General features: G+C 35.1%; 4 protein-coding genes across 6 annotated transcripts in view; 2 read left to right on the plus strand and 2 right to left on the minus strand.

Annotated features, from left to right (window-relative positions):
- The window catches only part of LOC129005489 (uncharacterized), a 7100-nt gene extending 4820 nt beyond the window's left edge, over window positions 1–2280 (plus strand). The window contains exons 2-3 of the mRNA XM_054434391.1: window positions 204–346; window positions 857–2280. Of these exons, the coding sequence (XP_054290366.1) occupies window positions 204–346; window positions 857–2045 (1332 nt within the window). The 3' untranslated portion in view covers window positions 2046–2280. The remainder of the gene's footprint in view (window positions 1–203; window positions 347–856) is intronic.
- A 5538-nt stretch (window positions 2281–7818) lies between these two features.
- LOC129005497 (SAGA-associated factor 11 homolog) lies at window positions 7819–11309 on the minus strand. Its single transcript, XM_054434402.1, has 2 exons — window positions 11037–11309; window positions 7819–8554 (listed from the first exon to the last, which is right to left on the minus strand). The coding sequence occupies exon 2, from the start codon at window positions 8550–8552 to the stop codon at window positions 7914–7916; it is 639 nt and encodes a 212-aa protein (XP_054290377.1). The 5' UTR covers window positions 8553–8554; window positions 11037–11309; the 3' UTR covers window positions 7819–7913.
- A 6610-nt stretch (window positions 11310–17919) lies between these two features.
- On the minus strand, window positions 17920–54132 carry LOC129005501 (anillin-like). 3 transcript variants are annotated; one of them, XM_054434408.1, is made up of 21 exons: window positions 54053–54132; window positions 52499–52613; window positions 50257–50511; window positions 48614–48807; window positions 46479–46774; window positions 45805–45910; window positions 45055–45307; window positions 44158–44330; window positions 34044–34203; window positions 33280–33424; window positions 31709–31793; window positions 29365–29487; window positions 28352–28474; window positions 27588–27731; window positions 26773–26893; window positions 24105–24269; window positions 23079–23317; window positions 22598–22774; window positions 21286–21480; window positions 19722–19894; window positions 17920–18064 (listed from the first exon to the last, which is right to left on the minus strand). In XM_054434408.1, exons 1-21 carry the CDS (start codon window positions 54065–54067, stop codon window positions 17959–17961), a joined length of 3363 nt encoding a protein of 1120 aa, XP_054290383.1. In that variant the 5' UTR covers window positions 54068–54132; the 3' UTR covers window positions 17920–17958. The 3 variants fall into 3 exon arrangements, with proteins under 3 accessions (XP_054290383.1, XP_054290384.1, XP_054290382.1); XM_054434409.1 differs by having other exon boundaries at window positions 44158–44321; window positions 45055–45310; XM_054434407.1 differs by having other exon boundaries at window positions 45055–45310.
- Window positions 54133–59376: 5244 nt separating this feature from the next.
- LOC129005493 (TNF receptor-associated factor 6-like) lies at window positions 59377–69977 on the plus strand. The gene is made up of 8 exons (XM_054434397.1): window positions 59377–59640; window positions 60115–60272; window positions 62967–63144; window positions 64359–64481; window positions 65830–65957; window positions 68054–68132; window positions 68591–68766; window positions 69640–69977. Exons 1-8 carry the CDS (start codon window positions 59638–59640, stop codon window positions 69965–69967), a joined length of 1173 nt encoding a protein of 390 aa, XP_054290372.1. The 5' UTR covers window positions 59377–59637; the 3' UTR covers window positions 69968–69977.
- The last annotated feature ends 2112 nt before the right edge of the window (window positions 69978–72089 follow it).

Consider the following 72089-nt stretch of genomic DNA (forward strand, 5'->3'; position numbering starts at 1 on the left):
ATATCATAGACAAAAATCCCAGTCCTCATGTATCACGCGTGACTCATCATTTTGAGGTAAATGTTTTTTTATACGTGTAACTGAAAAGCCCACCCTAGATCATGATATTTCAGCGGATGATGTTGATTAGCATATCTATATGTCGTCTTCAGCCTAGCTCACTCAGCTTTGTTTGTTTTCTTATCTGATATTTTGCATTACAGGTGGCGCTCGTGCTAGTGCTGCACGTTGGCCTCGCGGTCAGCAAAGCTCTTCCAGACGTGTCAGAACAGCTGACGCCGCCGCAAGAAACAGCGGCCGCGCCTCTGTACGGTGATTATCAACAGCCACAACAGCAGCAACAACAGTAAGTGTCAACAACTTGTCAAAAAATCTAGTGGCTACTGGTGTTAGCGCATTACAGTTGATTACTGTCTCAAGTGAAGTAGGACAAATAGATAGATTTAAATGTTAGAATGAAAACCAATTAATTGGGCTCGAGTTTAAAATCATTATGCTATACCAAAGACAGTATGGCCAAAACTTAGTGTATCGGTGATAAAAAGTAATCTTTCTTCTAATTTTCACCTCTTCTTCTTAAGTTGTAAATAATTTTAAGTTAACAGATCTCGCAGGATACCACGAACTCGTTTAAACTGGTGCACAAATAATCGGAAAGCGAATAAAGTTGAGTGCTACTCAAGAAGTGAATTTCTGTTTGAAATTGTATCAATAATTAGTTATCTAGTTACAATATATTAAGAACCAAGTATTCATTTCGCCAGGTAAAAAGGTAGTTAATTTTTAGTAGCTGTAGTGTAAATTATAATGACATATACTACTTAACGCAAAAGTTAACTGGTTCTTGTGATTGTAGGGCCGCAGTCCCAGAGTTGCAAAGGAGGTATGACCCTCATGAGGAGGAACACCACCATCATCATGAGGAGCATCATAAGGGCTACTGGAAAAAGAAGCTGATCTGGAAGCCAGACTGGGTCAAGATCTGGAAACCAGCCAAGAAACAGATCTGGAAGCAAGGCTGGAAGAAAATCTGGAAACCCATCTGGGTGCCAACGAAGAAAGCTGCGTGGAAGGAGTACCAAGTTCCCGAATGGAAGAAGTACTGGAAACCAATCTGGGTACAGATCAAGGTCCCGGTTTGGAAGGAATATCAAGTTCCCGACTGGAAGAAAATCTGGAAACCAATCTGGGTAGAGATCAAGGTCCCCGCATGGAAAGAAATCCAGGTACCCGACTGGAAGAAGGTTTACAAGCCAGTCTGGAAACACATCGAGGTCCCCGCATGGAAAGAGATCCAAGTGCCCGATTGGAAGAAGATCGTCGTACCTAAGCTTATCAAGGTCGGTATCCCCGGTGAAAAGCACTTAGGAAAGGACGAACACGGATGGGAATACACCAGCCACGATCTTTGGAAGAAGAAGGTAATTTGGGAAACCCACTGGAAGAAGATTTGGAGAACCGAGAAGAAACAGATCTGGGTGCCATCAAAGAAACTAGTCTGGAAAGAAGAATGGAAACAGATCTGGAGAACCGAGAAGAAACAGATCTGGGTGCCCTCGAAGAAGCTCGAATGGAAGGCTGAATGGAAGCAAATTTGGAAGCCCGCTAAGAAACTGATCTGGGTGCCCGACAAGAAACTCGAATGGAAGGAAGAGTGGAAACAGATCTGGAGAACCGAAAAGAAGCAAATTTGGATCCCTGACAAGAAACTGGAGTGGAAGGAAGACTGGAAAGAAATCCAAGTTCCTGCGTGGAAAACTATCTGGGTACCTGCGTGGAAGAAGGTATGGAAGCCAGTATGGATCAGCGAATGGATCATCATCCAAGAGGAGCACCATCCACACCACGAGGAGCACGGATGGGACCGCAAGGACAGTGGAGTTGCTGAGTCCAAGCTGATCGGAGTTGGAGTTGCGCTGAACCAACAGACGCAGCAGCTGCAGCAACGACAGCTTCAGCAACAACAGCTTCAGCAACAACCGTTGCTTCAACAACAGCCGCTGCCTCAGCAACGACAAATCCCCGTGTCATTTCCCCAGCAGTAGCACCCCCGACTGATCCCCCGGGTGCCACCCTACCTCGCGTTGCCAAACCCTGTCCCTTCCTTCTCAAAACTCCACAAGTACAAACCAAACGTGTCTGTATAGTATTAAACGTCTGAGCGATTTTACGTTCAGACACTGTATATATAAAGTGTTGTTATATATTATGTGTTGTTAGTTAATTTTTATTCGTTACTCTGTTGTAAATACGAAATAAACTTTTTGTTACTAAACAGAACTTGTTGTTTACGTACGAAACCTTGTCTAATATATTACTGTATTACATATAAACTTTAGGTATGTAGCTGAAATGTTGACAGGAACTAACAGTTCCATTGTAATTTCACTTCAAATTTTATCTTAAATCAATTGTAAGGTCAATGAAGAATTCTTATTGCATTGCAAATCTAGACCAATCACACGAAAGCGAAGGTGAACGAATGGCCTCGAAACATAAATTCACACTCACTGTCTCGGTTCCTCTTTAAATACGTGTTATGTGCATTCCAATCGCTTTCTTATTATTACTATTATCGTTGGATTTTGGATAGTGAACCAATAATACTCTAGAAAACAATAGCTCTGTCAATAGCCAAATGTATTACATTTGAGCTGCCTTTATTATTACTCAACCGAAAAAGATGCAAAGTCCTATAATGGTTTCAAAATATTCTCGATGCGCTAGAAAAACTATAAGGTGAAAAGTTGATTGTGAAAGTTCATTTAAAGAAATGTATATGTTATAAGCAATAACCATACGGTATAAAGGTAAAATAGGTATATTTCAACGATATATCTCATACGTAAGTTATTAATAATCTAATTAGGTGTAAGGCCGTCTTTTCATCACACAAAACCTAAATAACAAATCAAGCCAAATCTTGGGTAAAGAAATCTACTAGACTATTCTCGTTTTGATATCGATCGACTAGATCTGAGCATATAAAATTCTTTGTCCATAGCCATTTTATAAGTAGTATCTATTATATTGTCTGTGGTAGTATTAACAAGCAGAACGTAGACATAGTAGTTTGTCTATATAGCCAAGTTAAATCGATACAGTTTAAATCCTACACAGGAAGAATGAAAGGCTAGGCCTAAATATCATATAATCAAATTGCTAAATACTAAATTGTTAAATAATGAAAACAGACTATCTATCTATAATATTAAAACGTGATAGGTTTTTTTTTATTTCACGATTCTGAATCAACCACTTGGCGGATTTTCATGAGTTTTGTGTTGGAAGAAAGATAATTTCGAAAACTAGGGAATGTCGAAGCCATAATTTTAGTTTAGGGTTTAATTTTTTTAGAAAATAAGTTTAATATTTTAAAAAGTCTAGCAGCCGACGCTAAACATTCTACACTAGCTTTTGGTATAAAACCATTTGCTTTAACGTATCAGCTGTAAACATTAAGCGTTCACAAATTCAGCATTTGGATAATAATGACATTGCTTAGGGTTGACTTATTTATACTATGTGTAACGTTATACTCATTGATAGGTTCATTTATTTGGTAAGAGGATGGCAGACTATTTAAATATACATGGTAAAATGCTAGATGTTCTAATTTGCTTTTTAGAGCAGTCTTAAAAATTTTGAGTTTGTTTTAGTGCAATATAATTTTGTTTTAACTAACAGCTGATTGAATGTAAAAATATTTTATAGAACTATCAGGTTAGTTTATTATCCTGTGATTTTGCCATTGATTTAAATAGGAAATGAGTATGGTTCTACAACCACTGATGTATACAAATTGAGGCTCTGCCCCCGAGTCTTCAAAGGAAAGGTTATGAAAATTATTTTTCTGTTTGACTTTTTGAGAAAAGAATAGGGAAATAACAACGTTTACATGTTTTAATTCATCTTGGCAGTTTTTTGTTTACAATAAATGTTTAACCGTTTAAACTATGCTTGGATTAGATATGGAAATATTGACATAACTTCAGTTTTAGTTCACTAGGTAATCAATTGCCGTACGTAGGACGGGCCAACAGCTCGTAAATATTTATAGTATAATGTAGTTAAAGATAGTTAACAAAAACTACAAACAAAACAAAAATTTACTCCATCAAGTTTATTTTGGGGCCACAAAAAGCTTTGAATAGAGGCCCCGCATTGTTAGCACTGCTACTGTTTGGAATGATTTTATACAGTAATCGTTATCCAAACTATTTATTTAAATGGTATTTTAATTAATTTTTAATTACTTTAGTACAAAAATAGAACGAAACATTTAGTGCTACTGCTTTTTTTTGTTAGTCCATGGTGGTAAATGCCAAACATAGAAATTTACCATAAAATTAGAGGACGTTTAGCCAACATGAACGCACTCAAGAGGTGTCGGACTAAGCGCCCCCAAAAAGCTTCCGAAACAAGAGGACGAGATATTAACTGGCAGTATTAAACTTTAATCAATAATTATTATTTAACAGTGATATAATTTATAGACGTTTGCCTTTTCATAACAGACGTTTAATTTTCATTAATGTAAAAACACATGTAATGTAGCAGACATGGAACTGCATAGTTATTTTATTTTGTAATCTCATGAATCTCGTGGCCAGGTCCAAATTCACCAACATTTTTGGGGTCGTTTCTAATGTATAAATTCACCAACTTTCTACCTTTAGCAGGTACGATATTTCTCATGGCGGGCGGGGAAGGAATTCCCTCCGAATAGTTTGCCATCGCCTGCTCCGTCTCGTCTCGGCGAGAGTGTACTGTAACCTAACCTAACCTAACTTAACCTAACCTAACCTAACCAAACCTAACCTAACCTAACCTAAAGCTGCCTGAAACAATCACAGCTTAAACAGTACTATTAGGGCTAAGCAGTACACTCTCGCTGAGACGAGACGGAGCAGGCGAGGGCAAACTATTCGGAATTCCTTCCCCGCCCGCCGGGAGAAATATCGTACCTGCTCCAGGTAGAAAGTTGGTGAATTTGGACATTAGAAACGACCCCAAAAATGTTGGTTAATTTGGACGTAGCCAATCTCGTTGTCTTTTCTTGAAAACATGGACGAAACATTGGAAGCAGTTTTATCGTTTTATTCATTCATTTCAGTTTTGTTGCAGTCGTAATTATTTCTCTAGTTTTTAGCGTTCTGTTTACAAATTAAATGCAGACTACTCTTTTAATCGCTCCTTCGACTTTTGAATGCAGCACAAAGAGAGAAACGAGCGACAGTCTGCATAGTAACGTTTTGCAGTTACCGAGTGTTGTTCTAGCTAGTCATTTAAAAATTAATATATATCTCTTTTGTCACGTTTTACAGTAAATCATTGCTTTTGTTATTCCGATAGTAAAACTAATAACTGTTTTAATTAGTAAAAACTGCTTTCTTGGTGAGTTTGCATATTTTAAAGAATACAACCCAATACTGATCCTCCCTGAATACATGCAAATTGTTCAACGAATAAAAATGGCTTAACGAGGCTATTTATTTTATGGTAATTTATTTTCCACGCAATTTTAACCTGAACAATGTAGAAGTTGCTTCTAGCTGTTGCTGCTTTAGACAATGCGTCAGCAATATAGTGCAATACGGTTGACGGTTGAACAGTGATATTTTCGACTAATAGTTCATTCACGCCAAATTGAGCTCAGCGTTCCTATGTTGGTGTGAGCAGACAATAGTTTGACACATCTAGTGGTAAAATAAGGGAGTATGTTTTATCTACACATCTGCAGCTGAATTGTAGTGGAAGTGGACACTAGCATGGGGCGAATCCCTAATTATTTCAGAAGTGTGACAGAGATTCCTTTTCCAATCTTGAGGCAACAGTAAACAGTTACATTCTGTTACATCTCTTCTACGTTTCACTCCTTCATATAGATATCTTTCTAATAGTTAGAACATATATGTTGATTAATAATCTTCTCTATGTTTGCACACGATCAAAATGCTACTAAGTTAATCAAAGTATCTATCATTTTGCAGGTTAAAGCACATTATGCCAACTAGCTGGTCTAGGTGTAGAGAGGGACTTGCATCGGCGATTATATCGGGATAAATCCACAAAAATCCATATATTTCTATATATTTATAAATGTAAATTTAAATTCATTATTTCTTTAACACAATAGTTTCCTCTGGAGCTTTTTAAAAAATTGTACATTGCACATTTAAAAAAGTTAAACAGCAGATTTAAACATGTCGCATGTTTAAATCTGCTCTTTCATTTTGAAACAATTAATTGTTTATTCTCCAGATTGTCTTTCCTGGCTGAAAAAGAAGCAAGTCCCATACACTGTATTGATGTATGTTTTGACTCCCTTCAAATAAATTTTTACTGGACAACCAAGTACCGTATGACTTCCAATGTTAAGAGAACAGTTTACTACATAGTTTGTATTGTCAAGTTAAAAATTCCAATGATTCCCTACAATCACTTAATATTTTTTTGTTAGATGTACCATTTTAAGTTTGGTCAATCCATATCAAGTGATCCAGTAAAAAATAATTTGGTTGCTTGACCATTTTTAATATTTTTTATTTTTTTATTTGTTCCCTCATGTTTTGGAAGCTCAAAAATGGTTTTATTTTATTTCTTTCCCTTCCCATTTATTTGTAGCGGCCATTTTTGTCTTGCAGCTTATTTTAATTTTTGTTTATTATTTTTGAGTATGCAGACGTTAACGTAAACAAACATATATTTTTACCTACTTATGTTACAAAAATGCAACCAAATGCACTTTGTTCAACATGTTCCCATCTTTAATTTTGATTATGATCATAATCAGCCTAATTTTTACCCATATGGGTGAAAAAAAACACGAGCAACGAAAACAAAAAATTTCACTTTTGAATATGAAGCCTATTTTTCCCATGAAGGATTTGTAAATCATTGTTAATATTTTTTTATACAATTACATATACTAGTGTACTCTATGTAGCTAGAGTTATTACACTGATATATGTGTCCTTTAATTTTGGCATTTTTTTTTATGAAAAGAAATTTTTCAATTTTCACCAATTTTGGAGTTTAATATCTCTGATGGGACATGGGATAAAAATTTGATTTTTTAACAGGATGTTCTTCTGTATAAGAGGAAACTACAGTAAAAGTTTCATCATTGGTATTTTACCGTGGTAAAAGTTATGAATTTTTCCAAACGGTAAGAAACCACTTAGTGTTTAATGTAGTGGCGACTTGTCCACTGGTTAATGACTGGCCTTTATTGCTTCAAAGGGAGTTAGGATAAGCCCATATCTAGACGCTCTAATATTTTTATCACAACACCTCTAGTCCATCTTAATAAATGTATGTTTTGTATTTCACCTACCTTAAAAATCATTTTTAAATTAAACCGCTCAATTTCAGGTCAAAACCTAGGTATACATTTAATAATAATTTTCTCAAACTTGTTCGGAACATAGCATGATGTTCACACACCCACAAATGAAACATATTCAACAAAATATACAGGACATCTGTAAATCGCTAAGGGATTAAGTGATATTTGGTCAATGGTGTATCGTTGTATACATAGCATAGATGGCATTAGTCTAACTGAACTGAGGTACTTTTTGTATATGTTTACCTTACAACTAAACACTAAACGATTAAGTTGGGTGAGCAATATATTTTTAGAATGAACAAACAGAGAAGTTGAACTAAATAAGTATACTGTGATAGCCTTGATGTTAACTGTGTAGTGTGTAGGCATATTCTCAATCAATATGGTAATGGAAAATAGCACAGTAATATTATATCCCCCAAAAAGTTTGACTAAGTTAGGCAAAAGATGAAGTACAGTAATGGTTGATACTTGGTTTGTTTTACTACTCTTTGTTTGAATTTCACATTCCCACTTTGAAGTAGAAATTTGAATACAGTAGTTAAATAAATATTTATTGTTAAACAGATTTGTTCTCAACATTATCATACTTTACACTCTGTCCAAATTCATCTGTTGTTTTATCCATTTGATTTTTATCACTAATAACTTTGTTCGTTTTATTTTTTCTAACACCATTTTTGTCCTTCTTTTTCTTCCCATCCACTTTTTTGTTCAACTTGGATTTCTCTTGGCCCACAGCCCAATCATCATCGTCATCATCACTTATTCCACCATAAGCGTTTTCTTTACAGTTGTTGGCGATACGACGACTGGCGATTCTCGAACTGTTGCGGCCCATCCCAAGACACTTCTCTAGATGGGGAGCAAACCTCGACGCAGATAATTGTCGGTTACAACTGGGACAACAGCACTCCTGCGCCTTTTTTATATAAGGTTGTCCAAATATGTCGGTTTCAATGTTTTCGACTATTCTAAATTTGTTTATGTCCTCTTCAGTCATCTTAGGTACACCACCCAATTTCGTTTCACGATGTATTTCAAATGTAATTCCCAAAACTATGTCTTCTACCAACTCATCAAAAATATGATTTGCTGCTGCTTCCAAGTTTCCTGGAATCGATAGAAACTGTTTCATACGAAGTTTAATCTCCTCAATTGAAGTACATGGGTTCTCTTGTCTGTCAATAGCTGCCATTGCTGAAATAGAAGAATGGTTTCAGTCATAAACAATCCAATTTTGATTCAATTTGGAATAAACCATTTATACTAATAAGTTCACAAACCAGCATGATCAAAAACTTCATTACATCAACCACTAAGTCTATCGCTAGTAAACGGAAGTTGTGAAGGAGTGGAGGAATTTTGGAGGTGGTTTTAAACATTTGCACGTTGTTTTGCATGGTTTAAATCAAATTGCAGTGGTGCTGAGCATGAGATTGCTGAGGTTAGTGGACTTCTCTAGAAGACTATCAAGGACAACAAAACTCAGTTATTCGTAAACAGGCCAATCAGCAAGAATCCATTTTCTCAACTTTTCACTGTATCAATGGAAAGCTACGAACTCCCACTGCCGGAATCGTGCTGATGTGTACGACCTTCTGTAAACTTCCTATCCCAATCTTGCACATTTTCTCATTCTAAAGATTTTTCTACATAAGTATAGGCTACAGATCTTTTAACTGGTGATGTATTTTAATAGAGGTTGACACCTTTTCTACAGAAACCTAATCAGAAAAGATTCAATACCATACTAGACAGAAGCATCGATTTTCTTTCACAGAGTTTTGTGTACTGTGAAAGTTTACTGTACGTGAAGGCCCAACTAAAATAATTGCACTAAAATAAAGCTCTGCAAGCATTTTGTTACTTATCATTAAATGTGTGTGTGTTTACGCTGTATCATTATATCGTGTCATTAAATCATACAAATGTATCTATTCAAGCCAAATGAAGAAAATGTCTCAATTACTAAATAAAAAAAAATTGGTGAAGATATAACAGTGTCATCCCATCTGTAAACACTTATCCGAGCCTAAGGAGTCAAATACATGATTGTGATTATCGTATTCAGAGGGGTTCTAACTACTGTAACTTATAGGCTACCTAAGTATTCTTTTGTGCGAACTGCAAAACATTAACATTCAGTACAACATACTGAATACAGTATGTCGAACAGATGTAAATAACAAACAATAACAATGGCTACCACTGAACTGACTGGATGACCGTATTTTTTCTTCATAGCCTATCCATTATTTTGGTGGGGGGCCCTTATATTCGCCCCTGCTACAAATACATAAATCTCAATAAGAAAACTTGTAACTAGATCTACCTTTAGTAATTTTTGCTTGGCCTTCAAAATTATTTGAAATAGCCTAAGTTTAACATGAGAAAACACTTAGGCCTAAGTTATATAAATTAAAAACTGATGTGAAAATAATAACACCTAGTGTTTAATGCAAGATTTAAGTTCTTAAATATTTATTTTATACAATATAAATTGTTTTTTAGTGCTTTGGAAGAGCGAAGTAATTAACGTATATTGGTGAGTCTGTGGCTCAGTTGGTAGCGTCACGGACTTCGGGCCCAAGGCAGCGATGTTGTGGGTTCGAATCCTGGTCACTGCCACTAAAATTTATCTGTATAGTTCACCTTCGTACTGTACCGGCTCACCCCTTGCTTTGCTGAATACGTTCCAAGCGCAGATCTGTATTCTATGTGGACGGGCAAATGCAAGGTTAAAAGAGGTCGCTAACCTCTTTAAAAAAAATGAAACTGGCAATGTGGAAGTAAGTTAAGGATCAAGGATCTGCTGTTGACAATGATGGTGACTGATCAACTCAAAAAACTATTTTACACATTAAATCATGTTTGAATTCATTAACTTAGGCCTAGCCTTATTTTTTTAACAAATAAACTTTGAAGATAGACCTAACTTGTCAGTTTCCCATTAACTTAGTTTTACAGTAGGCTAACCTATTTTAATAGGCCTACTGTAGCCTAACTTTAGTAGCCTAGCTGCTACATTTTAGAGAAAAACTAAGTAAAGTTAAGTTACCGTACTTCTTTATTATGAGAGGTCTACTGCATATTTTCTTTTAATAGGTACTGATAAAGTAGACCTGTCATTTGATTTGAAACTGAGACCGATACCACTAATATTGAAATAAGCTTTGCTAGTAAATTATGCTAAGTTAAACATTTTATAATAATTAAGTTATTACCGGTAGGCCTACTTACCTACTTATATTATTTATACATGCTAACAGCCATTACGCCTACATATAGAATGAGAAAGGGTACGCACGACTAACAAGTATCATACGATGTTTAAGTATCGTATACCATACGGTATCTAATAATTCGGTTGATCAAATCATTACTTAACTTAGGTCATCATTGATAGGCCTATTTATTCATTTGGTTGGGTTGGGGTAAGGTTAGGATAGTTACCAAAAACGTAGTTTGCAAAATGGACAGAACGCCCATTATGGGAAAATCTACATTTAAATTTATGAAGGATTGAGGTTAGGTCAATAAAGTCACTTAACTAACTGGAAAAAGGCTGTGGGTCTTGCCTACTTAACCCCACAAGTGTGTAATTAAATAACTTACCTACAACATGGCGTGTAGTATAATAGTGTATACTAGGCCTAAGTTATTTACTTAAATTATTTACCTTATAGTATTTTGATGTCAACTTGCTGCAAGAACTTGAGCGATAGAATGGAATCCCTAACCTAAAAATTGAGAGGTAGGCTACCAATACACTGACTTGACTGGCTCAGTTTTGTTTAAGAAAATATATTAAGTTATTGAATTAAAACTCAAACACATCCAGCTACAGCCTAGTTCTAATTTCGAGATCTTGCTTCACCTCATCATTTTCCATTTCCAACAATTAATTCCCTGATTTCAGTTCAAGAACTTCGAAATGACAGCGGAGTTGACGATGACGTGACGATGACACTCAGACAATAGTACTGATACTGAATCCTGGAGAATCACTGAATTGAATTCAGGCCTTCAGGAAACATTGAATTTGAATTGAATGGTGCCAATGGTGGGTGAGAGCGGAGAGCGGAGTATGTTTTATGGCGAGTGGTTATGGTATAGTGAATTTCCCTATTAGCAAATCAAGTATGTTTATGGAAGTACTGTAGGTGTCACGGAAAGGCCCGGGAAATCTATTTATATAAATATAGGTTTAAAGAGTAGAGTACCTAGGTTTGCTGCGACAGGGAGGGTGATGAAGTTTGAAATGAATGAATGAATGAATGAAATGAAAAAGTGCTTTATTAACACAAAAATAAACTGCATAAATACATATGAACTTATAACTAAACATAATCTTCTGCATAACAACAACAAAATTACTAAAAACAGCACATTACAGCAATGGTCATAAGACCGTCTGCCGGGTTGACAACATTTTATTTTATACTAATTTCACATGTTTATTTTATAACTAAACATGTGAAATATTTGTAATAAGCTATAATATGTATATTGTTTTGCTGCTAGACATTGAATTCTAAAACCAAATCCCACCTATACTTCCAAGCCTCTTTAAGAAAATTTGCCAGCGAACGCCAATCCTTACCATTAAGAAAATCTATAAACTCTGAGCGAGTTAAAATAGGTTTCAATAGCCATTTATTTCTAATTTGTGTTAAAATTGGACAACGAGCAACAAAATGATAAGTGTCCTCATTCTCATTTAGATTACACAAAGAGCATATAAAATTAGCGTCTGTCATCCAAGGTTTAAAATTTAAGGAAATAGTCTCTGTCCTTACTTTGAATACCCATCGTCTAACAATATCAGGAACGTTATCTGATAGATATCCATTATCTCCAAGGTCAAGATTCAGTGAAGCATAAGTTGTGTGGTATCGTGAGGCCAATGCCGCCTGGACTAACCCCCGCCTGCTCTCCCCCCTTACTGCCTCTACTACTGATAACAGGTGTCGCTGGGTATCCTCAATGGAATTCACATCAAAGGATAATTCAATTCCATGTTTACTTCCAAGACCCTTCCAATCTCTGCTCCAATAAATATTTTCGCTGATTATTTTCTTTGCTAATTTATTTGGTAGACGGTTCGGCGGCAGTGACAGAGCATGTATGATGTAACGAGCATGCATGTTGAGTGTATAAATGTACTCTTTTTCTAGTCCAGTTTCGAGATACAATGCATAGTTGGGAGTATTTTTTGCCAATCCTAAAATTTTCTTTACAAAATAACAAAGAGTCCCATCTACATAATCACTTTCCCATAAACCCCATATTTGACACCCATAACAAAGAGTTGATCTGACAATTGAAAAATAAATAGTGAATTTTTTACTTAAAGGTACATTTTTGTTATTTAGAAATGTATTCCAAATACTGTTAATTGCTAATTTTGAAGAGCTGCACTTGTGTTTTAAATGCAAACCCCAGGATAGTTTAGAATTTAAGTTTATTCCCAAATATTTATAATCATTAACCACATCGATTCTTTCACCTCGAAAATACCATTTGTCATTTTTCCTCAGTTTCCCTCCTTTCCTAAAAACCATAATCTTTGACTTACTTAAATTCACAGTCAAGTTCCATTGTTGACAATATCTCTCAAGGTCATTTATCATTAACTGCAGACTGGTTCCCGTCGGAGCCATCAACACAATGTCGTCAGCATATAACAAAGCCTTAATTTGAACATCTCCAAAAATGCAGCCTCCACTTAATGAATCTATAATGTCATTTACAAATAAGTTAAAACATAAAGGACTCAAAACATCTCCTTGTTTTAGACCGAGGCCTGTTTCAAGGTGATGAAGTTTGTTTTTTAGTCAAATAAAAAAATAAATAGGACAAATGTTATAACATTTTATTTTTAAACAAGCAAACTCCATAAGAATAATATGGGAATTTTGAATCAAATTCTTTTTAATTTTCTCCGTAACTAATAACGTACAATATTTTGTTTTATTATACTCTGCAAAATAGTTTAAAGATACATTGAAAGATTTTATGTTTTGAGGGCCAAAAATGAATGAAACCTATTTTCACCCCTTAAAACCCCGTTCCTATATGGTCCGATCAAGCTGATTCGCAAACTCGTTCAAATAAATGTAGGTTTACACAATTTCATAAAAATCTAAGTGATTTTTGCTTGAGTTTTTGTGCTAACAGACACACACACACACATATATATATTTGAACAGTAGTGTTTTTGGCCTCTAGGGCAGTGACGTAGCCAGGGGGGTCCTGACCCCCCTTCCAGTCTTAAGTATAATATTTTGTTGTTAAATTAAATGTAAAATTATATAATCAAACTGTATTGACATTGGGGTTGATTATTTTCAATGCCAAGAGAGCTAAAAAAGACTGTTAGACGGTCGGTCAAAAACCTCCCTATTTTGAAATCCTGGATACGTCACCCCCTGATGTTTAAATAACACTAGTTTAACGAGTACTTAGGTTTCCTCATACAGGGAAGGTAATTAAGTGTTTTATGGTTAGAATAGTTTGAAATAAATACATTTTCCAAATTTAATCAAAAAATGTTTATAAACAAGTAAACTACCTACAACAGGTTGCTTCATTTCCATAAGAATAATATGGGAATTTTAAATTAAGTTTTTTTTTTAATTTTTTCCTTAACATCCTATTTTTTTTTTAGGGAGAGGAGGGAAAATGCTTTTACGCACACAGGTAGCCAGCCTGTAGTGTGAGACTCCTGAAAATTGTCAGACTACTCACTAAAAAACCCCCTCTACTCTGTTGGACACAGACCTGGAATTGTTTGTCACATTACTTCAAGTCAGGCCAACATGTGACCTAAGCCCTCAGGGCTCGCACCGTTTCTGGCATTTCGATTCTTAATGACCTACAACCGCATCCCGGTCAAGGTCAATCTTCTTGGCGCGGAGAATACCCTGGATATAATGTGACACACAGGTCCAATTGTCCTCACCCTCCGTCATAATCGGTATGACCGTGTCCACCGACAGCAGTCCTATTAACTGTTGAGCCTCCAGGCGGGGCCTTTCCCAGCGCTGGCAGTGGAAAAATGTATGTTCCACGTCATCGAGAATGCCTGGGCAGTATATGCAGTCGGGTGACACGGCTTTGCCCATCCTGAACAGGTACGACCGGAAAAAGCCGTGTCCCGTCAGAAATTGGGTGAGGTAGAAGTCCACCTCTCCGTACCGCCGATCAACCCAAGGTTGGACTTGCTGTATCAGTCGCCTGGTCCAGAGTCCCCGTGTCTCCTGTTCCCAGCCCTCCTGCCACAGCTGGTAGGTGCGGGTGCGTTCCTCTGTTCGTGCCTCGTCCTCCCCACGGCGCCGGTAATTTGCCTTTCTCTCCGCCGCCAAAAGTTTGACGGGGATGACTCCAGCAATCACCAGGACGGAGGGCTCGGACACTGTTCGGTAGGCAGATGCTACCCTCAGTGCTGCCTGACGCTGCACTCGGGCGAGCCGCATCCTGTATGCCTCCTTATTTAGTGCGTCTGCCCACACCTCCGCACCGTACAAGAGTACGGACTGGACCGAAGACATTAACAGCCTGCTACGACTGGACCGAGGCCCTCCAACATTGGCCATCAACCGGCTAAGAGAAGAAACCACCCTAGCGGCCTTGTCCGCTGTACGGAAGATCTGATCCCGCCAGCTAAGCTTGCTGTCTACCATGACCCCAAGATACTTGGCAGAACGAACAGTTTGAACCTCGACGGCTCCCACCCTCAATGGCACGATGGTGTCAATCCGTTTTTTTGTCAAAATCACGATCTCGGTTTTGCTCAGAGCAAGCGAGAGACCGTGGTCTGCCATCCATGCGTTTATGGTACGCATGACTCGGTTTAGCTTTAGCTGAGCCAGCTCAACGCTACGTGCAGCTATCAAAGCTGCAACGTCGTCTGCGTACCCAACCAAGACTGTTTCCTCAGGCATTTCAGACCTCAGAAGGCTGTCATAAGCGACGTTCCAGAGGTCTGGGCCGAGTATGGAACCTTGGGCAGCACCAGAAGTGACACTCATCGTCCGCGGGCCCTCCGCAGTGTCATACGTTAGGAGGCGAAACCGGAGATAATCCTCTATGATGCGCATGAGGTATGCCAGCACGTGGAAGGTGTTCTCCAGAGCATCCAGCATATCGCACCACCTCGCCGAATTAAATGCATTTCACACATCGAGCGTTACGAGCAGCACAACCCTGCGAGAGTAGTGGGTAAAATCCTCAGCTCTCATCACGGCTTGCTTCACCTCCTCAATCGCATCAATCGTTGATCGCCCCATCCTGAATCCATACTGACGAGGGGAGATGTCCCCCGCAGCGACAACGGCTGAATTTAGCCGGGAACGGATCAATTTCTCGAGGACTTTGCCAGCCGTATCCAACATACACAGAGGTCTGTAAGAGGATGGCAGATCTGGGTCTCCCTTGCCCTTCCCAACAAGCACAAGCCTAGCTGTCTTCCAGCACAAGGGGAAAACCCCTTCAACCAGGCAGGCGTTATACATGCTCAAAAGGATCAAGGGGTTGGTTAACATCCTTAACATCCTATGACAACACTTTAATATTAATATACTAGATAATTTTTTAAAGTCTACAAAATGGTTTAGAAATAAATTGCAAAATATAAACCCCCTTGTTCCCATAGTCCGAGATTATGCTGGTTCGTGAACTCATTCAAACAATGTGGGTTTACACGTTTGCACCAAATTTAATCAAAATCGGATCATTTTTGCTCGAGTTATCGTGCTAACGGACACATATAAATAATATATACACATGAATTTGAATGGATTGTGTTTTTGGCCTCTAGGTACCTCAAAACAAAGTAAATCGGTCCCATGTCAAGGTCTTACCATGAGACCTACGGTAATAGCTTATTTGCTATTTGGGAAATTCGCTTATATAAAAAAAAATACAATGGCGGATATCTCGCTTACAAAGCATTTTTGGAAAAAGTGTCATTTGTGATTTCTGTGTTTTTTGCCATTTAACTGGTTCTCAACTTGTTTGTACTTCCTCACAGGACGAGGACACATTATTTGTTTAAGCTGAAATGAATTCCTTCCCACCATATATACCTTTCATACTGCTACATATGAGTATTCTGGGTGTTAAATAACTTTTCAAAATTACAGTATTTTACGTTTTTAATATAAGTTTGTATAAAACAATCACATGTTTACATTGTTGACAGAAGTTTAATGTAATAGAAGAGAAATACCATTCCATAGAACAGACTACACATAAAATCACATACACAAAATTCGTTCGTTGTTAACATTTAACTTGTTCATTAGGCTCATCTGCTACGTTATTTGTTAAATATAAACCATCATTTGTTTATTATTAGTTTCCCAACACAGCAGTGTTATTTAATTGCCACAGTTTTAATATGTGTCAGTAAAAAAATATAATTAATATGTAATACTTAATATACAGTTCTAACATTTAAAGTTACAATATTAATATTATGTTTAAGTTTCAATATTATGGCTTGTTCGTACACTCTAAGTTACAAAAATATAAAAAAGACGTTATTTAAAAAAAGAAACATTTGGTTAATACATATGAGGAGAAATAGAATACAAGAAGCCTTAGGTACTAACATGCAAAATATTATGTTTAATGACAGAGAGCGTAAGAGTAGGAAACTTTGTCAGATCTGTTACATACATGCTAAGTTAAGTACTTGAAAGACCTGTACATCATTAAAATTGGACTAAAAATTAAAATTTATTTTTCCTTTATAATCCGCTTACAACAAATTCACTTTATATACAGATCTGTTTAACAGTTTATAATTAAAATTGATCCTTGAATGGTGGGTTCAGGATTTCAGGGGGGGGGGGGAGTGCCCTCCTACTAACCGGTAAAATGTAAAGCCTAAAACGTGTTTTTAAGTTACATTGTTTTAAAACCAACACATAAGACAGGATGATCCAAAAAAGGTACTCATCTAAACTGCTGCTTTTTAACTTAACTTCTGATATCACTCCACAACAATGTACAGGAATGGTTGATAACATGCTAAGACGAATGTAATATGTAATAAACATTAAACAAACACTGGTGGAAAACATGTAGAGCACGTAGTTTTAAGACAGAGTAAGTTTGTAGAGCTATTAAATAATAATTAATTACTGTGAAATGATGAGTGCCTTTTTTGGGCCACCCTGTATATAATCACATCCCATTATATTAGTCATGGGGTACACCATGGTATTTCAGGGGAAGAAACCATCCCCCCTTTAGGGGTGAACCTTCATAGACCGTTTCTAACCTCAAACATTTGCTCGTATTTGACTTTCATCATACACAATAACATTTGGTTAAAATATTGAACTAACATTATACTTATATTTTATCAGATCCATTAAATTTAATATATCACGAAAATTCTTTATTTTGTAAATAAAACTTATTCATTATATAAAGTACATGGGCATAGGACATTATACATACCTATATTATATTTTTATCAGATCTACTGAATTCAATCTATTGAGTTAATACTTAATTCTGTAAATATATCCTATTCATTATGTATATATTTGATATAGATCACAATGAGGGAGAAATATGTGTCGGTTTCAATTGCGTGCTGAGACTCCCCAAGCCCTCAGTAAGGCGAGGGATTTGTTGACGTGTTGGCACCATTGAATACGATCTTCTTTTGTGTCAGCTGACAGCAAGTGTCTGGAAAAGTTTTATCTTATTAAATAGTGCTTGCTGCTTAAGACACATTTACATTAATTTGAGCTCACATTTCAGTTAATAGATAGTTACTATAGCGATAGCGAGCGAGTTACTATTCCAGTATCGAATGACGGAACAAATTCCAGCAGCATTTACTTTGTTGTTGTTACTGGAATAATAATAGCAGTCTCGCGATGTAGTTGTAAGGCGAAAGAGAAGTATTTATGTATAATACTTGATAATACACATTGATCTTGTGTGATCGCTGTGTATAATATGTTTATGTTTAGTATGTATAATGAATGAGTGAACATGTTCAAGAACTATGTAGGAATGTATAATATGTTTGTATAAGATGAGTAAAATTATTAAAGGTGTTTTGGTGGTCTCTGGAAAAAAATTAAATTTAACATTCATATAACTTAGCCATAACTTAACAGTAAACAAAAACAAACACAAACATACCTTTTCCACCACACCTACGTTTTCACAAACGGTGTTTCACAAAAATATTTCGTATGCGAGCATTTCCCCCATTCCCGACATATTGGAAAGTAACAAAATGATAAAATGTCATTCAAGTTCACATTCCACTACTAGCATACGAGTAAATTTGTGATTGACAATTATTCAAGGAGGAATGCGAGCTGTACTCGTATGCGAATTCAAATTAATATGAACACGCCTTTAAAATAGTTCATACACTCAGGATACTAAAAGAAGTGGATAGTGTGAAAATGTTCGACAACAGTAGTTGTAACTATGTTTTAAAATTTTATAGAACATAATAGAAACAGTTCTTAGTTCTTACCTTGTTTGTCAGGCCATATTTTCAACAGGTCTATTTTAGAGAAGTCTACCCTTATGTATTCTAAGTACAGTAGACCTCTTATCCGGACACCTTTTAACCGGACATCGGTTTAAAGGACTACACTCGGCGGAAATTACATCTATGTAACCGGACAATTTTTATCAGCACATCGGTTTAACCAGACTAGATTGGCAGGAAGTGCGCGGTACTGAAACGACTGTTTTTATGGGAAAGATTTGATACCAGTGATAACACGTGTCTAAATACAATGCTCTCCTAAATTTAAGTCAAATACTGTATACAGTTTCAGATAAGAGGGGAGTTCAGATAAGAGGGTGTCTACTGTACATAACATTTCTTACGACGAAATAGGCAAACTGCTCTTTAATGACAAAATATAGGCTATCTTTTCTCCATCTGTATCCAAAATCAACCGGCTGACTAGTTTCGCTGCAAAAACAACATTGTCAAAGAGTGCAACACGTCAAAACTCAAAACATCAGAATAAATAGTGCCAGTGTGATAGACTATGTTAGTCCAGGTTTTGTGTGTTTTATGTACTTTATTTTGATGTTTTAACTTGTTACAAGCTTCCTGCTGATAAAAATGTTGGACTAAAGACAGAGGTAAGATAACCTTTCTAGTTTTGCCTGGACTGCTGATGATAATCACATTTTAACCTGGACTAATGATTTAATTTATTTATCTAATACAAATTTTCAAATCAGGTCAAATGTTGAATGTACAGTATTGCTTTTCTAAATTGTCTTCATTAAGTGTTATAGTACATTACCGCAATATCACTGGACACTTCCTTTTAAACACTCTTGTCCCTAATCAGCTCACCTGATAGTGGTTGTGTTCTTGTGTCTGATCATGACCAGAGAGTCGCTGTCGGTGTCTCGCGCAGGACGTGAGGTCTCCAGTAGGAACGTGTTGGGACGAGCACATACATCTCTCGGCACAACGTCGACCTCTCGTGTCACACACATTGTTAACTCTATGGTGTCTAGCGGAATCTTGGGACACAAAAAATTCTCATTAGTGCCTACAGTTGAACAATGCAAAGTAGAAAAAGAAGAACTACAATGTTGCTGTTTAATTGTAGGTGTATTTTTCTTACCATGATCAAATTATCAACAATTCTTCACGACACTAGGCTGCACAAATAAAAAAAACTTTATGTAATATCAATATCACACTAAAAGGTATCCTCATAAAATAAAACGAAGAACATTCTTACAAACCTTGTTAAATATATTGCTTTTTAGAGGTCTAAAAAGGCTCGAAAGGCTTGAATTTCGAGTTGAACCAAGCCTAGCCTACGAGCTTGAGTGATTGAACGCCATGTTAGAAAATCAAGCTCGAGCTGACCTTTTAGGACTTGGATTCGCAAAGATTGTGTGATATATAAATTCAAGCTTTAGTTATGATTACAGCTAGGCCTATGACAAAAGTTATGACAAAATAAAGTTTCTGTGATCATGGGAGACGATGATGATGATGACTGCAAGAGATGTTCAATATTTTGCCATAATTATAAAAGACCCATACAATGTCTACAAAACTCCAAGAAATTTTCTGGATTGTTTTGTGATCGTGGATGACAATGATGTTGTTTCAGTTAATGAAGGAGACGATAATAATGTCCACACAACTGCGGGAGATGACCAGGATTTAGTCCCTATTGGAATTGACGATGATGATGCCTGTTGATTTTGTCGCAATCATGGACAAAAATAAATTTTGATGTCTACATCACTGCTGCAGACGGTCAGGATTTTGCCGAGATCGCAGAAGGCAATGATGACGTTTCCACTTTCCATGACTGCAGGAGATAAAATGGAGTTTTTCTGTGATTGTGGAAGAAAGTGGTGATGACCATGGGAAATGATATTACCGAGATAACATTGAGAAATTGTTATAAATGCACAGTACACCTAATGTATTCGATTACTAAATTTAATACTTTGTATCTAAATACATCATAACATTAAGATTAAACTGCATTCAAAAAAAAAATGTCCAATTAATTTATTATATGGCATTACATCAAATTCGTTGTATAAAAAAGCTCGGCTTGAAAACAGCTTGAGGCGCCAGCATTTTTCTAAGTTTGGCTTAATCGCCTTTATCTCAGGCTCGCAGATCTCTAAACTTTATCATACCACTAAAAACAAAAACCTAAATTTACCTACAAAAGTCCAAAATATCAATATTACATGAAAGCATTGCCAAGAAACACACCTGTATTCTTTAAGTTTTACAATGTCTAGACCTATGTCAAACTCTTTGAAGCGACACAATATAAATACATAATATTGGAAGTTAAACTGACAGTAAAATTTTATAAGTAAAAAACCAATATTATTTTGAACTCCTAATTGATAGTTTCTAACTGAGTGCATACCTTCTTGCGTTCATCGTCCGGGTATTTCCAATATGAGAGTTTGTCCCCTTTGAGCAGACACCAGCGTCTGTGCCAAGCCCCGAAGCCAGACACGTCCTCAAACATAGTCAGGAACCCTCGGTGCTCCACGTCCACTCTCATCTCTGTGTCAATCTTCACCTGCATCGAGCCTTCCACCACACTGGTGTAGTTGTTCTGCAACCACAAACATTTGTATCAACCAACACTTGCAATTTGAATACAAAGGAAAACAGTAAATTAAACAACACAGTAGATCTTCTAGATTGGCAAATATATAGCTTATAAACAAAAATTTGAATAATCCATATTGTGCAGCACAATTTGAATTTTAAAAACAATTTCACTCTTACACTTTTTTCTATTCTAAAGATTTGTGAATTTTTTACATAAAGCAAAATAAAAAAAAATTGTTGTACATGTAATTGTTTGTAGAAAACAATTTTTTTTATCTGTATGGATTTAGTCTGTTCTCTAAAAATCAGCACATTCGGATGGTAAAAGTACCGGTACCAACATCATGAAAATGGCCAAGTCGAGTCAAGCTTTTACTATCGCTTTTGCGACCCCATGTGCCTGTGAAGATTTCGCGATTGAAAAGTTAACGCTTTTGCCGTGATTTTGGAGGACCATGACGATGTTTCTGTGACCGCGGAAGATGATGATGTTTAGACAATGATATCTACTCGATCTAGACATTTCAGGATTCTGCTGCAATCAAGGCCTCTGCTTACGTTAATAAGGGAAACATAGTATTATGAGTTATCTTACTTTGTTTAGAATTGTTTGGGAGGAACTGAAGTTGATAGGACACCTAAAATATTCAGTATTGTTATGTGACTTTCTACTGTATATCTATGGGCAACTGGACTCTACATCAGCGTGTCTACCAGTTGATAAAACTTAATTTCAGTGACTTTGGCGGGCGGGCGGGGTTGGGGGGGGGGACAACCTTTGGTACTTATAAAATAATAATTTTCAGTATCTTAAACACGAAAGAGTCAGGCATTCAATATTTTGTGCCGTAACAATTTGAGCTGATTGCCTCCTCCCAAAATATATACACTCTTATTGATTCTGCATTATGAATTTAATCATTGCCTGCAGCAAGGTGCAAACCAAAGACAGGTCTGGAGACCTTTATTTTAGTTTTCCGTGACTTTTGGGACCTTAAAATGAAAATTTGTTACTTTTCAGTGACTTCCATGACCCTGTAATCAGTGACTTTTCCATGACCTTAGTGACTGGTAAACACCCTGTACATTCTCTGTAAACTAGCTTGACCCTGCTTTACCTTGTTGAGTGTAAACTGTTTGCGGTTGATCTCGCGCAGTGAGAAGATGACGTAGCCGGCCAATGAGAAGGCAGATGTCCTGACTGCTGACGGACCCCCGGGTGACTGTACAGGAGGAGCTACCAGGCGAGACTCTCCCTTCATCTTGCGAGGGGTTAACTTCAGCTTGCTGGCGTCCTGTGAACAATACACAACTCTAAAATACTGATAATGTATTTGTAAAACTTTGATAAAAAAAAAGATCTACAAGGGAAAGGAGAGTAGTAAACTCCCTCTTCATTAAATCCATGGAGTAGTAAACATTCTCCTGTCTATGACTCATACTGTTCTTAGCCTGTTAGCTAAGACCAGCATGAGTTCCATGAGCATGAGGAAAGCATTCTTAGTTAGACGGGGAAGTTCCACTTAAGGCCACTCGAGTTAATTTGAGCTTGAGCCGCAAGTACCATAAGTCCGGTACTGACCTTGTGCTCTACATTACCTTCTTGCTGGTGTTGATATGGTACTTGACATCATGAGGGATGTGCTCCTTGCTCCTAGCCGTCATCCCGTACACCTCTATGATGACCTTGAAGTCAGAGTAGACGTTGTCTAGAGTGAATGTGTTGGGGAAGGTAAGTTGGTTGTGGTGGTGTAGGTGACGAGGAGCACACATCACATCCGTACTGTACACTTCCTCGTTGTGGTGCACCAGGCATAGTAGGTAGTAACACTGGTCATCTGGAATCATAGATAAACTCAGTTACAATGTAGTGTTTAGTTTGTAATGATTAACAATGATTTAACAAGTGATTTGTCAAACCTTAATCTCAAGTCCAACAAATTGCAAAGATAGATTCAAACACGAGACTTAATAGACTCTAGGCATCCATACATTTTGTTCAAGGCAGTAAACAAACTGAAATCTGGATAATGAATAGATATGTCAAGAGTCCTGAATAGTAGACATTTTTGTGCGATTCTAATAATTTTAGGAATTATTAAGATGTGACTCTTAAGATCGCAGGAATATATCTCAATGTCTCATTGGCACGGAAGTCTGGTGCGAACACGATTAAAATAAATTAATTTTATCACCAACCAAATAAAAATAATAGTGAGATCTGACTACCAATGTTTACAGTAGATTATCTGTATCTAACCATCTCTAATTAAGTACTAATAGTGTTTGTGATAGTAAGAGACCCAGATTTCTGTGTGTTATGAAAAGTTAAGTTATGACGTGGGGTACCCAGAATGACTAAGAAATCCTTAGATGGAGGAAAATTTCATTTCAAAGTATATGACACAAATGTAGGCCTATTTCTTAAAGAAATTACACCTAAAGATGTCTGTCTATTGACTATATGATAAGTGTATATTTTGTCTTTCCAAATCAACTGTCATGCCTACAGTAACACTCTCTAGCATGAAGATATTAAGTTACTACAGCTGACTTTACACTCCTACAGCCAACACTGATACAATCTTTCAATTGAGAAACAGAATAAGTTCTTGGGCAACATACCTTTAGCAGCACGGTGTATAACGTCCATTTTAAGAGGTAGGGTAACCTGTGAGAGAGTTAGACTGCCTCTCTCAGTCAGACTGTTGTTGTCTGTGCTCTGAGGTCTCAGTGTCTGTTCTACCCTCAGTCTCTGTATCTCATGTAGAGCTGCTTGTCTTCTTTGAGCTGTACAATCACACAATGTTACATACTAGTGTACATGTTGCTCGAAATCGAGCAATTGCAAAGAAGTACAGGAGTTATTTATAAACGTTTAAAAACTAATACCTAACAGTCATAATTTTCGATGATTTTAAAAAAGTCGACTAAAAGATTATTAACTAATGGAAATACTCACAATTTACATAACTGTCCTATTCCAAAGGGTTAATTTTTAACTATCAAACTGCCGATGGACGGGGAAAGGTAAACTTACAATTTAAGTCAACATAAAAAAGCTGTCAGCTTTTATAATGTACCGTACCTAAGTTATTTAGTAAATTTGCAGACAATAAAGGTGTAGGCTATTTTAAACTCTACAGAACAGAGTTAGGCAAAAACTGGCAGAACTCTGAAATGGTGTTATTTATCATAGGCATACTCATAATGCCAAATCCTTAAAATAAAAATTCAATAATTAATAACTTACCGGTATATCATTAAACACAAACCAACATCCAAAACTATACACATTTTTAATACAACCATTGACTATTTACACATTGACTGTTTACAATTAACATATGTTCATCTTCTCACTTTTAATTTTTGCTTTGTAACGGAAAAAATCTGTTTCATAATCACTGAAATAGGTTTATAATAAATAATCTATCATAAAGTTTAACCCTAGATCTGGCGGTCATTTTATTCACCAGTGGCGGGTATATTTTGGCGCTTTTCTAGTGGTATCATATATTTTCCCACAGAACATTTATTTGTGAATATAAGTACACACATATATATATTTTTTTTCTATTTCAGTGATGAATTTAGAATATAATAATATAAAAATATTCTTTTCCTAGCAATGCGTTTAGGCGTAGTAGCAAAAGGTTTGCAAATTTTTGGATTATGCAAATTAGAAATTTCAAAAGCAACCCACAAGAAAACCACAAAATAATTTTTTTACACATTTTATCCAAATGTAAAGTTTGTGTGAAATATGATTCCCTACGTAGAAATACAATGTTTTTTAAATACTCATAAAAATAAAATTATAAAAAAATAAATTCTTCATACATATTTTATTTTTTGAAAAACTAGGCTACCAAATTTCTTTTTGTCACGTAGGAAATAATAGAATGCATCAACAAAAAATGAAATGATACTGTACAATAGGTAATAAAAAGATCTTTCTGAAAATATATAGTTATATTTAGTTGAATTCAAAAATGTCGGTGAAATTTACGTCGGAATGTAAAATTTTGAAGATATTTTTACAAAAACATAATATTTATGACATTTTTAAAAACAAATAAAAATTTTACAATCAACCTTATAGATTCACAGGGAATTGTAGGGAATTTATTGTAGTTTCAGAATATGTACTAATATTGTATACAATTTAATAGACAATCACCAAAAACAGCTGTTTTTGTAGTCAGGTGACCAAAACTTTCCACCGCCAAAATCTATTTTGAACTCTCTAGTTTTTCAAACTACCGTTTCTCGCTACATAATACTCACTCAATAATGTTTTATGCATGAAAATGAATCCTCAGAATCTCATCTTTCTAATGGTATAAGATTTATTGCGTTTTAAAACTGTTTTCATATTTTAATAATAGAAAAACCCGACCCATGTCATCTTGGTCTATAATCGACCAGCGCCACTGAGAACTCACGTTTTAGTGGTCGAAAATCGACCAGCGCCAGATAGAGGGTTAAGATTAAATAAACCTACCACATTGTTTTATTTTTTTTGATCAGCTGTCTGAAATTGTGAAATAGGCGTTTGACAGTTCTGGTTGTTTACTTTTAAATGTTAAAGCAAATGTAAACATTGTGAATTTTCTCATGCTTCCATGGAGACAAAAGTATTAATATTTAATTTCTGACAACAGCTGGAGTTTCAAAACAATATTTGTTTCCCATGTTAATCTTATGGAGAAATTCGAAACTTTAAAGGGTCCAGGGCCTCACTCTCTAATTATTTACCTAAAAAGAATGTTTCCTGCACAACTTCACGTTACGCTCTTTCCAATGACACCAAAAACATGTCAATCGGTTCAGTAGTTTCGGAGGAGTAACTGTCACAAAATTCCTGCTTGCGTATTAAACAAGTATAGATTACTGTACTTCTTCTAACGAGACATGATAATGCAATATAGATATGTAGTCTTTTAAAAAACTGTAGATAGAAGTAATCTTTAAAGAAAGAAAGACCATAAAGTCTTAAGTTTACTTCAATAAAGAGGAATTTAATAGATAAACACTCCTAGTATCATTATAGGTGAATCAAATAAATTTTTGTACATATTTAGGGACTTTTTAAAGCATTTGAAAAAATAATGTTAACCAAGCAAATGCAGATAAACCAAACGTAAAGAGTTTTACTGATCATTAAAAAACCTCTCACGACTTAACATGGAAACTGATATAGATTCTTGGAGTTGAGTCCTAAATCAAAACATTATACAAAGACGATCTGTGTACAAGGTTTGGTATTTGACTTATACTTATAACTTACTTGCAAGCAAAAGGAGCTTTTCAGCCTCCAGCTGTTCTGTTGACCCTGAGAATTCAATTGTGGAGTAACACAGATTGAGAGCTTGGCTGGCTTGGGAAATGTACGACTGCTGCTTGATTACCTGCAAGCCAGTATAACAAGATGATTTTATACCAAAGTATAAACTTCCTTTAGTTCTGACACATGAAACACATACAAAAACTGGAGATTTGTTTTCTGTTCCACCTTTATATGCTAGGATAATAGGCTTTAGCCTGAAACCGTGTTACAAATTACTTCAGGCTAGTCCTAGAGGTCAAGCACTATCAGATAAATCCATTGGTGATAGGTAGGTTTTGAACCCATGACCTTGGGGGCCAAATATGGATAGCTTGACTAATCTGTATGAAAATTATCCATTAAAATCCACGTTTTGGCTCCTGAGCTGTGATATAATTAAAAATCTAGGTATTTACCTCTGTCTACAGCTCAATCTGTTGTAACTTGTGCAACGGCCATTTTGGCATTAAAATGCCATCATCAGACAGAAGATTTAGCTATGTGTGTCTACTGTAACGACGCTGCTTTAGCTGAATATTCTGTCTTATAATGGCATTATAAATCCGAAATGTCTGTAACGCAAGTTAGAACAGATTGAAGACAAAGGTAAATACCTAGTTTCAATGAAATTTATCTGTTAGGTAAGTGTAAATAACTACTGTAAGGTTACTATCGCCAATATATTTTCTGAACTATGCCCCATTGAAAAAGTAACAGATGGAAAGGTGCAATAACATTAAGAGGATCTTTTAAAAAAATGTTCAGTTAGACATTACCTCTTGTTGCAATACAGCAATCTTTTGTTCAACCAGCTTGAGCTCTCTGTCCAACTCCTCCTCCATCCGCTCAATACTGTCGTCTGTGGAGTACTCGGATGGATCTATTCGTACCTGTCTTGTCGGTGATGGAGGTTTTAGAGTCTAGAAAATATACATCAGTCCAATCACAGCTTGTATTAGAAAAAAAAACTGTTAACAAAATCAACTTTGACTAGTTCATATTTTGTTTCAAGACATTCAATTTCAGACAACTTTGTTAATATTTGATTTATATTTATTTCCTGTTTATTATGTGAGTAAATTTAACTAAATTAATCGTATTAATCAAATGATAACCACCTACAGTACTACCATAAAAAAGTCAAGAGACTTTCGAGGTTTACCATGATGGACGTATAAGAAATGGCATTTTTAAGAAATTGTAAGTGATATATTATGTGTAAAATATTTAAACGACTTTTAGCCCCATCTAAGTGATCATCTTTTGCAATCGTTTTGACATCTTAAATTCTTGATTATGTAAACTTTACAAACATCTCCTACGATAGCAATAATATTGCTAGACAAAATAAAAGCGATAGGTATAAAATCCCAAGGTTTTTAGAGACTAGCATTAAACTGAATCATAAGGGAATCATATCTATGTGATTCTAGAATATATAGCATGGGGCCATGGGTCTATATCTGAGATCTGTAGGATAGATACTCTGTTTAAACATTATAACATGTTAAAAGTCTAACTAGGACAGAACCATACTAACCATGTTTTGTTGTTTTCTGTAAAAGCTGACTGTGTGCAGTAGAGGCTGTTTGTATGATTCTTCTTGTTGTTGGTTGTTTTGTGAATATTCAAAACTTCTTGAGTGTACACTCCCAGCGTTGTTCTGAAAGTTAACATTCATTTCATTACATCATGCCGTAGAGGGGGAAAGTAGAGAGGTACAGTAGAACCTCGAGAACCATACTCTCATGGGGATTATTAAATAAGACTTGTTATCAAGTTTGACAAGGTTTGCAATACAATGTGATGTGGGGTAAAATAAATTTAAGATTTGAAAAAAAAACTTGTAGTTGAGGGTCTTGTTATTGAGGTTCCACTGTATTATGTTCACCTTGAATGAGGTGTGAAATGATACGGTAATTGATTGCTGTATTTTAAGGAACGCTAGAATAAAAAGGCTCTACAAATATGTGGAGACAACTACAGTCAGTTTAGAGACTATTGTGTGACACATCAAGAAATGGTTATATAATCACCACTTTTAATTTCTACTTGTTAGTCTTAGTACCATGACATCAACTGGACAGGTGAGCAATCTTGTTCAAATAAACATTTACATCTTTGAATAGTAGGGAATTGCGGGAAGGGGAGGCACTTTGAGTAGCATCACATTAGGACAAGAGTGTGATAATTTATGGTATGACAAAATATCTCTTATAGGAAATTATTAAAAGGCCTAAGTGTTTTGGCCTATCTGGGGTTTTGGTTGAACTTATCTTCCTATGGTACTTTTCATAGTAATTGGCAAACATATATGTTTTGGGTTTGTTCACTGAAATGAAATATCAATGTGAAAAAACAAAAAACCCAATAGTTGGTCTGTTATGATTAACGATTAATTTTTCTTCAATAATAGGCAGATAAACATACAAAATTTGATGGAAACCCCCACAGGGTTTTAATAAAAGTTATAAGTTTTATTGATACTAAAAAAAACTGCATGGTATATTTGTTTACTTTTACAAAAATATTGACAACTACATTTTCACTCACGCTGTAAGAAATGCGTTTCGGTGGTGTTGACTGGTCTGAGGTGTTCAAAGCATCATCAAGGAAATCATCAATCTCTTGACCTTCTGCTTCAGATCTGGATCCCTCACTGGCAGACCAGTTCCTCTACAATTCACCACAATTGTCATGTTTACTCTCTAGTACTCTAAGTTTTATCATCTTTGCTTCAAATTAATTTTTTTTTATATATAATTCAACATGTTTCATCAAACCAGACCAAAATGAAGAACCAGGACTTATCTATAGTAGTGCACTACTCTATACAGGTCGCACCACTCATCCCACACTCTCTCCATTCATACTTGGCTTAAAATAGGCTACTTACCTTCGTATGGTCGCCATTTCAGTTAAGAGTATTAAGTAAAAGGTTGTCAACACTGTACACTTAACGTTCGTTAAATTTCCACATAAAAAAGGACTAGACTACTACAAAGTTGTTAGTTTTTTTGCTAAATAATTAAATACTAGTGGCTTGTAGGGGCAATAGCCCCTATATACAGTATATGTAATATATTCTAATAATTATTTTGTACAAATTATTTGTCTCATGGGTTACCGTACCCTACCTTGAATTATCGTTTAAATTTTTTGTATATTATAATAATGTATAACAGTTATCACATACCTGCATAATTCATTTTTATGTCTGCTCTGTTTAGGATAAAAATTCAAAAGGACTCTTCATGTGGTGGGTTTGTAACATAAATTTTCTAATCATAATACAGCAAAAGAACATTTTCAATAATCTTCACTATTAATTAAATATATATACATTTTTTTTTTATATAGACAAATTCACTTAGAAAAACACAACACATAGAGATAATGTCATCTTCCAAATTGTAAAATACTAATTCTGTAACAAAATCTCTCTGAAAACAACATTTGTTGTGTAGTATCCATTTTGGTCCATTCCTTGGTCTTTATTTGTTTCTATTTCTATTTTAACGTCATCTGGCCGCTTTACCCGGCTAAAAGCAACATAAAGTTGACCATGGGTAAACACTGTTTTTTTTTTTTTTTTCAAATAAATTCCAACTTTTGGGAAGGTTTGGCCTTGCGCTTTATTTATAGTAATGGTGAAAGATAATCGCAATGGGAATTGAATCCTTTGTAAATTTAAAGGGCATATTAGGATCTGTAGATATTAGTTTTATTTTTGGCATGAAAAATATGTTCCCTTTCCCTACTCCAGTAATTACTACTAACTTTACACTTTTTTCAGACATACCCAACACAACCAATCGTACTCCATTAACTAATCCAGACCCTATTTCTTATGAGCATCACTATTGAACCAACTTTTAAAACTAATTTGTGTAGTGGCATTCCAGATGGTGTAATTGAATTTATAAACTCAATTGGTATGTTCAACCTCTCTGTAGGGTCTTCTGAAACTACTTCATAATTACTGTAGTAGATTTTTAATACTTCTTCATTTAAATTATCACAATGTTCATTTAAAGGACATACAATTATTTGATTGGAGTAGTTTTGAATATTTTCTGGATTTATTGAGTTGCCATAAACAATTGCACAATCAGAGAGAACAAAGTTATCTGGAATGTCAATTGCCGGTGTTGCCCTATTGCTCTCTAAGATTCCATTACCTAATATAAGCGTAGAAGCCAATCACAAAATGCTGTTTCATTTTCATTTGCACGCATGTTTACTTTCAAATGCACTATAGTTACATACAATACATATATTACATACTACCTTTAACACTATTAATACAACTTTTGTAGCCAATAGTCAATGATATTACCATATGCTTTAAATAAATCTAAACCACATGTTTTAAAGTAAACAAATCGGACATGACCTGGATTCCCATGCTATTTAAATGTGATTTATTTTATCCTGTAATAACCTTTTGGTGCATAAGTAAGAAAAATGAGTATTTTTCCCCAAAACTTCATGCCCAGACCTTTAAAATGAGACCCCTCCCAGCTTTCTACGGCCTCCAGTTCGCTCACAATTTCATTGTAAAATTTTGGGCTTACGGAATTAGATATATAGATTTGTGACCACATTTAAGAAACGTGGCATAATGCAGTATCTGATATGCAGTATATTGATAGGACTTAATTCAGAGAAACACAAAACACTCCGTTAAATTTTGTGCTGAATTAATTCCTAGTGTTTCTTTAGAGTTCCAAATGCAGTCTTAAAGTATAGTTTATTCAGGGCTAAACATAGCTTTTAGTACAAAAATACCCGTTTGAGGCTTAGACATTTAGGATGCATTAAAACTATTGTCAATACATCAAATAAAAAATACTAGGTACACATAACCTACTATAATTTTAAATTTATGACTCACCTTCAAGTTAGATCTAGACAGTTTAACTATGTCTTGTCCTAGGCTGTGCAAATCAGACTCATCGGACATGTAAGATGATGTTGACCTACAAATACATAAAAACATATCAATAACATGTTATACCTGAATACTTCTCTATTTGATCTACAAGGGAGCAAGAGTAATAGTAATAGCGAGAATAGTAGAGATTGCGAAACTGTAAAATGTACAGTAGGCTACTAATAAAGATATAAGAGAGTAGTGGTGTATTGAAGTAATAACAAGTGTTACAATACGGTGTCCTGGCATGGGGTGGCGTCTCGTCAGCTGTGTTAGAGCCCTTATTCATCTCACAAAAATCATTGATCAAAAAAATTCTTAAAAAACCTTTCCGTTACTCAACAGACCAGCTTTTCCTTGATTTTCCAGTACTAAACGTCAGACAGCTTTTCATAAGAACATTATTATTTTATTATTCATTAAATCCAATAAAGAACAAATATTTTCTGATATTCACCATAGGTACCCTACAAGAAATCGTTTAAACTTTGGCTTCAGTTGCCCAAAATCTATTCTTACAACCGCTAACAAAAATTCATTTTATATTGCTCACGTCCTGTACCGTAATCTTCCAACAAACATTATTGAGGCTGAGAGTTGCAGTGTTGCTGTTTATAAGCGGATGATCGGCGAGTGGCTCGCGCACATCGGGCGGGCTGCTGCAGAGGCTTTGATCCAGTCGGTCTATATTCCAAACGTCTGATATTGTCATGATTCAGTCATTGGTCATTGGTCACATTTTTTATATATATTTTTTTAATATTTTTACTTGTAAAACTGTAATCCATATTGTTTCTCTATGGGGTTCAGCCCATTGTGTTGGAATAAATACAATGGGCTGAATCTTGTACAGCGTAGTGCATTGTAGGTGTGTGTTTAATGATAAAAAGTAATCCACCTCATTTTAGAATTAAAATTGTGTTAGCATTTAAAATGCAGTTATTTAGTTTAGAGCTTAGATTTATTTAGTTTATGTGCTTAAAAGAAAAAAAGTGCAGTGATTAGAACAATTTTACAATACCCATAGACTGATGATATTGTTAACTCTTCCCCCGATCACGTATCAATAGTCTATTCGGGGGAATAATTCCTTTTACTTAAAATGTATTGTAATATTGTTTTTATTTTATGGAATAAATAATTTTGACTTGACTTGACTTGAATAAAGATCTGTTGGACACATTTTAAAAAGGGAATAAAAGTGACAGCTTAGAAAAATAACAAAATGAAACAGAAAAGAATGTGAAGATTACCCAATTGGTTTCCTAAACACCGTCTAATGGTTCACCTTATATTTAGTTCTAACAAGTCTCGGGGTATCAGAACAACAGCAAGTTTACAGCAACTTAATTTTTAATCTAGTAACAACTTATTAAGTGAATGGAATTTTATTTTCAGCAATCCAGACGTTGTAGTCAAATGTGAAACTACCATTAACAATATCAAGCATTAAAAACAATTCTTACAATTAGGGCTGCCGTCCTTTATTGCATTCATGAATGAATTAATGAGCACAGTTGAGAACACCCCACCTGTTGTTGTTACTCGTGTTGGCACTACTGTCCAACTCTGCAGCCTCACTGCTCTCTACCTCCATATCAGACAAGTTAGGATACAGGTGGCCTGGCTTGGGTGGAGACAGCTTTATCTTCTTGACATCTTTCAGCACTGGATATGCTGTCGATCAAGAAAAGTCTTACACTGTGTTTTATCTTTACATGTTTTAGTTGATGCTTACTATGCTTTAGCAGTGCTGTTACGTATACTTAAACTTATGAGAGATGTCTTGACGTTGGTTTCAATTTAAATTGTAAAGAACAAAGATGAAAGAAGATTGACTAATAGTAACTGAGAATATGTGTAAAATACTCATTTCATTTTTATGGGGTGATAAGACTATTTTGTGAATTTTAATGTTGTTTGAATTATACAACCAACAAAACTAACCCATTGATTGCTGTGTTATAGCTCTTAATTGAAAGTTCAACATGTTGGGAACTCAATGTTTCCCTAATAATCATGCATGATATGCATTGCTTGAGTAAAGAACATAATACATAACCTAGATAAAAGAAAAATGATTCCTTCATTTTGAATCAAATGTAATGTTTATCAAGGAATAGAGACAGTAAGGCTATCAGAATTCAGAATCAATTATGTAGTTATCCTACCCTACACCTTTTATGAACAAATTGTGTTTTTAATAATTAAATAAGTAACAATAACTATACTTATCTTGTATTCTAATCAAACTAATATAAATATTTTATATTATAGTTGTAGATAAGCAATATACCTTCTTTTGGTTTAAGAAATTTTGGAGAGTCTTGAGGTTCTGACATTTCAGGGTATTCCTCCTCTTCTTGTTCATAGAAACTACTATTTCTCCTACTGCCGTAATCAAAGTTCTGCGGTGGGGATGGCAGTGGTGGGGGGGTTGGGGGTGGAGCTGATGGCTGAAATTTAAACAAATAATGATAGGCTACAACAAAAAAAACAGAAACATTGCAACAGTTCATAAAATTTTGTATAATTAAATAATATATAAATAGCCTATTACCAGTCAATTAAGCCTAAAAGCCTATTTAAAATATACTATGTTTAAAATCTATTTCAAACACAAGCTAAAGTAAAAATAATTATATATATCTAAACCAAATCTCAAAAAGTAATTTACCCAAATCAAATTTCATATAATATTAATTGGCCTGAGTGACTAAAAGTGAACTTCAAGATCTAGAAGACCTGAATACATTGTTGCTGAAAAACATGTGTTAGGTAACAACTGGATTTTCTACTTCTACCATGAACTAGCTGGGTGAGAGTTTAAAAAAACTAGTTTGTGTGATTTTTATATTATAATATTTTCTAGTAAAAAGTGAAAAGCTAAACCAAAACAGTCTCATTATTTCAAATAGTTTAAACAAGAAGAAATGTGGAAACTTGGAAGAAACTTGGTAATCTCCATCTTATTATTACAGACTATCCTATAGGTGTTGGACAATTTGAGAACATTAGCCTATCTTTGAGGTGGATCGAGTAGCCTCGTAACTGTTAAAATTTATATAGGTAGCCTAAAATCTTGATTCAAGTAAAGACTTTTGTTTTAGAACAATCTTATCCAAATTCGATATAAAATTATTTAGTAAAAAAAAAAATCAAAGGCTAACTTTATTATCATAAAAGAAGTATCAAATTAAAATATTAGCAAGGAAATTGGTAATTAAAGAGAGTTCCAAGCACGAACCTAAAAACCCTGAGGTTGCAATTGGCGCCGCAACGAGTGGGGCTCTCTTATTGACCAAACCTTGCTAATAATACAAGTAGGCCTAGCTTATGTGTTTGAAATAGTGATTTTTAGGTTAAACTAAGAATAGCCTATAAGAGTGTTGTACTATTATAAAGGTATCTAAGTTAAGATTCCCCACCTGTTTCCCCTTTCATAATTAGCCTATCAGTCACCTGTTAGTTAAAGAAATCCAAGATGACGAGTCAATACAATTTACGCCCAAACCCTAAACCCTCTAGGAAACTAGTCGAAAATAGCGGGGATAGTGACAATCATAATCAAGACGACAACAACATTGAAATTCACACAAACACTAACACCAGCGATATTAGTGAAGATGAATCATGCACACTAACAGCGAAAAGCCCTGAAACATTATCACAACAAACACACGCAGAAGCAGAAAACAAATCCTTCGATGAGCAATCATTCCACGATTCCGAGTCATCGCGATCGGAAATTGTAGCCGTAGCCGCAAAGCAAACAAATTTTACCGACCAACACCAAACCAACGTCCCGGTGAACGATGAACAAGGAATGATGGGAATGAATATGACAGCTGATAGGCCTACATTCCTTATGATGGCAACCGAAACACAACAGCCAATCACAACACAGTTTCATGACGATCAATCACAGCGAGCTTCTCATCACGCTACAACAAGTGCCGTCACTCAACTACCGGACTTTATGGCCCAAATTCAAACGCTATTCCAATCTTTGGATAATAAAATGATATCGTTGGAAACCAGCATTAAAGATGAAATAAAGACCCACTATAAAATCCTTGATACTAAAATTGAATCTATCACTGAATCACAAAATAAACTACATTCCATTCCATTCCATTTCCATTCCATTCCATTTCGTTTTGTCATGAGAGCCGAAGCCCCCTGACTGCATACCCGGTACCTATCCTTTAGGACATACCCGGGCCCCATGATGTAGGCCGAAGCTTACGCATCAACCTTTAGCACATCATGGGCGGATGACTTAAGGTCATCAGGCTCGCCGGCTGCCGAAGCAGACCCTTCGGAAGGAGGGTTGCCCCTCAATCCTAACCAGGGATTCCGGCTGCTTGTTTAAGCGTCACTCCACCTGGGTTCCACTAGGTCGAGACCTAGAGGTCCATGGTAGAGCGCCCCGACGCATTTAGTGCAAGCAACACTCGGGACCTATCTAATCCCTGACAGGCAGAACCCGCCATCGATAGCCAGGAGGAAGGGGACCGTCAGCACGCTGACGGGAACCTCCCATTTACACCGCTGCCCGATCGAGGCCTTACCCATTGCTGGGAAACCAGAGATAACCAGAGCGATAGATCCCCAGATACCCCTGGCGGGCTCGGACCCAGCACCCGATCTACTTCGTTTGCCCGTCAGACCCAACATCACTGCCAGGCCATCAGGGTTTCCCAAAAGGAGGCAGGTATAGAAGTGGGATCCACCCGGATGAACCTATCCACCAGAGGTGGCGACACCCTTGACTCAATTGAGGTTCCGGGAAGAACCCCCCACACTCAAGATAACCATACCGTCCGTGCTCAGAGACAGGGATTGGTTTGCATAAGTACCTACAAACCGTTGCCCTCACACTGCGGAAAGTTACGTTGCCCTTGAGTGTCCCCGTGAGCTGCGGGTACTTGCCCGTTTTTACCTCCAGGAAAGGTTACTTCCAAAGTCGAGGATTTGCCCACTGAATGCTGGTCGCACACAACAAGCAGGCCGAAGCCCAAAGAACCACAGACACAGGTAGGTTAGAGATTATGATGTACTTCCATCTCTCCTAGAGCTAAACACCCCTCCATCCTGGATAAAGGAATGTCACTGGGACCCAATGCCCAGTCGTCCATGTCTGTGGCCAACTTGAAAATGCCGATACCAACACGGAGCATTTACCTCCCCTCTGGGGGCTAGGTATTTCACCTCCCAGGACGAGGCTACTTCCAAAGTCGAGGATATGCCTCACAAAATGTCAGTCGTACACGACAGGTAGGACTCAGTCACAACCACAAGCTACAGGCAGGTGAAAGATCTATGAACTTAATCAACACTAGCAGAGCTGAACACCCCACCACCCTGAATGGAGGGAATGTCACTGGGTACTCTCACTTTGGGTAAACCCAAAGAGGCTGGCTTGTCCAGTCGTCCATAGCTTGTGGTCTACCTGAAGTGCCGGTTCCAACACCGGGCAATTACCTCCCCTCTGGGAGAGCTAGGGTCCGCGTGGTCGCCCAGGCCACGAACCCACGCAAGCGTGAGCCCCCTGCGGTTAAACAAACAGCCCCCTGCGGTTGGTTAAAATAAACTACAATTGGAATTAAACTATGTGAAGGAAAATCAACAAAAACAATCAGAGGAAATGAAATCAATTGAATCTAAATTAACTACCCAAATTGCCGAAATCTCCTATAATCTAAAAATGGACCTGATAGCAGATCTAAATGCCCATAAAACTGAAGTAAATGGCTTAGTCCATACCCAAAATAAAATTATTAGGGAAGAGATGAGCCAGACTATGAATACTAATTTAAATAATATTAAAAGTCAAATTCAGGAAACATATGAAACACAACATAAACAACTCAGACACACAGTAAGTGAAAACACTCAACGGATTCAAGAACAACTAGAACCACAGATTAAAGCAAATCAAGACAGAGTTGAACAAAACATTGAATTAATAGAAAATATGAAAACAACACTAAGTGAACATCATAACAAGATTGAATCTCTACAACACGAAGCCACTGTTAAACAGAGTACATTCACCCCTAACATTTATGTATCTTGCGGTAGCGGAACTAATGTTGACTCAGACGTACCTAAATTCACTGGACGAGCACACAACCCCAAAGAGTTCTTAAACAAACTACAAAAATATTACTGTCGCAATATGGTTCGCCAGAGTCCCACAACCGACCCTAAAGAATTCCTAATCGATACGATAGAGATGAGTTTAGAAGGGAGCGCTTCACGATGGTTTTATCTTATCAAAAATAATATTAATACATGGGATGAGTTTGAGAGCATGTTTCTCATGAAATTTTGGAGCCAATCAGTACAGCGTGGAAATCGTCATAGATTGGAAAACGAGAGGTACCGTCCTGGAGGAAAACTGACCCGTTCAGAATACTTCACAGAGAGAGTCATAACGTTGAAATCAATGTCCCCACCTTTGACTGACGAAGAAATTATTTCATTGTTAAGCGATCACTTCAGTGAACTAATACAAGATGCCCGCATAGTACAGAATGCCAACACAATATTTGCATTTGAAGCGATCCTCCAGCGTGAAGATATAAAAGACGGAAATCGCCGGAATAAACAAAACCATTCCCCATCACACAATACACCAGTGACAAACCGAAATGAACCAAGGCCTAACTATAACACACAACCACAAAACAGATATCCTGACCGCACTAATAACATCAACCAAAATGCATACCAACCAAGATATGACATGAAGTATCAACAAAACAATCGACCATACAACCACAACCAACAATACAATAACCGGCCAAACCAACAAAACTGGTTCCCATACCCACAAGGCAGATTTCCACAAAATTCAAATAATTATCCCACTAGGAACGGAAACCGAACTGAACCCAATTATATGACCCCAGAACAACGACAAGTCTGTACCACCATAATCGATAAAACCGACCAACCACATAGGCCTAAGTCGGATTTAAACTAAAGAGCACTGAGAGCAAAAATGGCCTACACACCACTTCCCCTCAAAATAATATTCCCTCAATTGTCTCTTCAGTGCAAGAAAATTCCTTCGGAAAAATAAGGCCAAATGTATATAATGAATTAAATAATTGTTATGAAACCGATGTAATCTGTTGTGACAGAGAATTTTTATTAAGTGAAGAAGATGAATCAATTAATGATTCCCACGAGATTAAACAAATTGATTTTCCAGAAATTAGTGTTACAATTAATAAATCGAAGATAAATGCCCTAATTGACACCGGCTCTAATGTAACATGTATATCGGAAAAATGGTTCCTAGAAAATAAACACCACATAGGTCATTTTGAAGAATTGCCAATTACAAATACACATATTAAAACCGCTACAGGAGATCGATCTAAGCGCATAACTAAAATCATAATGTTACCTGTAATGATAGAAAATGAAGAAACTCAACTACAAGTTTTACTCATACCAAACTTAGTTAGGAATTTAATAATTGGGAATGATGTATTAAATATATGGCAGTTTGAAATTAATTTTAAAGAAAAAGTGATTAAATTGACGATTAATAATAATAATATTACTTTGAAGTTCGGAGAGGTATCTGTTGAAGGTATAAATTGCAATTTTGTATTTGAGCAAAGCCCAAGGCGAAGCATTGAGAACGAAAATAATGTTGATAAATATTATGAAGATAATTATGATAGTGTTAATATGCAAACAAACTATTACAATCCTAACTTAAATATGAGTAAAAATACAGGAAGTCTACGAAGGTGCATTCAAGATCAGTACAATTTTAGGACATTCAACTTATAATGTAAGCACTCTAGATGACAAGAAGATATTTGGGCCTTACCACATTTCAGCACTAAAAAGATATATTCCTCCTCAGCCGAAGATACAAGTTTAATAATCAAAAGTATATGTATGAAGAATAATAGTATATTTAAAGAAAATTTTAAATTGAAGAAAATTAAATGAAAAGTGTGTGTAGAGAGACCTTAAACCCATGTAAATAGTTAAATGTAAATAAAATAAACACTCCTCAAAGTGAATTAAATACCAGAAGAAATATGTAAATTAAAAACATAAAATAGACGCTCTGCAGTGTAATGAAATATTAACTTAAAAAGTGTGAAGTGAGGAAAGACGTTAAGGAACAATAACTCATATGAACTATAATAATAGTGATGAGAAAGTCATTTTACCCCATTGTCCCCAATACATAAACAATAGTACTTCCTTTCTCATATCTTTAATGTTATTAATTGTTATAATTTTGTTGTTATATTGTTCATGATTCAATAATTGTGTTGATTAAGTATTTGTATTTCAATAACCATGTTCCACCCACCGTTCTTCATTAATAGTTAAGTCTTATTTTATTAAATGTTCACATTTCAAACCAAAATTTATTTCACTGTGTATCGAAACCTCATATTACCTGTAATATTCAGTTTCTGCGGGGATATTGCAACAGTTCATACAATTTTGTATAATTAAATAATATATAAATAGCCTATTACCAGTCAATTAAGCCTAAAAGCCTATTTAAAATATACTATGTTTAAAATCTATTTCAAACACAAGCTAAAGTAAAAATAATTATATATATCTAAACCAAATCTCAAAAAGTAATTTACCCAAATTAAATTTCATATACAGTCCACTCTTGGTAATTCAAACACTTGATAATTCAAAACTTTCGATAATTCAAAATGAAGGCTCAGTCCCTAGAGAATCTCTCAATATTTCAAATTTTTACCATGCATTTTGATACACTCGGTATTTCAAAGTCCAAATAGAGGGCAGGTCAATTTGTAACACGCAGTAATTCGAAGTTTCGTCGAAAAAACACTCTATAATTCGAAGTCATGCTGTAATTCGAAGTTTTGTCGAAAAAACACTCTATAAATCAAAGTCAAGCAGTAATTCGAAGTTTAGTCGGCAAAACACTCTATAATTCGAAGTGATCTCTTCCTGTTATAACAGGAAACTATACAGTACAGTACATCCTGTTCCCATGGTAGGCTAGTGTTGGACGTTTTGATGTTTTTTTAGTTAGAGCAGTAGTCTGAGTTAGTTCGCTGACTTGTTTTTCTAAGTTGGCAATCCGATTTCTAGATTGCGCGACATCTCCTTGAGCACAAACGTAGTTGTCGACAGCTGATAGTTCAGCTATTGGCGAAATATATAGCGCTAAATAACAGATTTCTTTGCAACTACAGTAACTGAAAAATAAGCCGTTGATTGTTTAAAAGTGTACTAAAATACGGTATGATGTTTTATTGTAACGTGCTGTACCTTTGTATGTATTAAACAAACAAACTCTCTGTAATTCAAATGGTTTATTTTTCTCCCGATAAATCGAACTCTTGATAATTCAAAACTCTTGATAATTCAAATTGATATGCTTGGCCCACCAATTTCAAATTATCAAGAGTCTACTGTAATATTAATTGGCCTGAGTGACTAAAAGTGAACTTCAAGATCTAGAAGACCTGAATACATTGTTGCTGAAAAACATGTGTTAGGTAACAACTGGATTTTCTACTTCTACCATGAACTAGCTGGGTGAGAGTTTAAAAAAACTAGTTTGTGTGATTTTTATATTATAATATTTTCTAGTAAAAAGTGAAAAGCTAAACCAAAACAGTCTCATTATTTCAAATAGTTTAAACAAGAAGAAATGTGGAAACTTGGAAGAAACTTGGTAATCTCCATCTTATTATTACAGACTATCCTATAGGTGTTGGACAATTTGAGAACATTAGCCTATCTTTGAGGTGGATCGAGTAGCCTCGTAACTGTTAAAATTTCATGTTGTTTCTTGTCTCAGGATTACTGTTTTAGATTATAAAAGGTATAATGTTACCCAACAGAACTACTTCACTTTTAACAATGAATATTATATACAAAACGATGGACTAGCAATGGGATCCCCACTTTCAGGAATCCTAGCTGAAATATATCTGAACAGTTTCGAAAACAATAACATATGGACAGATAACAACCGCTACAAAGATAAGATTGTATTTTACCACCGATATGTTGATGACATCGCAATCCTGTATGATGGCAACGTAAGACAACTAGAGATATTTACTAAGTATATAAATAAAATAAACCCTAGCTTACAGTTTACCATAGAATTGGAAAGCAACGACAGGTTAAACTTTCTTGACATAACACTAATTAAAACAGAAAAATCGTTTGAATTTGATATTTACAGAAAACCTACGCTAACCGACACAACCATCCATGAAACTTCACACCATCCTACAACACAAAAAATGGCAGCATATAATAGTTTTGTTCACCGATTACTCACCGTTCCATTAAGCCAAGATAATTTTAACAAAGAATTAAACACGATAAAATACATTGCCCAAAGAAATGGGTTTAAACCCGCCATGATCGATAAACTTGTCAAAAAACAATTAAAGAAAAAAGCCGATATTAACAGAGTAGGTGGCACAATTGACAAAATCTTTGTAACATCAGAGTATGGTACAAGGCTACCGAATATACTGAAACACGAATTAAAAAAGAAAAACATCGGGGTAGCGTTTAGAACTGAACAAACTACAACGATTACTAAATCCTTCGTCCAGTAATAATCTAGAAACAGGGGAAAAAACTGGAGTTTACAGATTATCTTGTGATGATTGCAATAGTTTTTATATAGGACAAACCGGCCGTGCCTTCAAAACCAGATTCAAAGAACACCTTCCAAAAGCAAAAAATCATTTAAAATCCAATTATGCAGCCCATCTCATTAATGAAAATCATAACTATACAAATTTTGAAACAAATATGACACCCCTACATTTCTGCACAAAAGGAAGCTTCATGAACGCCATAGAAGAGTACGAGATATACAAAGCAACAAAAAGCCATAGTTATGATCTATTAAACGACAAACTAAATTTCCAGTCAAATGCATTGTATGATACTGTAATAGCTAACCAGGAACAGCTGACCGGCAAGGGACAAAGTTCACGAGACCAACGCTCACCGCCGCAGTCATGACAAACGTGTTTAAGTGCGCGCACGCGGTTCGTAGGCCTACAGTAACTATTCTCCGTCCATGTATGTGTAAAAATTATATTTATTTGACGACCTCGGTTGAGTGAAATGTGTTCTTGACGACCTGAAGATGAAGCTTATACTGCTTCGAAACGCGTAGTCGTTAGACAGCAATTTGGATTACTTTGGCAGATCCAGGTAACATTATACCTTTTATAATGTTAAAATTTATATAGCCTAAAATCTTGATTCAAGTAAAGACTTTTGTTTTAGAACAATCTTATCCAAATTCGATATAAAATTATTTAGTAAAAAAAAAAATCAAAGGCTAACTTTATTATCATAAAAAAAGTTTCAAATTAAAATATTAGCAAGGAAATTGGTAATTAAAGAGAGTTCCAAGCACAAACCTAAAAACCCTGAGGTTGCAACATAATAAAATAATAAAACTAGGTTGAGTATAACATTGACACACCAGAATGGGCATTTTAATGTGAAAGTGAAGGACGAGTGCTTAAATGAATGAGATTATAGCTTTAACACTGATCCAGATCAGCAACTAAGAATTATGGAAAAGCCTAATTGTCAAGGTCAGCAAGAATACTAAAATCTAGTTTACATTTTTTTTTATATATACAACTAGTTCAATACACCCTGTATACAGGATGACAAAAATATGTAGTGTGCTACGCAGGACTTTGATTAGGTACCACATAGGTACCACTACATAGGTACCATAAGAAGACAAAAATGTCCAGTAGGCTACAGTATTTTGATTTAGTTAAGCCATAATCTGTATTTTTTTTTAACTTATAATTCAAAGTCCCTTGGTGATATTTAAAAAAAAAACTTGGTACACTTTATGAAGGTTCCATTAATAGTTTCAACAAATTGCTTACCAAACTTTATAAATTTTAAAAGGGCAGCCTTTAAAAAATGCCTAAGTTAATTTAAGTCAAATTTTATAAAACCCCTAAATCAATATTATACATGTTACCAGACTTTTAAATTTAAATCTTTTGGTGTTTAATGATATTTTTATTGTAAATATTAGTAAAACAGCTTGTGGCATTTTTTAATGATCTAAATCTAAATCAATCTAGTAGTCATTTAACAATTTTAAATCATAGGCCTATCTTTTTTTGCATGGAGTGTCTAAATTCAATTGTAATTATTTTTTACAATTATGTTCTTCAAGTCTTGAGAAAGAAGCTTCACACAGATCAATAATGTTCTTCAAGTCTTGAGAAAGAAGCTTCACACAGATCAATAATGTTCTTCAAGTCTTGAGAAAGAAGCTTCATACAGATCGATTACTGAGAGACGCCCTGCATGCTCTTAAGTCAAATGAAGTGTCAACTTCGGCCTGGCTGACATACCTTGTAGTCATCAGGTTTCTGAGTTAACAGTCCTTTGTTTCTGTCACATCGATTCTTCAACATCTCCAACTCCTTCTGCCTCTCGGAGAGAGCTTCCTTCACATGGTCTTTCTCGTGGTTCTCAGCAGTCCTCTGAAAAGCAGCAACCCTGTTGTGAAGAGAACCTGTGGAAACTGAAAAATAAATGTTGATGGGTTAGGAAAAAACCAAAGTGGTCTACACTAAGATTGATTAGGTATTATGACTGCATAATAGCAGAGTAGTTAAAATAGGGCTCACAAAGTAATCAAGTGGTTACCGGTTTACACCAGAGAAAAGTCAATAGCTTTTTCAGGGTTCAAAACTGAACCCATCTGTCCTTGATCATCGGGCTGTCAATAAGTGGTCTACTACATACATAACAACCTGATCTTAGTCAATAACAAATCATTTCACTCGTTGAACGCTCAGTCTTCACTCATCTTCCTCTCAAAATATGTACACTGTGTCAGTATCATATAAATCTTATCTAATCCAAATGTGTCCTTTTCCTACTGAATTGAATGGATTTTATCAATGGGAATACAAATGTAAATTTTAAAAAACACACAGTATAATAATAATAACCATAAGTAAGTTAGAGGATTTAAAAATTTTAAGAAGAAATGAAAGAGTTAGGCTACACATTACACATAGCATTTGATGATTTTAATGACAAAACAGATACATTAAAATAGGTACTTAAGGAACAGAGTACCGGTGGATTTTAAATCAAGATTAACTGATAAACAAAATATGGATGAACACAACAAGAAACTACCGATACCTAAAGTGATACAAGGTAGACTATGAAAGAATTAACAGGAATAGGCCTAGTCATAATAATAATAATGGTGATGATAAAACTTATCCATGTACCTTGTTGCTTTGACGTAGACCTCTGTTCTGGTTTACTCTGCAGCTTTTTTGCAGGGACGGCCTGGCCAAACGGAGCCTTGGGCAGTACAGCTGTACCTGCATTGCGCTCAAAAAGAGCTCTGCGCTCGGCCAGTGACAGTTCTGTGGGGTCTCGCGCTCGCTTGCTAGGACTCGTAGCCTCCTCGTAGCGTTGAGCTCTGTCTAGCACTGAGCCACTCGGTGGTGTAGAGGCCATCTTACGAGGACTGCGTAACTGCTTAAAGAGCAACAATTTGGGATTGTGTGTGAGACCACATGTACAATAAAGACCAAAATTTGTGACCAATGTGTGTTTGTAAAAATTATTAAGAAAAAGGGATGTTTTAGTGCAAAATCATTGACTTTTGAATACTGAAGTAGACATTCTACCTGCAAGGACCAGCTGTAGCAATTTTTTTGTTAGTTAAAATTATACTTTTTCCGTTAGTTTTTGAAACTATGATAGTTGATTATAAGACCTAGATGTTACAGTTTTCAATAAATTTTTTCTGTCAGTTTAGCTTTGTTAAAAATGAGTTATTGAACTTATTGACTATTGATTGAGTTGAATCGTTCCTTTAATAGAAAGATAAGTAGAAGATTAAATTAAATTTTAGGCTATATCCTTTAGGTTTCAACAATGCCTAAAATATTGACTAGTGTCTCAGAGTTATTTAAAATTGAAGTAACATAGGACTACTAAGCTGACATTTTATGACGTTTTTTATTCACCTGTTTGATTCCCATTGTCGGTAGCGGTGTGTCAACATCAGTAGATGGGGGTATCGCTTCTTGAGCCTTGACTACTGTTGTGCCCATTTTGATGGGGCTTCCAAACCTGTACAGAGAATTAAATTGGTACATAATTAGTTTAGGTTAGTACATTACAGTAGATCAAACAAATTCAATACTTCCACACAAAAAAATAAAAAGAGAATGCCAGGTATATGATTAAGTAATAATGCACTTTGGTAATTCCTTTTCGACTAGCTAGACATTTCATACCTATGTTAAAAGTTGTAGGCAGTATTTGATTGAAGTAGTAAAATCGTCGTAGTTGATGTGAGCCACTGACAGATTTTGCTGATCTAAATTATATTTCCAACGGATACACAAACTTTTTTCCAAAGTCAAACTGATGCAACAACTTATTTTGAGCTATAGCACTGTTATGGCCAATCAACTATATCAACAACATAAAATAAGGTTGGAAATGGAATTTAGACACTAGCACATTCTGTGACTGGCTCACACAACTAAGCTTATGTACTATTCCAATGAAAGATTTGCAACCGCTGGTCCATATGGATGGGTAGGTAGTCTACTTCGGAATCCAATTGTCAATCATTTCGTTGGCTGACTAATTTCATTTTAAAAACTGATCGTATAATTTGTTTTGGACTTACCTTGTCTTGACGGGCGAAGTCTTCACTGGAGACTTCTGTGGAGAGACACTCCTAGTTGGAGATGGTCTGTTGTGCGACGGGCCTGGTCTTTCATAGTCATAAACCATCTGTGGAGACACATTCCTAGTTGGAGAAGGTCTACTGTGAGATGGGTCTGGTCTCTCATTGTCATCTGATGAGTTCGTCTGAGGAGACACACTTCTAGTTGGAGATGGTCTGTTGTGAGATTGGCCTGATCTCTCATAGTCGTAAACCATCTTATGATTGGTCTGAGATGAGGAAAACCCTTGTGCTTCCTGGAAAATACAAACCTTACTTTTGACAACCTTTCTTAGAAATTAACTTTTTCCAAACTAAATTCAAATTAAATATTTTTTTAGATGAAATGAGATGAATGAGCGTTTGTGATTTCTACTATAGACATATCAATGGCAAAATATGATGATTTAATGTTTCGGTTTTATGTGAAAGGGTGGAGAAAATAGTGTATTTGAGTCTGATATATCATCAGCATGTACTGGTGTAAAGTAGCTTAAAAACTATAGATTTGGCTAGATTCTTGGATTAATGGCAATATGTAAAAATAAACTGAAAGATGGTACATAATTATTGAAGATAACACACTACATACTGCATTTTTCTAAAGGTTTGTGTTCAAAAAAATCCTGTCATGAAACCCTTTCTCTAAATTGTATTTTTCTCGTGTGTAGAATAGTAAAAAAATATTAATCCTGAGATAGGTTAACACTACAAACATTCTTAAAGATCTTTAAACCTATAGTTTGCATAATCCAGTCTTTGGCCCCTGTTAAATGTCATGTCAAATTTTTACTAGTTAATTAGTTCTCTGAAGCGAATTTTTACAAAATCATGCCACTACCTCTCTCTAACTAATTTTAAATCATACACAACAATAAATAAAGTTATTATGAATTTGTTTTAAACCTTAATAACTGTTCAAGTTAGTAATATTCTTGCACTATAAGGTACATTAGGTAAATCATAGAATAGCGTAAGCTGAATTTAATTTACATTTTCATTTTAGCAGTCAAAATAAAAAGGTATTACGTCAAAGACTACTACATCTACACAGAGAGATCTACTATGAAAGATCAAAGCGCTTCTTTCATTAATCTACCAAACACCTCTAAATCTTAGAAATTATGCCTGTGAAACACATAGTTATTTTACAGAGATTGTTCAACAAAGAAAATTACAATCATCTACAATAGACTGCTACGAAGAGGGGTGGAGCCGCAACAATATGCACAAGTGAATAGATCTTCTCACCAGCGAATCCATGACTGACTTGTCCCATAGAATAGTTTTAGTGCTCTTAGCACCTCTAAACTGCGGGGAAATCCTTGTCTCTGAACTGTGTTTCAAGATAGACGGCATTGTTTTCTCAGGAGTTCTCTGTCGCCTACTCTTGGTGTTTATGTTTCTTATGTCTTTAGGGGGAGAACTGAACCTCTCAGTTGGTTCTCTCCCTTTTTGATAGGAAATGAATTTTCTATGATCCTGGTCTTCTTTTTTACTCGTATACCCAGAGTGTTTTGTTAAAACTGAAGTTTTTGTTGGTGAAGGCTGTTATGGTAAAATATAACACAACTGTATCAGTAAACATAGGCTAAACTCAAATTGAAGATTTTGTATTTATGTCCTGATTTTACTAAACTATTATTCATATACTGTATTAACATTTTAGGGATAGAGAGCTTGTGGCTAATTAATTACACAATAAAATGTAACAAATTATAACAATGATGTTTTGTCCTATAGAAGGACTTTTTTAGAGAATAGGTTGAAGAGATATAGATGAAGAAACAAGCAACTTGATTTTTCCTTTATCTTAGTATATACAAAATGTTTGTGCCTATCTGTATTTACAAGGTAGAGTAAATGTGAAAAAATGCTATCACTATCAGAAAACCAATGGGTGAAATGAATGATATATGATTCATTCTGAGGAACTAGTGACATATTGGTGGGTAAGAAAAAGTCCTTTTACTTACTTTTAGATTTAGATGTTTGTTAGATATATTGGCTTTTAACTCAAATTACAACACTTGTAAATTTGAGTTTATTTGGATAACTTATTTACAAACAGTATTGCAAAAATGTTTAGATGTTACCTTCTTCAGTGGTATGTGTCTGGGGTCGTCCTCCCAGTGGTTGATAGTATCAGCCAGGGCTGCCAACCTAGCACTCCGACCAGAACTCCTTATATCATTCCTTACCATCGGTTTGGATTCTGATTCCTTAACTTCCTCGATGTAAAAATGTTCCTCAGTTTTGTGGATTGGTGACGATAGTCTTGATGGATCATCTATTAAAACCATGATTTATGACAAAAATTGAAAGCGTATTTAATATTGTTTAACTACTTTGAGAGAATGAAAACTTGTGTGATATAGGAAATGTTGATTTCTGTATTTAGAGGTTTAAAAAAGCTTAAAGTTTAAATAGGGCACGCCCCAAGTTCTTTAAAAAACATCTTAGTTGTAAATTTTGTATTACATCATTTTAATTTGCTATGCCCTGTGCCATGTAAATGATTTAATGGATAGGCTATAGTATTGCAAACTTTTCATCAAAACTGTAATTAAACTATATTTTTTGTCAAATTTAAATAAACCTTGGAGAGTTTTAATCTACATTATTTGTATACACCACTACTTTATTTACAACCAGATAAAAAAACCAAAGTAAAAGAAGGTTATAAAGTCAACATTTCTATTGTAACTCTTCTGTTTCAGTTTGCTGCATTTTAGCGAATTTCCCTATAGGGAAGTAGCTATTACCGTAGGTGGCACGGTAAGACCCACCCCACGGGGGGTGGTCTAGACCCGAGACCGATTTACTTTTTTATTTTGATGTCCCCAGAGGCCAAAAACACCATTCGTTCAAATTTTTATATATGTATATATATATATACGTCCGTGAACGCGATAACTTGAGTACTTTTTGTCCGATTTTGATGAAATTTGGTTTAAAGGTGTAAAGCGGGATAAACTTGAATGAGTTCGCGAACCAGCATGATCGGACCCTGGGAACGGGGCTTTACGGGGGGTTTTATGGGGTAAAAATTGGTTTTTCTCACTTTTGACCCTCAAAACACAAAATTTCCCAATTTCTCTTTAGACCTTTTTAAAGAGCTTAAAAAAACAATTAATTTAGTATATAAAAGTATTTTTGTTCGGTTAATAGTAACGGAGAAAATTAAAAAAATTGTAAATTTAAAATTCCCATGTTATTCTTATGGAGAATATTGTCAAATGTTGTAGTTTGCTTGTTTATGGATATATTTTGTATTTTGATCAAATTTATTTATTTTGTACTAAGCTATCAATATTTTACAAAAAAACACACTTTATTAGTTTCCTTGTAGCAGCAAACCTAGGTACTCGTTAAACCTAATGTTATTAAAATATATTTAATTGAAAATCAATTAAGACAAATGGAAATTCGCTTAGTCGGCAGGTTTGCTGCGGCGGGGGTATTTTTATTTACTAACCAGAAACCAACCAACACAAAGATTCCTCATCCCATGTAAATTTTGAAGCTTATTTTTAATGTCTAGTTCATGTAGTGTGTCAATGGGCACTAGTGTCGACAAAATTTTGTTTAAAAGTATCTTAAGGGTATTATTGCATATAATGTGTACTAAAAAAAAGTTTTATTTTAGTAGGAGAAGAAGTAACTTACACATTTCACTCTTGCATTTCAAAACTTTCAAACATATGAAATTGTAAAAATGTGGGAGGTAGTTCGGTACCTGAATAAAGTACTCCAAGACGTTTCAGCCGAGATTTGGTATCTTGGCGCAAAAGACAGTTTGCGTTAGGGGAACTTGCATTCTCTTTGTCGTCTGATGATTCTTCTCCCTCTGAAGTATTACGAGTGTTGTCAACATTTTCAACTACTTCCTCTTTTCTGGGACTCGACACTTGTCTTGTCGGATGTTTTGACATGGTAACTGTGGTTTCAATTGTAACTTTGTTACTACCAGAATAGTGCTTTTTAATATTGACTGGAAAATTCAATGTAAATTTGTATCAGTAAAAAATAAAAATGCCCTCTGCTCTATTAAAATTGAACATTTAAATCAAATCTAAATAATTTTTATTTAAGCTGTACACGTACAGAGTTAAGGTTATTTATTTAGGTATTTATTTAGTAATAGAGAACCTATTTTAAATATATAAGAACATTTCCTTAAGTTGGCCTACTGTAGATTAGCTAAATAGCTTTCAATCAAAAAATAATAACAAGATAATTTAAAATGTAGGCCTACATAGACTAACAGTAAAAATACTTCATGAATTAATAGGCAAGCATGAAACTTGCACTTTGGCAAGCACAAACTTCATCGCATGGGAAATCTACGTATACTGTTAGAAAGATATTTTCCTGTAGATTTGCAGAATCTCTTTATAAATTAAAATATGTTGACAAATCAGCACAAAAAAAAATTAATTTTAAATTTTAAAAATAACATGGGTCTTATACCCTGCTATGATGGTGACAAAATAACAACGAAATATAAAGTAAATCAAAACAAATGGAAGAAATTCCAATCACATGTTTTATTTACAGAGTGGGATGAAAATAGAGAGTCATAAGGGTGTATATAAGTTACATTACATATTTTTGCCTGAGTTTTTGACCACTGGACAAGCTCTAGCATTGACTATATAAGTGTTATATAGTCAATGGCTCTAGTATCAATAATTAGGTTGATAACATGCAATATTTTACTCAGTTGACGATTATTTTGAGGAAGCACCAACTTATGACCGCCCACCGCCATCTAAAGCATAAGTTGTAAATAGAAGTTTTATTGAAAGTTTTATTTTTAAATGTTTGACGCTGTCTATTCCGCTCTGGCTGGTCAAAGACGAAGAGGAGGTAATAAGGTAATAATAGGAATTAAAAGAAAGATAGCACTCTTAATAAATTGCATATATGGACAATGTTCATAGTTGATAGTTATAGTTGATTGCAGGTTCAGCTCATGGTCTGTGAGGGAACTGAGAAGAACTTGAGTACGGTACATAGAGTTACTAATCGAGCTTCACTATTGTTAGAGGCTGTATTTAATTGTGGCAATAGTCGAGGAAAAAACATCAAAATCCCAGGGAAGAAAAAGGCTTTTTTTATTCAAGCCTTTGGGCTGTTTTATTCATAAGTTAGCCTAGGCCCTTATCATTTGTAATGAGATATTTGTTGGTTATCTGAAAAGCAAAAACGTTGCATGCAGTGATGTACAAAATCTATTGCCCAGTTAGTGCAAAAAAAAATTATACCATTGGCCTTTTAAACCTAAAGTAGTAGGTTAGATACTAAATATAACATAGGCTGTGTTAACAAATGAATATGAAAATATTAAAATTAAAATCGTCATGCAGCAAAGAATAAACTTCAATAACAAAATGTAATGTTTTAACTTCAAAGCTACGATTCGGATTCAGAGGAGGCCTATGTTAATCTTAACAACATCATTTAGCATGTGCTGTCTATGATAGTTTTTTTTACGCAAAATGACACCGTTTTAACAAGCATCTCTCACAAGGATTTTGTCCAGAAAACAGATGTTTGCCACCAGCTTAATCAAATGGGGTTTCATTACGTACTACTGTACTGTAGGCCTACTGGGATAGTGAGTTTTTATCAGACACCAACCAGCTGATTATATTTGGAAATGAGTGGCTATAAACAAAACCATAACCTCTCTTAGGTTATCAGTAAGTTAGTGATTGTTAGTCCTTTAGTCGGTGGGAATATAAAGATTTGTATAAATTTTATATTGTTTGCTTAGAGTAAGTATGGCATAAAATATTGTACGTCAAACGTCCAAAATGTGTTTTCCGAACTCGTATGGTAATCCACACTTGTACGGTAAATACATATTTTCAGGAATAGTAACATAATACTATTACAGAGAAGAAACCTAAAAGCAAAAAGGCAACTCTGTCAAGTTTATATAAGTTTAAGTCTTTTCTAGAGTATCTCCTTACCACTTGTTGATGCGACAGTGGTAACGGTGTTTTGATTGACTTGTTTCAGTGGCTCTGAAGCTACGCCCTTCACATCAATCTTTGCCTGGCGTGAACGATTACGTTCAAGCATTCTCTGGTTAACAGAAAAAAATGGTTAGAAATAACTTTGATAGAATTAAGTTAAAATCCAATCTGAATGCACAATGGTGTAGCCTTAGCTAACTTATAAGTTAACTGGTGGTAAATACGAGACATTAGCTTTTTTAATCACAAAGTCCTCGGCTATACTTAGTCAGTATGATTTGGAAGCGTTCGTTACGGCGCGGTGGTGTGGAGTTCTTCCTCTAGAGAAGGTATCATGCGATTGAACTAGTTAACTTACAACCAGTCAATTAGATCTGCCCACCTCACAACCGCTAAAATTGCCGGTAACTTAACTTAGGCCCTAATCATTCAATTTCTAACAAAAATAGGCTAGGCCCCTACCTAATAAGTTAATATATAGATTAACTTGTAGCTTAAGTTTACAGATGTACCATAGGGGAGGCTACTAAAAGTTAATTTAACTTAGACCTTGGCTTAAAATTTTAGGCTCAGGATTTTTTGGTCCCAACTAAGTTAACTTACTGGAACTATGATAGCTTAAATGTAAGTTACAAATAAAACTGATCTGAGTAATTTTAACTAGCTTGTAACTTATGCACCGGTTTTCCAGCTACAAAAATCAAAATGCTTCAAACCAATTGCACTACAGTGAAAGTTATAATTTTGTGAACGTTATAAGCCTAAAACCATTACTTATGTTAATTAGGCCCAAGCTAGGCCTAAGTTATGTCTGGAAAATATAGACCTAACTTAAGAGAGAATTATAGTAGGGAATCCCATAAACAGGTTTGATAAACGTGTAACTTAGCTGCACTTTTAGTTTACGTCCTACACTCATTCGGTTAGTTAGGTTATATTTTAACCTAACTAACCAAACTTGTTATATAGAATGAAAAAATCTATAGCTTATCTATATCGATCGATAGCCTATATTCGTTCGAATTGAGTGTAGGATGTAAACTGAAGTGCAGCCAAAGGTGTTGCAAAACTCCACATACTTATGCTAACCTAGCCTTGAAACGGTATTTTTGCTTAAGATAAGCTTTTTAAAGGGTAACATAAGACTGCGTAATTAATTAACAGCGGGGGAAATTGGGGGGTTTCCTGAAAGATGGAGGTTAATAAATTTGCTAGCCTATGATGTTAATTCATAATCATAATATAACCCCATGGTTCTCAGGTGGTTTTGCCTCCCCCTTCCTAACTTCCTTATTTTTTAATGCCCAATTCGCCACTGAATTTTAGCATTATTGTCTAATCTTTTGTGTATGAGCCAAAACGAATGAAACTACAGTTAGGCTTACTATAAAATATAAAAGTTAACTAAGATCAAGTTGCATGATTTGTGTTTTTAGAGCATAACTATTAAAATGTGGATGTCTGTGACACTTCTTTGTCCTACCGTTAAGTTATTTGATACATAACTAACTTGCAAGATGGCTTTGGCTAATCAATAGCCGACCTTACCTCAGTAAAATCCATTATATCCGTATAGGCCTACAAACAATAAAAACTGAGGTCTATAAAAATATCCTGTTTTAATAATATAAATAACTTCGTCAACTTGTTAAAACTTTATTAACACGAACAATTTACTCGTAAACCAAGCCATTGACACATCGCACACAAACACCGAAAGCGACCCGACACGACACCTTGCTTTGAAATTTTCAAACAGTTCTAACCGCGTTCCAAAGACAACTAAACAATAAAATACAACGTCAAAGGCGTTAAAAATAATAGAAAGACAGTAATAAAACGTTGTCAATAAGTAGTAAATTAATTGATTATAGAATAGTATGACTATTATTTTAAAACATAATTTTATACGGTTACCTTTACCGTTGATTAAACCTACCCTTTAATTTAGAGATTGATTTGACAAATGCTAATGACCGTGTTTGTTATTTTTGTCAAATAGCTGAGTTACCATTTACATGTACTATGTATTACTACTCATTCCGCAGTTTCCCTATCAACTATTTTAAGATCTGAAGCCAGTTTTAGTTTTATGTCAGCTAAAGCTTCAGCACGTTAATATAGACTGGATGTTTCAACATAATTATTGTAAATTAGACCATAGATAAAACATACTCCCTTAGACTCATCAGCAATCGAATATGTATAATTTGTCCTGTTCCTACTCAATTCATTTTTTAGAAAGCAAAGCATCATTAAACAACGTATCTTAAGAATATGCAGGATATAAAAATATAGGAGACTAGTGGCCTGTAGGGGCCATAGCCCCTAATTTAGACTACGATAAAAAACCATATATAAAAAGACAAATATTCTAAATATGTTTCTAAAATTATCAATTGTAAATATGTTACTTAAAATTAACAGTGATTCTTAATTGTTTTATATCTTGGTTTTCCTTCCGTTGGAGTCGTATATTAGTTGCTTCTAATGTGTCAATGAAATAGCCTACAATTGTAAAATAATTATTAAATCAATAACACAACATATTACAAATGGAAACGTGCACACGGTTGGCCTGAGCCCGGAGAGCGACGAATCAGAGCTGAAATCATAGGTAACTTACAGCCAAACATTGCACATCTTTTATAATTTAAAATTGAAGATTTGTTTTGTAATCTTATGAATTCTGTTATACTTTCCATTTTGAGAACCAAATGTAAAGGTTAAAATTATTATTAATTATTATGATGGCAACTCCCCATTTGGCGGTGGTATGCAAAAGCCATTGCACCGTTGTATTCCTTATGTTTTTTTTATGAAGTTCGAATCATGTAAAAACAGTTTTTTTAGTTCGTCATTTGCTTAAGTGGTTGTGGCATGTCCATTTGGCAACATGCGTTGAAATGTCCATTTGTGGCCTCCTCTGCGAAGTGAAATGCGCCACAATTCATGCAAGTGTTTAAGAGGACCTAGATTGTGAGAAACAACTCAACTCATTTGCCAGCGTTCTTCTAAAGACAGATTGTAAAACAGTTTCTGGATTTCTTTCACAGTTAGGCCCTACATGACGTTCTCTTTTGCATTTCTTAAGTCTGTTGAATTCCTGGACACTCTTCCACGTCTTGCAGGTCTTCCCCTACCCTGTCTAGTTACTTCACTCATTATAAAAAAGGAAAACAACAAAATTAAACGAATACAATTCATTTTGAAACATTATTTACCAACATTGAATTTCAGCATAAATGTAAACATTGCAAATAAATAAGTAACAGCTGATAGAATGCAGACGTTTTCAGTCCCCATGCATTTCTTATGGTGGATATTTTACGTTATATCTCGTTTTCTGGTAACTTTATGGGAATTCTGCTATTTTTCCCGAGTCCCTGGGGTCAAGACCATTAATTTAAGACCTCTCCCACTTTTCTGCGACTTACCAGACGTCCACAATTTTCTGGTAAAAATTTTGTCTTACAGAATTATATATATAGATGTAATAATGGACCCATTCTAAAGTGAATGCCATGGTGGAAGGAAAAACATAGGTGTGCTAGCTATTCCCGTCATAAGCTGACGTCACCCAGATTGCAAACACCATATCACTATTTAGAAAAAAACTAGGTGAAACCCGTCGAAATCGACGGTTAACTTTAAAGGTTTATGCAAAATCATTTAACTGCGATAAATTGAGTGAATAACATTGTTTAAAGAGTAATAAGTATAAAAAGAAATAATAATATTAATTGATTTAGTTACCAAATATGGTTGATCGTTCAATGAATAAAATATTTCCCATACCGTACGTCATCGGAGTTATTAGTATGTTAACTGGTATCTCTTCTTTTGGAAGAACCTTTAAATAGGATTAAAATCGTTTTGGTGGATCTTTTGTAGTTAAACCCTTCCGCGATTTCATCAGGGTAATGCAGATTGAGAAATGGAATGGTTGAGAAGACACCTTCTAACTTCAAAGGAAGTTATATCCATTACAGTGTAAGTTTGATTTTCCCTTCGTCACTTCACGTCAGTTCTTATCGTACTTCTGTTCAATGAATAACCCTCTAGCATAGTTTTGAGAAATTGGTTGTGGGGTTACTGTTAAAGCTGGAATTCCTTGACATGGGGATGGCAGTTAGTTGTCTCAGCCTTTTCAATTACATAAAGTTGTCAATATAATCTCTACGGAATGTTAGGTGTAGTGGAATATACTTGAAGTGAAGTTGGCTTTTATCCATGAACTGTTAGGGACCTCCTTGTTTATGGTCGTGTGGCTTCATTGGCAACAAATAATGCAAATAACATAGCAATGTGACATTTCAAAAAAGCAAAAAATTCTGTAAATTGGCTGTTACGTAAATATCGACGTTTACATACATTGTTAATCAACGTATCTTATAAAGGATCATGTGATCTAGTTTAAAAGGAATATGACCTTTCTGTCATGACAGTAGCTGCTTAAATAGTATATACTCTTTGTGCTATTGTTTACAGCCAAAATATCGTGTTATTTTCAATGATGTTACCAACCCAGTGCGCCAAAGTACGTAATATAGGCAGGTGCAAATAATTTGTCAAGATGGATACCATTTTAGGCTAGGTTTCTGTGTTGAATGAATACATCAAAGTAACCTCTCTAAAAAGTCTGCAGTAAATTGCAGTTTTCTATTTTGACTTTCTAAATCATGCACTTATTTCAACACAAATATTGTAAATTGTTATATCGAGTTGTTCTAAGCTACTATTAATTTAACAAAATATGAAAACGGCTCATATGGGCAACGTGTCTTTCTGCACTTGTATTATTTTGCATTGTATAACACAATCGGAGATTTTTCCAATGATTGACAAACATGTATGACAATAATCTCACGAACCTATGATGATCTGTCTAGAATAATATGATAAAATATAGACAAAAGTGGTGAAAAAGGAAGACAGCAACCCGTACAATAGATATAAGATAGTTCAATAAGAAATAATTTTAAGAGTTACTGTGATAAAAGGATTTTCCACTGATTTCGTAATGGAACGTTATATTGCAAAACCTGACATGGTACAGAAGAAAATCAATTTTAAAATCAGAAAATAATATTGCAGATACTTCTTTTGGACTATTCAGTAACTTCCAATAAATGTGTGTTGTTTAAAATACAACTTAAATAGTAGTTTACGCAACGATTGCGTTAAGTGAGTCTTTACGACACGAGTGTAGAAAATTTAAGGCACGAGCCTTGGCAAGTGCCTTAAAAACTTCTACGAGTGTCGTAAAGACTATTAACGCGAGTTGCGTACACTACTTTACCTACGACCGTTTTTTTAATTACTATCAATCTGGATTTAATTACTAACAATCACTAATGATAACTTTAGAGAGGTTATGTTTTCGTGTATTGTCATTGCCACTGAAAGGTATGCAACGACTTGTTGTATAATCAGCTGATTTCCTGTAATTACGTGTTTGTTAAACTTCGTTAAATATTACATTGCTAGCAGCATTCTTACCATAAATAATATTGTATCTGGTACAATTCGGCAAATATTTCATTTATTTTTGGACTTCCACCAATTTAATTAAGAATACGCGAGTATCAACATGAACAAGTCGGATCAACAATTAAATTGGTCAACTGATCAGCTGATCAGCTGATTAGTTGACGTTCGAAGCATTACAATTTTAATTCTTTTCTCTCAATACTTGAACCTCATTGGTCCGTTACCTGTGTGGATATGAGAAAACTATGCGGATATAAAATGAAACTATGCGGATATGAAAGTAAACAGCTGTAAAGTGAAACTTTTCAATTCTAAGAACTGGACTGAAATGGCTACTTTAAAAAACGGTCGTAGGTAAAATTAACAGCTGTTTCATTAAAAAAGTATTATCCACATGGCCAAAATGTAAACAAATCTGTGGAGGGATCTTTAAAGGCCCCTGGGGCAGAGCCCTAAGGAAATTTACTTTGTTTTTCTTTTGATAACTCATCTACAGATCGAGACCTTTCTTTGGATACCTCAACCAAGTTTCTACGCCCAGCCGTTCTCTCAAATTACTGGACACAAAGTTTCCAATTAAGTATTTAGATTCCCCCATGTTAATCTTATGGGGAAAAACCCAACTTTGATGGAAAATCCTGCCCAAGCTAATAAAGATCTCAAAAATCTAAAAACAGATCGTGTCGCAAATCTAAAAATCGCAAAACTACAGATTAGGGCACTTCTTTTGACACTTTAATCATTAAAATAGGTCCAAAAATGAGGGAGGAGTTCTGTTTACAAAAATCGGCTTAGCGTATTATATATATAGATAGATTATAAAAACAATAACAATCAAGAATCAAATCAAAACAAATATATACTTATGGCAATACATTTAGGTGATTTTTGTTTGCAATCTGGGTGACGTCAGTGATTGATGGGTATAGCACACCTATGTATTTACTTCCACCATGAGTGAATGTATGATGAGCGTAGAATCAGAATGGATGATCCGTGTATACTTAGCTTTGCTAACAGAGAAACTGACTATTACTTTAGCCAGGATCATCATCCTGTTCAAAGAACTATACCAAAATTTATCATACCGTACCGTGTACCGTACGATCATACCGTACCGTGTACCGTACGATCATACCGTACCGTGTTTGATCATAATCGATTCGATAGCAAACCTATGAACGGCACATTTTTTTATATGAAAGTACGTTCATGTTTTTATATACCACCCCGATGCTAGCGTTTCAAAAACAGTTGGTTTTTACTTTACATCTGTGTAGTGTGTATATGAATCATCTGACAGCAGGCTGTGAGTCATTCTGAGAAAGAATGATTGGGATCTGGTTTGGTCTGCTCTGCTTGTTCTTGTGTTTGTTGGTGGGGAAGATAAACGTCAAAACAAAACCAAAAGTTATAAAGTGGTGGTTTAGGTTGACAAAGTTTATGAAAGTTCTAAAAACTTTAGGTTAACATTAATTATCGTCATAAAGCTAGACATTTTCTATTAATAGATACGTGTAAATATTATTGTAAGCACAAGTTGGCTTCGGTTGATATGAGTTTTCTAAATTGCAGCTAGGCCTCAATGCACATTAAATTGGTTAAGGTTTTATTTTAGACAATCCTGCTCAAAAAATATAATGGTAAGTTAAGCCAAAACTTGTCTGTTACGGAATTCTTTATTATAGAACTAATGTTTGGTTGATTTATTTGGCATTTTGGTAACTACCAAAGGTCCAAAATAAACCAATTTACAATTAATTGGTTTGGTTTAGCAAAGTGTTCTAGAAGATTGTTGTTAATTCTGAACTCTACAACGAGTTTTAAATTTTCTGAAACTAATAGTAGGCTACAATTTTAAAAGTTTAAACACAAGTTAGTGTGGTTGAGTAGGTACCCTAACTTGGACGTCTTATTGACGCTTATTGTAGGACACTGTAAACGTTATTGTTAATTCTTTCTTTATGTTTATTTGCATAGAAATTGTGCAATTGCCTAAATTATTTGCTTGGTTCCGCCTATATCAACACCGGCTTAAGCCTTTTTTATTGCTCCCAGTTGATCAATTTTGACAAAAGTGAAATAACTTATTCGATGTGTTTGTTTTTGAATTCCAGAACCAAACTAGACATGCAGGGTACGAACAAATGAATGGATCAAAGTATGCCGTGGAGCCCCGTTTTGAGTGCCCAATTTGTTTAACATGTCTTAAAGACCCCCTTTTGACATCATGCGGGCATCGTTTTTGTCAAGAGTGCATACAAGAATGGCTCAAGTAAGTTTTTCACTTTTGATAATATAGGTAGGTACTGAAATCTTTCATTGTAGAATTTACTCTCTTGTTTTGTAGATATGGTTCTGTGATGGTTATTAAGCATAGGTAAAGCATTTTTAAGTCCGAAAACATAATTAACTTACATAGGTAGCTTGAATTTTATGTAACTTATTTTTACAAAATGTTGAAACAGACCTTTCATTAAAGCAGTGGACTAAGATCAATTGCACTTTGGTACAACTTTCGTTTAGGAGAAGGTAGATTTGAATGACACAATATCTATAGAAGAGATGTAGGGATGCAGTGCTACGGTACTGTACATGGTAGGCCTACAGAGCTACTAACTGAATCACATAACTCAGTTGATGATTGCCTTTTGATAGCACTTCCTGGAAGATTGCCTACTAGTACTCTATACGCTTAGCTGCTTGATTATGATGGCTGAGCACCTTGGATTTACATGCCTTTTTCTTTAAAGGATGATTATTAATAAGTAGGCCTAATGCTGGGGAGCGGATAAGATCTGGTTTTTGTCCTTTAAGGGCCTTTTAACAAATCTAGTTTAATCTCTAGATTAACTTTTAAACTCTGATTGTGGTCTAGATTCACCTGCGATTCGCTTTCCCAAAAATAATTCCTCAGTTTAAACTAGGTTTAAGTAAACCTCTAGGTGAGACCATTCGCCTGGAATTTATTTGGTTAAACTTTCCTCCAGACAATATCTTAAGCTGCTGCCTATAAATACATGAGAGGTTTTCATCCTCCCCAGCCCCATCCTCAATGAAATTTAAGTGAAAAATTACCTAAAAAAGAAAACATACTATCATAGGCCTACATAGGCTACAGTATGCATCAGAAAGCCAGTGTGTTGAAAACTACTGTAATACCTTAACAGCTTTGTATAGTAACGTTAACAGATACTTTTAACAGAATACCTCCTTTACTAGGTTTGGCTTTATATTGTGTTTGATTTAAAATCAAGTTTGCTGTTACAATAAAGAAGACATTAAACAATGGTTTAATTTTTATGACACTTCATAGGTATCAAACGTCACCTTAAAGGTTAAAGGTTATAGGTTATGGATAAACAAAGAAACTAAAACTAAAAGAACAGTTTGAAATAAAATTTTTTAATAGGCCTATATCTTACCTTCTTCCATGAAGAATCATATATCACTGGTTCTTTGTAAAAATCACGCATGTCTTATCGATTTGGCATGTGTGTTGTAACCCCGTTTGTTCAAATAAAAATGAGTCAAGATAGTTCAAACAATTGTTGACCGTTGACCATCTTGTTTACGACAAAATTTCACAACAAGATATGCGGCGAACGCAACTAACCGATCAATAGACTGTCATCAAATCTAAATATTTGACTAACATAGGCCTACTATTTGATTTTTTCTTTTTTTTCTTATCCTAGTAATGAGGTGCAAGGTGCAATTAGTAGGTATTACTTTAAATTCCTCTAACTTCTTTGGGAAAGATTTTGATTTAAATAAACAGTTATAAACTGACTCTAAAAACCACTGCAACTGGTCAATGACCTGATAGTAAGCAGAACTACAACTATCAGGAATCAGATTACTGTATGAATTACTTTGTTATATCTCAACTTATTTTCTCTCTGATGCTGAAAAAATATTTCTCCTTGAAACAGTTTAGTTCTTAATTTATTAATAATTTTCAATTAATAATATCAGTCATATCATATCAACAGATTTTTAGTTATATTGCTGTTGTCACATAAACTGTTTACCTAGCTAAAACATTGATAAACGTGTAAAAATACAAAGCTGAGTATTTTATATTTCAATTTATTTTCTGTGTTTCTCATAAACATAAAATTTGTATTAAGCTCATAGCATGTCATTTTTTACAATTAATTCCGTATTTTATATATTACCTAAATATATTGATTTGTTTGCATGGTAAAATGTTTAAAAGTTCCTTCATAGGAAGGTAGGGGAAGTCATTTTAAGTTGTTTACTCCAAGTGGTCTAGGCCTATTAAAATAGTGAAAAATTAAAGTGTTTCATACAAATTATCCTTACCACAATGGCTCGGATTTTCCCAGCAGGTTCTGCCTCCAATATATATTCCTTCAGTTACCTGACAAAGTGGGCTTCCTTGCACTGATTATAGCATGCAAAGTAGCTAAATTGCTGAATTTACTTACTTTTGCCACACTTATTTTACTTTGCCACACTCCAGTATTCTAACCAATCAACACTAAACAGTGTTGCTTTGTAAAGCACATAATATGTGTACTCATGAAAATAAGTTGGTAACACTACTATATAATATACTACGACTACAGTGTTAGCAAAACGGGAGTGCCGATAGAGATTAGGTCAAGTCCCTTCAAATGCACGCACCCCCACAGGTCTCCATCGGCACTCCCGTTTTGCTAACACTATACAATCAGCTGGTGCAGCAATTCATAGCCTTTGAGTATTGATACTACCACTTGACCTATTGTTTTGTGTTAACATTCTATTTCCGTTCAGTACTTGGATTTAACCAAACCTAAAACGTTTTGTTTAGTGCTTGAAAGACTAATTATTTATATGCTTTATAGTAACTGTAGGAAATATAATGTGTAACTTGAGCGCAAAGAGCCACCCCGCACTAGTTACACAAATAACTATTTTGCTCAATAGCCCTCATCTATAAATTGAAATGTGTTTGCAGAAAACAAGATGGCCTTTGCCCTATAGATAGCCAGGCTCTATCAATAACTAAGGACTTATTCCCTGACAATTTCACACGTCGAGAGATTGCTCAGCAAACCCGCAACTGTCCTGTGGAAGGCTGCTCACAGCTGCTGCCTTTACTGGAAATTGAAAAACACATTAGTACTGCACACAAGGTAACCCACGGTCAACTTGTCATTCACTTATCAAAAGCAAATATTGAAGCTCAGTGGTTTTCTTTTAATGCATAACAGCTTTGACTATAGATACAACTAGATATTCCATTTCCACGTTAAATGTGTTGCTAGTTTAATCGTAGAAATGAACACAGTCGAGTTGAGCCACCAACAGAAAGTTTTGATGTAAATTAATTAATTTTGGTTGAATACGCCAACTGTTTTAACCAAGCCAGACTAAAATGGGTTATTGTATACTAGGTCTCTTTAGCATATCTTACATCAGCTAAATTAATAACAACAACCGAGGGAGAAAATAGAAATTTAGATTTTTGTTCTCTTGTTCATATAAATTTAAAATTCCAGTCTGCTACATCAATTGTGATTGAGTTACAGCAAATAAATTCTTCTAAATTACATTCCATTTTCCTTTTTGTATTTATGTGTTTTAGGAAAATCCTTCTCTAATACAACCTAATTTTATGTCTGTTTGTCTGTCTGTCTATAATACATCTCAAAATCCAGCAGAAGGATTTTGACTAAATTTTGGAATTAGGGACTTATAGCCCTAAAAACGTGATTGGTCAATACCTCTGAAAAATTTGTATTTCGCTAGACAATTAATTAAAAAATTTTACATTGGCCTAATTGGTTGCTAAATAACTTTGTTGGTTGAACAAAATAACAAGTAAAAAGTAAACAAAAGACTTGTAACATGTGTTTATAACAAGTCATCTACAGTATACTAGCAAATTGTAAAATAATAATAATAATAAGGATAATGTGTTTATATATCATATTTTTATCTGCTGTCTTTAATGAGTGTAAAAGTCGAACAACGGGTTTTCCAATGACTAGATGGTAGATTAATTCTGTGCGTGTGACATTTAAACTTAAGCAAGATCAAAAAAGTGGATTTTATTTTTGTTTAGTTGTATACTTTTACATTACAGAGTTTTTATTGTTTCAGCAATCAAAATGTCTATAATTTTGTATTAAAGAATTTTTCATAAATTAAAAAATGTCTTTTTACGATATTGTTATAACTATTAAACCCAATTAAGTTTAACCACAACCGAGCAAGGCTCGGTCCCCTGGTACTTTAAATTTAACTACCAAATTTAAATATGCTGCCTACTACACACATAGATTTTAAATTTTCTAGGCTGTGTACTGTCTGTCCATGTTTCAACTAACATAGGTGTATAATACAGGAGAGCAGTCAGCAAGAAGAAACTATTCTTTGTACATTCCACAATTTTGGCTGCAAGACACAAGTACAGTCTGTGCAGCAGCTAAACACTCATCTGGATACGCAGTTACATCACCATCTTGCGGTAAGTCCCTAATTACATAAAAAAACTAATGTTTTCGAAGCTATGGCATCATAGAAAACAGTAAAGGCCAATAGCATGGCCTCCCCTAATACAAGGCCGCCGCGAGACAAAAGGGACACCACCGTAGCCTCGGCCTAACTAAACAGCTGTTGCACTGATTCATAATGGACCTTCTGCACAACATCTATGTACTTACTAGTTATAGACTAGCGTCTAGACTGCCAGTGCAAGTCCGAGGATCGGAGGATCGTGGATCAGATCATTAGATCACCCCCCACCACCGCACCATGTCGTACGCTTCCGAGCATAGCTTATCTAACTGTTCGCGGAAAATTGTTATCTGTATCACTGTCGCTGTCAAAACGTATAATTTGTAGATTAAATTTGAATTAAATATAATTAAACTATCATAACCTAACCAAACTTGCTGATAATGATAAACTCGAATGAAGGTTTACTAATCGAAAAATAGCTCTGTTCAAAAAATAAAATTATAAATGTCTCAAATTTAATTTTTACAATCTTTTAATTATAAAATTAAACTGTCATAACTTAACCAAACCAACCAAACTTGCTGATATGAAAAAAATTGTTGACAAAAAGTTAGTGCTCCCGGTGGGATTCGAACCCGGCACCTTCAGATTATTAGCCAGACACGCTATCCACTATACCACAAAGGCTCATGACTCTGCTCCGTATCGTTGCAGTAATGGTTGACGTGGTTGAGCGGTGGTGGGGGGTTTTTCGATCTGATCCACGATCCTACCGATCTTAGGAGTTGCACTGGCAGTCTAGATGCTTATTAGTTATAACTGTTATTACCATGGCAATAGGCCCTGGTGTGACATTTCCATACACCAAAGACGGAGCCTTGTATTGGAGGAGGCTCTGCCAATTGTCCTAAAGGTAATGTTCCTTTACGACATAACATCAGTCAATGAGCAGCAAAAAAACAGACTTGAAACTTAATTCTGACAAAACAGTCATTGTAGATCGCTCATGGTTACTTTACAAACTAGAAGAAGGCAGTTTACCAAAACTCACTGTATACGGCATCACTTTACAACATCAAGACAAGGACAAAAGTCTCGATTGTTAATAAACCAAAACCACACATACGACTGGACTGATGCGGTGGTAAATACTTATAAATGTGTGTTTGCCATTGTTCACATTGTTAAAAAGATGCAGTGACTCCTTCCTTTTCATATTCTAATCTTAAAGACCTGACTGGCTTTGGCAACAAAATTAATGTGCACAAACAAAATTATTGTTTTAGATTTCTGTTCAATCCTAGGCGCTGTCATTCACATAATAATAATAGACATTTGCTCTTTCTGATTTGCAGCTGTTGGCTTCGAGAGTTAGTGACAGACATGCTGCCACGTCAGATCTCAAGGCACAAGAAGCGGAGTTATGGGAAGCACCGTCCAAAAATGGAGAACAAGAGGAGGACTCCTGGAAGAATCTGTTGAAGTGAGTAGCCATGCTTCTATCATTATAGATATTGTCCCGCTATATATGGTGCTATATAGTATGTTGAAACAAAATGGTTGAAAACATAAAGCAACTAGTTTGTTGTCACCAAGAACACAGAAAAAGAGTCTTACTCAAAGAGAGAATTACTCTTAAAAACTTAAACTCATTGTCTATGCATACAGTCAACAAAAAAGTTGAAACCTGTAGGCTATCTCAAGTGCTATTTGGTAGGTGCAGGTTGTGTTCAGTGTTTCCCTTATTGTTTATTAGCCTAATTTGTATTTTGTTCAATAGTACTGCACACATAATGTGTAGTTTTTAAAACTGAATGTCCAGTCCATTCATTTTTGTGGCAACTTCTAACGGTCCATTTTTACTTTCTCTCCCTGTATACAGGGTGTTTATAAAAGAATGCCAGGATTTTAAATGGTTATTGTTTGGCTGGTATTCAAGGTAACTAAACATTTTTTTTATGTCAAATTGAAGCTAAAATAACTAAGTTTTGTTTTCCGTGTAGCAAGGGAGGAAACTTTGGCCTTGGCATGCACAAAACAGGTGTGGGGTGGTAGACCGCCATTGGGACTCACACGCCTGACGTCAATTGCCAGTACGATGTTTACGGCACAGAGTGTAATCTGTGGTTCGCAGGTTTTAAATTGATTATTAAATTAAATTAAATTTACATCTGATGATAAAAAATTTGACGCTGGTTGATGAGTTCCTTTGCACCGTAAGGTTTTGAATGGACATTCACCTGGCCAGCTAAAAACAAGTGATCAAAAGGCCGAAAAAATCGATTGCCCGAAAATTTCTTTAGTTTAACATTCCTAAATATTGACATTTCATTATGTCAACCGTAAAAGATTGAGTCTTTATGCCTAAAAAATTCAGCTAAGACATCAGATATACCTGCCGATCACCCTAAGCGTACAGACTTTGCCAGTTTTAGTTCATATGAGATTAATGAAAATCTTAATTTAATTTTATTAAATTGATCCCAATTTGATCAAAGTTTCAGGAAAAACACATTGTTCTTTTCTCTTCTATTAAACGTTTAAATAGTTTTTAACCACAAAATACAGTCGAACCTCGTTTGTACGAACCTCGATAAAACAAATTCCTCGATAAGACGAATTTTTTTAAATCCCCTTGAAACTTTCATATAGGTCAATGCTAAAAACACCTCTATAATTGCTAAACACCTCTATAATCTATAATATTGTTGTAGTAATTAAGTTAAAAACCTCCATAAAATGAATTTGTTTGTGATATGGGCTAGGACTGATTAACCTCTATACAACGAATATTCTTAGTACAAAACCTCTACAAGACGAAAGTGGCCTCTATAAGACGAATTTCTCATAATCTTAACCTCCATAGTATACGTAGTTTTCAAAACAAACAGAAGCTTGTCTCAACATGAAACCCCCACCCATCCCTCCTCCTTCCTCAGTCATTGTTTAGAGAAACCTTGGAGCGAAGAGAAACCTCTATAAGAAGAATAACAGCAGCATTAAACCTCGATAAAACAAACCTCTTTATTAAGAATACCTCTATAGTAAGAATTTTTCCCGTACCCCTTGCTATAGAGGTTCAACTGTAACCAAAAATCAGATTAAAAAAAAACGAGTAAAATGATTTTGATAAAATTTAGTATGTTATAAGCCCTTTAAACTTTTAACAAAATTGTACCAACCCTAATTGCTGTAACATTTATGGTTCTGAAGTTGTTTCAGCTTCTGCAATTTTCTCATAAAAATCATAGTTAGTTAGTCTCCGCCGCTTATAAGTTGTTGACAAGCTAATGGGAGAAAATATGTGTCAGATTGCTGATACTGTTTATTTTAATTGATAAAACCGGTTTACTTTTGTTTCTAATGAGTTTTTCAGAGTATATACATGGTTATTTTGAACTCTGAGTTAAAGCTTATGGTTTTCTCAGTGTAGTTCTGAAGTCCTCTCCTCAGGTTTATTCAACCAAATAGACCTCAAGGGAAAAGAAACATGGTTTTTCTTGCTGGCGCTCTTTCCTTGCTTTATTTGAAATTATTATTTTGTAATTTAACAGTTAAAAGGTCGATTAATTTTTTCAGGTCACTCTATGAAAGAATAGTTTTATTGGAGCAGAGCAACAGAGAACAAGAAGTCCAGATAACAAGTATGAGAGCTCAGGTATAAACTTTTCTTGAACTTGTTAATTGTAATTTTGGGTAAATTTGATATTTTACCAACAACAGAAACCTGAATTCAAAACCAATATAGATCAACAAGTAGTGATAACACTATAATATTGCATTGATAATTTTATAAACAATCTAGCAAAATTTGTTTCCCTTCCCAGGTCTCAATTTGTAGCAGTGGTAAGAAGTTTTGGGACCTCTTTCTTTCCAATGAGAAAATTGTGGACTTTTACACTGCATTTAAAAGACTCTCTAAAATAAATTACTGATGCTGCTTTATATAGTAAAATTTGTTGTGTGGAATTGGTAGGCCTATATGTTTTGTTTTACAAAGAGTATAATACTTGTAGTTTTGGACCGCTATAATGTTTTTAAATGGATTTTTCACAGTTTTGTAGGTGGGCAAATACATTCACAAAATTTATATTGATTTAAAACATTTTGTTTCAGGTGAATCGACTGGTGGAAGATAATGAGAATCTCAAGTACAACATCCCTCTACAGTTTTGTAACGGAGTGTGTGTCTGGACTGTTGACAAGTTCCGTGAAAAGTACTTGTCAATGACTCAGGATTACAACAGGTGTTTTTACAGTCCAGCATTTACGACATCGTATGTAGGGTACAGGTGAGAATCGTGCTTCAACTACTTATATAAACTAAGTTATTGTATAATTTAATTTTGATAAATTTTAAGAAATTTATATAATAATCATTTAATATATATTAGATAAATTGTGATATTTGATGTCTTTGCGATATTAGAGTCCAAAAAGTGATATTCAATGTCTTGAAGTCCAAATAGTCGGCTAGTTTTGGTATCTTATCTATTTCAGCCAAGCTCTTATTGTTATAAATAAAAAATATGAAAATACCACTTTTTGATATTCAAGAATAGAACAAAAATATTTCTTAGGCAATTCTAAAACCACCATATAACTTTTGGCAAGATGAAATAAATAGACAGTTTCTAGGGGCCTCGTCATAGGGAGGGTCCTCACTTGGCGCAAAAAATAACTTTCCTGTTAATCTGTTAGGGGTTTGTTTTTTGAGCAAAACTTTTAATGTCACAGTCACCAAAAGCGTCTTTGAAGTTTGTGAGATTGAAAGTTGTGGTCCCCGTGATCTCGGGAGACAGTGATGAAGTTTCTCCAAACACGCAAGAAGAAGAAGTTCACAATTTTGCCGTGATCGTGGTAGATTCAATTATCAATTAATCAATTATCAATTATTTAAGATGGGGACTCCACTAGATGGGTAATGATGTCCCCGTGGTCGCAAAAGATGTCCACTATTTTTGAAGTGAACGTAGGAGACGATTCCTACGCAATCGTTCTATGAATCGTCTCTAGTTATCATAAAAATCTATCTTATGAGATTTAATCAGCTTTGAAAATACTGGAAGATTCCAATAATCATATAAAACTCCACCATCCAGCTTCAGTTATAACATTTTTAACAGGATTTCACCAGAATAACATACATATCAAATAATTTTCAGATTCTGCGCCCGATTGAAAATGTCCATTGAAAATCCAAACTATTTGTCTCTGTTGATCCACCTGAAGCAAGGACAGTTTGACCAAGCCTTGGACTGGCCTTTCTCTGGGAGGATCAGCTTCACACTGGTCCATCCGACCAACCCCGACCTCACCATCAAGGAGACGATGATGTCACGACCCGAGCTGGAGGCCTTCAAGAAACCCTCCAAAGAAATCAGTCCGCGAGGATTCGGATACTCTGAGTTTGTGTTGCTCTCCGATGTCATGACCAAGGGCTTCTTGGATAATGATTCTCTTGTTATAAAGATACAAATACAGACGGTTTAGTTATTTTGTATGTTTTCTGTTCCTCAATGTCCTCATTCCCTAGCTACGAAGGATGTCTAGAAACAGATTTTTGGTATATTGACACAGTGGATCCATAAGGACATATATTTATAGGAATCTAAGATTTTTCACAAAATATTTTAAAACCTGTAAATTGTATGACGCTAGCTTTCACAGATAAAAGTAAGAATCCAAAGAATGAAATACAATGGTAAATTAATTAAAGTAAATTAATTATTTAATAGTGAATATACTTTCACTGCTGAGAGGTTTTTTGTTGTTTATATCTTTTTTATGGTAACCCAAATTATTTTTCCTAACACTGCATAATATTGGGGGAGCGAGCTGGTCTAGAGGTTAGAGCGCGGGACTCCGGTTCCCAGGGCCTGCCAAATCACCAATGGATTTTATCTAAGTGATAATGCCGTAACCCCTAGGTAGTGTGAAACATAACCTGAAGTAATGTGAAAAACAATTCTGGGCTCGTGCCTAGCATCCTAGGAAAAGAAAAAAAAAACACTGCCTGGAAATGATCACATTTCCCCAATGTAAACAGTATGCAAAAAAGCTCATTTCCCTTCTAGAGTGGGAATGACTTTTACTGCTGGCTAAATCACTTAGATCAGCTGGTTCTGCTGGTTTCATTGTTGGCATTTTGATGATAAACCCCATTCAAGCAAATAACATAACCTAAAAATGCAAACATAACCTAATTGACATTTTATATACAACTAAAACTCACTGTGTGTTATAATAAGTTAACTATGGTGGTAGGAAAAATACTAGAAAATATCTACAGTTCTCGAGTGGCATGATGTAGGTCTACTTTGCACTGACACAATTAGCTAAGACCTTACTTTTGACCAGGAAACATAAGCAAAGTATATAACAGTTATTTTGATTTAACATTAAATATTTATCATAAAAAAGGGGAATTAATTTTGTGATGTTCCTAAACAATACAGCTAGTATTTTAGTACACAGCTACTTGTTCAAAATCAAAACTATTATATCAATGAGACCAGGGGTGCCCACAGGGGGGTTTGATGTCGCAAAATGCGACATCAGAATTTTATTTGGGGGGGATTTTGTGATTTTGGGGGGGATTCAAGCCTGTGGTTGGTTAAAAGCACATAAAAGATTAATCAGATAATTTTTACGACCTCCTTAATTTATTACTGGGGTAATTATGCAATCAAAATCCCGTTTGACATTTTATCTTGATTAATACATCATTTTATAATTGCTATAAAATATATAGATACTTTTATCTATGCTTTTATGTGGATGGATTTCCACTTTCTGACTCGTATCATGTTTGACAGTGAGAACAACTCCATGACAACTGCTGTCAAAGGATTATGGTTGCTTATTAAATTGTATCTGCAATTTGAGTTTGTTTTAACCTTTCATTATGAACTCATTCTCAAATAGTCTCATTGCCTTGAGGACCTATTGATGGTTTTATAGGTTTGTTTATTATAATATATTCTTGATTCATAAAAAAACCAGTATTATGATAATGATAATCATTTTGCTATTTTTCCTACAACATGAAAAACAACATGAAAGCTTGTGATAATATTTTGGCTCTCCTAAATAATTATGCCTGGGTCATTTATTCATTGGAAGAAATTAACATACAGTACTGTGACATTTAATCAAGGTTTTTGATAGGCTATGTGTTTACGTTAACTTCAAGAACTGAAACACATGATTATGGATTAATTAAATTGTATTTGTTATTGTATTTTCTTGAATCTAGAAAGAGCTTCAAATAAATTTTACTAGTCTTAGAATAGATACATAATTATTTTTTTACGCCACGCTACACTATTTTGACGAACTTCCCATGCAAGGATTTAGTCCAGAAAACAGCTGTTGTCCTTAATCAAATGGGGTTTCATACAGTACTACACTGTACTGTAATGAGTTTTGCTGGACACCAATCAGCTGATTATACTGTAGGGCCTATTTGGGTGGCAATGAGTGGTTATAACAAAAACACCTCTAGTGATTTTTAGTCCTTTAGTTGGTGGTAATATAGGAATTTGAACGGATTTAGTAGTATGGCGTAAACTATCGTACGTCACTCGTCCAAAATGTGTTGGCCGGACTCGTA

Source organism: Macrosteles quadrilineatus, unplaced genomic scaffold (assembly GCF_028750875.1).
Source record: "Macrosteles quadrilineatus isolate MER2022 unplaced genomic scaffold, UCM_ALF_1.0 Scaffold_22__1_contigs__length_1958994, whole genome shotgun sequence".
Lineage (NCBI taxonomy): Eukaryota > Metazoa > Arthropoda > Insecta > Hemiptera > Cicadellidae > Macrosteles > Macrosteles quadrilineatus.

Bases quoted from the DNA above. Each gene is read 5' to 3' on its own strand.
- LOC129005497 (XM_054434402.1), bottom strand. From the start codon at position 8,552: ATGGCAGCTATTGACAGACAAGAGAACCCATGTACTTCAATTGAGGAG.
- LOC129005501 (XM_054434407.1), bottom strand. The intron at 24,270-26,772 runs GTAAGTTATAAG...GTGATTGTACAG, and splicing joins AAAGCTCCTTTTGCTTGCAA to CTCAAAGAAGACAAGCAGCT. The intron at 19,895-21,285 runs GTATGCACTCAG...TTGTGTCCCAAG, and splicing joins CGGACGATGAACGCAAGAAG to ATTCCGCTAGACACCATAGA.
- LOC129005493 (XM_054434397.1), top strand. The intron at 60,273-62,966 runs GTAAGTTTTTCA...ATGTGTTTGCAG, and splicing joins TGCATACAAGAATGGCTCAA to AAAACAAGATGGCCTTTGCC. The intron at 68,133-68,590 runs GTATAAACTTTT...ATTTTGTTTCAG, and splicing joins TAACAAGTATGAGAGCTCAG to GTGAATCGACTGGTGGAAGA.